This window comes from Mustelus asterias, chromosome 28 (genome assembly GCF_964213995.1).
Source record: "Mustelus asterias chromosome 28, sMusAst1.hap1.1, whole genome shotgun sequence".
Taxonomy (NCBI): Eukaryota; Metazoa; Chordata; class Chondrichthyes; order Carcharhiniformes; family Triakidae; genus Mustelus; species Mustelus asterias.
Genome location: NC_135828.1, coordinates 6371955 through 6443192, shown reverse-complemented (window position 1 = coordinate 6443192; position 71238 = coordinate 6371955). Strand labels below are relative to the sequence as shown.

The following is a 71238-nucleotide window of genomic DNA, read 5'->3' as shown; positions in this document are numbered from 1 at the left end:
TGCAGGGAAGGTTGTGTTTAAATTTTGGAGTAACATCGACCATGCAGCGGGTAATGGCTGACTATCGTGTGAGTAGGAAAAGCAGCAGCACAGTTGTCCCCCTTTTACTTTGTCCCGACTTAATCTGAGTTTGTTTATTTGGTTTGACCTAAAAAGAGGGCAATAAAGTGAAGCCATTTGGACTCCCCTTGATTGGACCTGTTTTCTTTAAGCAATTATGTTTTCAACTTTTGCTGGTAACTTAGTCTCTCTCTGTCTCCGCCAGAGCATTTGTATCCTCTTCACAGCAGTAAGAACCAATTTTCTGCAGATCATTTGCTGCTTAATGATATTTTAGATTTCTCTTGTAGCCCAGAGTGGTTGATTTTGAAATGTGCCTGGTGTTTATCCTCCTAGATGCCAGTCTGCAGCCATACCTTGATCAGATCAATCAGATTGAGGAACAAGTCACAGCCCTGGAACAAGCAGCCTACAGGCTGGATGCGTACTCCAAAAAACTAGGTGGGATTTTATACTCTCTGCTTGCAATCTGTGTTACTCATACAAACTACTCGTGTTACGCTGGGGATAGTTTTAAAAGCAAAATTGTGTATTAGGATCATGCTTTCTAAATCTATTTTGAGCATCAACTAATGTAAAAGCCCTAATGCTTGGGAGTTGCCTTGGTAGAACTCCTATTTCCAATTTTGAAGCTGTGGTTTTGAGTACCATACGGTTGGGTTTATGATCTCGATTCTGGGTGCCCTGTGTTTAAAAGGGCTGTAGTGCTTTGAACATTAATTGTGGGACGTACTGGGTGTAATGTACTCTATAAGTACATTACTGTACCAGGCAGCACGGTGGCACAATGGTTGGCACTGCTGCCTCACAGCGCCAGGGTCCCAGGTTTGATTCCAGTCTCTGGTCACTGTGTGTAGTTTGAACATCCTCCCTGTGTCTGCGTGGGTTTCCTCCGGGTGCTCTGGTTTCCTCCCACAGTCCAAAGGTGTGCGGGTTAGGTTGATTGGCTATGCTAAATTGCCCCTTAGTGTCAGGGGGATTAGCAGGGTAAATGTCTGCTAATGTTATGGGAATAGGGCCTGGGTGGTATTGTGATTGGTACAGACTCAATGGGCCAAATGACCTGTAGAGTAGGGATTCTATGATTCTAAGCTGCTTGTAAAGAAATATGAGTTAGGCTAGGGGTAGACCACTTGACCCGTTGAGCCTTCTTGGCTATTCAGTAAGACCATGGCTGATCTGATTGTAACCTCAACTCCACGTTCTTGCCTAGCACTTTTCTCCCCCATGTTAATAAAGAATCTATCAAATTCTGCCTTAAAAATATTCAAAGATTCTACTTCCAGTGCCTTTTGAGCTAGAGTTTCAGAGACTCACCACCCTCTGAGAAAAAAATTCTCCCAATCTGTCATGAGTAATCCCCTAGTTCTAGATCCTCCAAGCGGAAGCATCCTCTCCACATCCACCCTGTCCCTACTCCTCAGGATCTTAAAGGTTTTGATCGAGTCGCCTCAAAGAACAAAGAAAATTACAGCACAGGAACAGGCCTTTCGGCCCACCAAGCCTGCTCCGACCATGCTGCCTGACTGAACTAAAACCCCCTCCCCTTTCGGGGACCATATCCCTCTATTCCCATCCTATTCATGTATTTGTCCAGACGCCCCTTTAAAAGTCATTATCGTATCTGCTTCCACTATCGCCCCTGGCAACGACTTCCAGGCACCCACCATCCTTTTGTGTAAAAAAGATTTGCCTCTTATGTCTCCTTTAAACCTTGCCCCTCGCACCTTAAACCTATGCCCCCTAGTAATTGACTCTTCCATCCTGGGAAAAAGCTTCTGACTATCCACTTTATCCACGCTCCTCATAATCTTGTAGACTTCTATAAAGTCGCCCCTCAACCTCCGTCGTTCCAGTGAGAACAAACCAAGTTTCTCCAACCTCTCCTCATAGCTAATGTCCTCCATACCAAGCAACGTCCTGGTAAATCTTTTCTGTACCCTCTCCAAAGCCTCCACATCCTTCTGGTAGTGTGGCGACCAGAATTGAACACTCTGTCCCAAGTAAGGCCGAACTAAGGTTCTATAAAGCTGCAACATGACTTGCCAATTTTTAAACTCAATGCCCTGGCCGATGAAGGCAAGCATGCCGTATGCCGCCTTGACTACCTTCTCCACCTGCATTGCCACTTTGAGTGACCTGTGTACCTGTACACCCAGGTCCCTCTGCCTATCAATACTCTTAAGGGTTCTGCCATTTATTGTATATTTCCTATCTGTATTAGATTCCAAAATGCATTACCTCACATTTGTCCGGATTAAACTCCATCTGCCATCTCTCCGCCCAAGCCTCCAACCGATCTATATCCTGCTGTATCCTCTTACTACAGCCTCTTACTCTTCTAAACTCTAGTGGATACAAATTTAACCTTTCCTCATAAGACAACCAGACCATTCCTGGCCATTTGTCTGGTAAACCATCTCTGAATTGTTTCCAATGCATTTGCATCTTTCCTTTAAATATAGAGATAAATACTGTACATAATACTCCAGGTGTGGTCTCGGAGGGTGGGTGAAGATAAAAGCAGGAGGTATCCCAAAGCTTGTGTTGAACAATTCCCCGGTTCTTGGATATCAATGCTCCTTTCGGGGGTCAGGTGTGGCCTATTTCGTGCTGCTAATATGTCATGCGGCCAAATCTTGCCAAGCTTCTGTGAACAAAAATATTGGCAGATCCATATTACAGAATGCGGCAGTGCAGAAGAGGCCCTTCGGCCCATTGAGTTTGCACCGACGCAGGAAAGGTCCTGACCTGCCCATCTAATCCCACTTGCCAGCACTTGGCCCATAGCCCTGAATGTTATTGCGTGTCAAGTACTCATCCAGGTACTTTTTAAAGGACGTGAGGCATCCCGCCCCCACCACCCTCCCAGTCAGCGCATTCCAGACCGTCACCACCCTCTGGGTAAAAAAGTTTTTCCTCAAATCACCTCCCACCACTCACTTTTAACGTGTGTCCCCTCGTGACTGACCCTTCAATTAAAGGGAACAGCTGCTCCCTATCCACCCTGTCCATGCCCCTCATAATCTTGTACACAATCAGGTCGCCCCTCAGTCTTCTCTCCGCTCGAGAAAACAACCCAAGCCTATTCAACCTCTCTATGTAACTTGAGTGTTCCATCCCAGGCAGCTTCCTGGTGAATCTTCTCTGCACCCCCTCCAGTGCGTTCACATCCTTATATAACTGATATTCTTGTTGAAGTGCGTTCTATGTAGTCGTCATCTTGAAGGTTCTAACTGCATTGTTCCATTCTAATTGCAGAAGCTAAGTTTAAGAAGTTAGAGAAGCGATGACTTCTACAGATTTGAAGATGTTACAAGCAGTATACGTTGGCCGATGGGTAGATGAAGGAGAGGTCATTCGCAAAAGAACTAGAGGACTAATGAACTTTCGTTTGGTGATGAGATTGTTGGTGGGCTCTGCAGTGACCAATCTACAAAGATTGGACAGTGGCTGTGTTGTGGCCGCCTTATTTTTTTTCCCTCCAACCTGCACGTATAGGCAAGAGCTTTTGGACCCTGAGCCACTATTACTGCTGCTTCAGGACAGTGGGTAACCTTGGTTGTGCAAACTGCTTAACACATTAGCTTGTTGAATTAATTTTTTGTTATTTAAATGGATTGTTCCTCCTCTGACTGCTAGGACAAAGCTACCGATCCCAGCAAGAGCATCAGAATGAGACGTGGAAGGGTCCAGGAGCCATTAATCCACATCTTCCATGGGCAGGACCTCCAAATCTTGTGCGGCGGTAGTTAACAATGATCATGTCGGCAAACTAGAAAATAGTATGTTAATTCTTACCCAAATGGGTTTCCTGGTGACAGGTCAGAAATTTCTCACATTAGCGATGCTGGTGATCGTTGCAAGTTTGTGTTTTATGTATTAACTTGGTGTGGACAGAAATAGCAACGTTGCAGTATCACGAGTGGAAACATTCAAAAACCATCTGCAAAAGAACGAAATGTGGTCCGGAAAGTAAAGTGATCTTTTATCTTGTGTATATTAAACTCTAGTGTAAGTTTGCACATTCTGTTGGCAGCTGCCAGTATTTACAGTTAGATTTTCAGTGTGTGAACTGTTCTGCACCTGTTCTAACAGAGGCCTTATCTGCATTAATGGGATCGACCGTGGCTGTATGAAAATCAGTTTATTGTAAGAATTGCTAATCGGTGATTTTCAAAGACTCGCGTCTTTGACTAGATCAACCCTTTCCCTCGCAAAATACTCAGTTACCCAGAGAATTGTTTTAATCACCACCTCCCTCCTGGCTGTTCAAATTGCTGGTGTCGATTTTTTTTTTTTTCCTCCTTTGTTCTGGCGCACAGCAGCAGCTTCTGGTGTTGTTTGGTAACCTGTGCCCTGCCTGGCACTGGATTGGGAGTCTTTGGCATTGCTCAAGCCCTGTTCCTCTTTGAATCCATGCAGGTCACGTTCTGTCTGCTGTCTGATCTTGTTTCCTCCAGTGGGTTTCTGTCGCTCCGCCCGAGTCCTGCAAAAAACATTGATGACCATGTTGATCTTCCCAAAAGGAAACCGGTCGGGTGTCTCCACTTGTCCGGTTTTAGAGGAATTCCACATAATTGAAGAGCTCATTTATTCAGCTTGCTGTGTTGATGGGCAGGCAGCAATGACAATGTCCCCAATGTTAGCATTTAGCCAGGAGTCTAGTTTGTACAGTAGTTAAAGCACAGACTGGCATTCATGCTCCACATGAACACCACCCCCCCACCCCAACACTGCCACCAATTAACACACTTATGTACTCTTCCTTCTATCCCTTTCTCCCTTGTGTTTATCTTAACCTCTCCTTAAATGCCTCTGTGCTGCAGCTTGTGTTTTCCACATTCCCTAACTATTCTATGGTTAAAGTAATTTGTGACATCCCTAATTAAATTTATTAGTAACTTGTATTTCTGGCTCCTCGTCCAAGTCTGACCCACATCTCGCAGACTGCCCTATCAGACACTTCCATCAGGCAAATGACCTATCCTGGGATGACCCTTTAACCTTCTTTACCAGAGGTAATGGCCCCAGTCTGTGCAATCATTCCCGCTGGGTGTCGCCCCTCAGTTCCGGGATTGTCCTGGTAAAACCTTTTTGCACTTTCTCCACTGCCTCTATCCATCAACACTTGGCCAGTCCTGGTTAAGTTCCCACTGCTTCACGATGCTGTGCTGTTGTAAGAGATGTGACTTTCACTGTACTGGGTGTAAAAAAAAAAAAAATTACTTTTTTTCCCCCTTTGGGCGGTCAATATGTACTGTCAATCTTTTAGCAATGATGCAACGGAAGAATGGTGTTGAATTTGGCTATCTTTTGATCAGTCTCGTCTAACAATAGAACCTCGAGTGTAAAACCATTTGAGGACAAACTTGTCTCCTCATCAAGTCTCGTTTGTAACTATATTTAAGCTGGGATATGTTATCGCACCACGTGAAGCTATGATTAATAGTCGCAATTGTACTTGGTTTGTTAATCCGACTACTATTAAATTATGAACTTTTGTGTTTAAAATGTAAATTTTAAGCTCTGCTTTAAGAACAGCGTGATGTAATGGGGGGGTCTGTGAAAAGGTTGTAATGGGGCTCGACTGAGGATCTGAACTTCCGACGTGAGAAGTCTGCGTGCATGCACACGTGCTTCTTCAGCAAGCCCATTCTTAATCTGTTCCCGTATTTTTAACCTTGCTATGTCATGCGGCAGCTGTAGGAGGGGGTAGGTATTTGTGGCTGACTCACTGGCGCGGACATGTTTAGCCCTGTGGTTTCCACCTTCCTCTGCAGCTGTGGAGGCCAGTAGTGGTGTAACATTGTCAGAATTAAATGTACAATTACTCTACACCTCGTTGTGCTCCTGGGTGCTGCCTCACGTTAACCGTTGTGTCCAGTTAATGCGCCACTTAATCTGTACACAAACCTGGCAAGTTGATGGAAATATGCTCGTAACCAACTTATGGCGGTCCTTTTATTTTGGGCGAGAAGGTGGTAATATTGCATGATTTGAATATGGATTTGCAGAGCCATGATGGGACGAATGGCCTCCTGTGTTGATCGTTCCATGTTTTGGCTCATTCTATGCGGCATGTAGACGTTTATAAGATGTTGGCCCACACTCTGCCGACAGTACATGTTCACTGTGTATGGCACCTGTGTATTGCAACTGATGGAATCAAATAAAACTTGCATTATGCTGCCCCTTTTTATCTTTGTAAAGATGTGGGCAATCACTACCAACTGCAACAGTGAAAGTATTGTGATTTAAATAAAAATCTATCTACGTTGGAGATTAGTCCAGAGCGCAAATGTGTTCTCGATGACACCGGGGTAGGAAGATGTGCTGCTATAGTGAAGAATTGTTAGAAGTGTTGTTGAAGGGGCTTAGAGCTCCGAAAGCTTGTGTGGCTTTTGCTACCAAATAAACCTGTTGGACTTTAACCTGGTGTTGTTAAACTTCTTACATAGTGAAGAATTACCAGGACTTCTTGTAAGGCACAGTAAGAAGTCTCTCAACACCCAGGTTAAAGAGCAACAGGAATCATGAGCTTGAGTGAAGAAGGAGCAGCGCTCCGAAAGCTCGTGATTCCAAATAAACCTGTTGGACTTTAACCTGGGTGTTGTGAGACTTCTTACTGTGCCCCACCCCAGTCTACAACGTCGGTGTCTCCACTTCTTGTAGGCAGTGAAGGCTTTGCTGCGGATTCCAATCTTTTACCCGTGGAGTCAGTTTTCTTTTGTTATGCTGTGTGGCTGATGAGTCTGTGCAGTGAAACTCTTGTGGGTATGGCTGCTGAAGTGTGAGGTATGTCAAATGCAACTTTATTCATACTGGCAGGGTTACACTGAGGGGAACCTGTTAGCTGTCTTTCTTGCTGTCGATGCCTTTGGAAGCATTGGAGAGAGTGCAAAGGAGATTTACCAGGATGCTGCCTGGTTTGGAGGGTAGGTCTTATGAGGAAAGGTTGAGGGAGCTAGGGCTTTTCTCTTTAGAGCAGAGGAGGATGAGAGGCGACTGAAGAGGTTTATAAGACGATGAGGGGGATAGATAGAGTGGACGCTCAGAGACTATTTCCTCGGGTGGATGTCGCTGTTACTAAGGGGGCATAACTATAAGGTTCGTGGTGGGAGATATAGGAGGGATGTCCAAGGTAGGTTCTTTACTCAGAGTGGTTGGGGTGTGGAATGGACTGCCTGCTGTGATAGTGGAGTCGGACACTTTAGGAACTTTCAAGCGGTTATTGGATAGGCACATGGAGCACACCAGAATGATAGGGAGTGGGATAGCTTGATCTTGGTTTCGGACAAAGCTCGGCACAACATCGAGGGCTGAAGGGCCTGTACTGTGCTGTACTGTTCTTTGTTCTATGTATTATTTAGAGGAAGCTAAGGTACCTAGTGTGAGCATCTAGGCTGTATGTCATCTTGTTTTCCCACAAAAGGGGAATAGTTAAATCAGTGCAGTGGAGGATGTTTATTTGTTAATGGGATGTGGGCGTCACTGACTAGACTGGCATTAATTGCACATCCCTAATTGCCCTTAAGAATGTTGTGGTGTATTGCCTTCCTCAGCCTGTGGCAGCCCCATGCGTTGTAGGAACATCCAGAATGGTGTTAGGAAGGGAGTTACAGAATTTCTTTATTGACCTGGTGACGGTGAAGGAACAGCGAGCTAGTTGCAAGTGTGTGATTTGGAGGAGAACTTGCAGCCGGTGATATTCCCTTGCATCTGCTGCCTTGGTCCTTCTCGGTGGTAGAGGTCATGAGTTTGGAAGATGTTGTTGAAGGAGCCTTGGTGAGTTGCTGCACTGCATCTTGTAGATGGTCCACACTGGCGCCATCGGTGGCGGAAGGAGTGAATGTTTAAGGTGGTGGATGGGGGTGCCAATTAAATGGGGCTGTTTTGTCCTGGATGGTGTCAAACTTCTTGTGTTGCTGGAGCTGCACTCATTCAGGCAAGTGGAGAATATTCCATCACGCTCCTGACTTGTGCTGGTGAATGGGCTTTGGAGCGAGAGGAAGTGAATTACTCGCCACACAATTCCTGGCCTCCGACCTGCTCTTGGAGTCACAGTATTTATATGGGTTGGTTCAGTTTCTGGTCAGTGGTAAGCCCAGGATGTTGATATTGGGGGAATTTAGCGATTCTAATGCCACTGAATGCCAAGGGAGGAAGATTGGATTCTCTCTTGGAGATGGTCATTGGCGATTTTTAAAAAAAGGTGGAAAAATGAAATGGTGGAAGAAATGAAAACAAAATACAATGAATTGAAATAAACTAAATGGAAATTGGGTGAAGATGGAGGAGAGAACTTTGAAGTTTTTGAACTCAATGAAAAATGCCTAATCGGAAGATGAGGTGCTGTTTGTCCAGTTTGTGTTGGACTTCACTGGAGCATTGCAACAGGCCGAGGATGGACATGTGGATATGAGCAGATTGGCTCGCTAGCGCCACCACTGAGCTGGCTGAGTCCTCAAGATGTGGAGATGCCGGCGTTGGACTGTGGTAAACACAGTAAGAAGTCTCAACACCAGGTTAAAGTCCAACAGGTGTATTTGATAGCACAAGCCACAAGCTTTTGGAGCGCTGCCCCTTTGTCAGGTGAGTGGGATTTCAGTTCACAAACAGGGCATATAAAGACACAAACTCAATTTACAAAATAATGGTTGGAATGCGAGTCTTTACAGGTAATCACGTCTTAAAGGTACAGACAATGTGAGTGGAGAGAGGGTTAAGCACAGGTTAAAGAGATGTGTATTGTCTCCAGACAGGACAGTTAGTGAGATTCTGCAAGCCCAGGCAAGTCGTGGGGGTTACAGATAGTGTGACATGAACCCAAGATCCCGGTTGAGGCTGTCCTCATGTGTGCGGAACTTGACTATCAGTCTCTGCTCAGCCACTCTGCGTTGTCGTGTGTCATGAAGGCCGCCTTAGAGAACGCTCACCCGAAGATCAGAGGTCACGGGCATTCGGCACATCTCTTATTGTGAAAATCCCACTCACCTGACAAAGGAGCAGCGCTCCAAAAGCTAGTGGCTTTTGCTACCAAATAAACCTGTTGGACTTTTAACCTGGTGTTGTGAGACTTCTTACTGTGAGTCCTTAAGGACAGAGGCTCGAGGCTGCTAGTCATGTGACATTATCAAAGCCAATACCACCTTGTTCACAAGCTGAATGATTTAGCTTGGATCATCTAACTACAGACGCACCCCCCCATTAGACCAGCTAAATAGTTTATTTTTGTTGTTGCATGGCTTCATGGTGTTTGTCTCTCTAGTAATCTACCTGAGTCCATTGTACATTTTTAAAGTTTATTATTAGTGTCACAAGTAGGCTTACATTAACACTGCAATGAAGTTACTGTGAAAATCCCCTAATCGCCACACTCAGGCACCTGTTCGAGTACACAGAGGGAGAATTTAACACGGCCAATGCACCTAACCAGCACGTCTTTCAGACACTGGGAGGAAACCGGAGCACCCGGAGGAAACCCACGCAGACACGGGGGGTGGTGGGGGGGGGGGGGGGGGGGGAGAAGAACATGCAAACTCCACACAGCCAGTGACCCAAGCCGGGAATCAAACCTGGCTCCCTGGTGCTGAGACCACTGTGCCCGCCCTACTGACACTCTGCGCCTGTTTGGGTACACTGAGGGAGAATTTAGCATGGCCAGTGCACTTAGATTGTGGGACAAAACCGGAGCACCTGGAGGAAACCCACGCCGACATGGGGAGAACGTGCAAACTCCACACAGACAATGTCCCGAGGCCGGAATTGAACCTGGATCCCTGGCGCTGTGAGGCAGCAGTGCTAAACCACCGTGCCTCCCAATGTTGATCGTTACAGAAAAAAGTTGAATAACAATCCTAAATTAGTCTTCCTTCCCAATGCCCTTTCCTAGTAACTAGTTTGATGTGCTGCAAAGTTACTTATTACATTTTAGCATCTTGTAATTTCCTTTTTGAAGGTTGAGCAGCTCCAGTTTCTTTTGATTTTTCCTGATAGTCCGATGGTAGGGAATGGGTCTTGTGCTGGACAGTAGACTGGTTTCACTGTGTAGTCATGCCAATTTGCATTTTTGAGAGACTGGGCCAGCTCGGGTCTGGACTGATCGATATTGTACAGTCTGCCTGAAATACTGTCAGATTTTTCCCATCAAATCTGCACCAATTTTAATAATAATGAAACCAGTGGTTCCCAAACTTTTTTCACTGGGCCGCACTTTCGGAATAAAAATTTGCTCGCGCCACATCGAATTTTTTATTGATAAGAAATACATTCAAAAACAACAACTAGCAGTGCTTGATTCATAACACATAACACAACTACTTTATAATATGATCATGGGACATCCAGAAAGTATAAAACAATGCTTGTTTAAACCATGTTTAAATGTTTCTTTGATTGTCCTTCAATCTTCCCGCCACACTTGCCATCCTCTCTCGCCGCACCAGTGTGGCACGCCGTCCCCTTTGGGAATCACTGAATGAAACAATAATTAAGGACCCTGGACATGCTCTCTACCGTCGAGAAAAAGATACAAAAGCCTGAGGTCACGTACCAACCGACTCAAGAACAGCTTCTTCTTCCCTCCTGCTGTCAGACTTTTGAATGGACCTACCGTATATTAAGCTGATCTTTCTCTACACCCTAGCTATGACTGTAACACATTCTGCACTCTCTCTGAACGGTATGTTTTGTATAACGTGCAAGAAACAATACTTTTCACTGTATACTAATACATGTGACAAATCAAAATCAATTGGCAGACATTCAGCATACAAATCCTACTATAAGGAGTGGACCAACTAAATAAATCTGTGATAACATTCATTCATTTAGCATTTTTCTAAATTGGATAACGGCCTGTTATATTGGGTCTGGAAGGTTTTAGAGCTTATACCACACGGACACAGTGGTTAGCACTGCTGCCTCGTAGCTTCAGGTCCCAGGTTCAATTCCAGCCTTGGGTCACTGTCTGTGTGTAGTTTGCATGTCTCCCTGTGTCTGCGTGGGTTTCCTCGGGTGCTCCAGCTTCCCCCCCCCCATAGTCCAAAGATGTGCAGGTTAGGTGGATTGGCCGTGCTAAATTGCCCCCCTGGTGGCCCAAACTGTGTAGGTTAGATGGATTAGCCATGGTAAATGTGTGGGGATGGGGCAGGGGAGAGGGCCTGGGTAGGATACTCTGATTGAGAGTCGGTGCAGACTCGATGGGTCGAATGGTCTCTTCTGCACCGTCGGGATTCTCTCTGACTTTCTCTCGGAGTGTGGTTAGGGTCTGGAATGCACTGCCTGAGTGCGCTGGAGGCTGATTCAATTGGAAAATCTGGAAAAGAGGAACATGCAGGGTAACGGGGAGAAAGCAGAAGGATGGCATTGAGAGAGCCAATTGAGAACCAGCGCAGATGAGATGGGCAAAATGGCTTCCTCCTGCACTGCAACAATTCACAGGAGTTGAAAAACTGAATTCAGCTCCTTCATATTGTGCTTTGCAAACTCCTGGCCTGACACTAGATGGGGTTGCTGCCAAGCCTTTAAGTGTATTCTTAACACTGCATACCTATACATAGAATCCCTACAGTGCAGAAGGAGGCCATTCGCCCCATCAAGTCCACACCGACCGTGATCCCACCCAGGCCCTATTCCCATAACCCCCACATATTTGCCCTGCTAGTCCCCCCTGACACTAGGGTTAATTTAGCACGGCCAATCCACTTAACCCATACATCTTTGGACTGTGGGAGGAAACTGGAGCACCCGGAGGAAACCCACGCAGACACGGGGAGAATGTGCAGACTCCACTTAAACAGTGATCCGAGGCCCAAATTGAACCCGAGTTCCTGGTGCTGTGAGGCAACAGTGCTGACCACTGTGCCACCATGTCTACTATTTAACATTTACATATGAAATAGTAGGGCATATAATGGGATACTTGAATTAGGAGATATCGGTGCCATGGACAAGGAAGAGAAATAGTGGTGTGTAATGCTCTTGCCATCCCTGGTTTCATCTTCCATGGCAGCTGATCAAGTTTTCACCAATTCCACATTATAGTTTGGCAAAATTCTTTGGGATATTTATCATTTGCGCCACCCTCATGTTTACCTCCTAATCAATAAATGTGTCTAACTTTCCCATGATCTCCTGTCCCCCTCTCCCCTCCCCCCAAGCATTTGAAACTCATTTCACTTCCATTTCGAGCTAAACCTGGTAAGTTACACGTTTAAAAACTAGTATGCAAAAATAAGCAGTCGGCAATGTCAGAACATTCGCAACGTCCATGGGCATTAAGTTACCTGTTTGGAGTTTTGTCCTGGCTATTGGTGACACTTTGGAAAATTCCTTCCAGCTTTTGATTTCTTGGAGAGGGAGCGGCCTTTCAAATTGGAAGATCCAGAACCAACTGCGGCAGAAGAATGGAATTGCTGGGGCATTAGCTTAAGGGTTTATGTGCAAGAATAATTGAATATCAACCACCGTGGCCTCAGTAAAGGAAGATCTTGCCTAACAAACTTTGACTCTTTCAATTTTCAATAACTTCGCTGTAAGGTTCCTTGAAGAATACTCTTGATTCTGAGATTTTATTTTTCGCCTAGAGGGTGTTTGGAATCTGGAATGAACCTCCTAAAGGGGTTGGTGGAGGTAAGTTCAGTCGCGCTATTCAATTGAATACCTATTTGAAAGGAAATGTGCAAGGTTACGGGGTTAATGCAGGGGAGTTGGGATGAGGTAGAATGTTCTTTCAGCGAGGCAGTGCAGATATGATGGGCTGAATGGTCTTCTGCACTGTAAAGATTCTGTGAAGGTGGATGATGTGGGATATTTGAGTCCAGCTACTGTGACATGGCAACCAATGATTAAGTATGACCAAGTTAGCATGTTTTTGCTGGTAGCTGGAGGGAGGAATGTTGGCCAGAACGTGTGTTCCAGGCCCCAACCTCTCATAAGAGCTCTGTAATCTTAACCCCAGTCTGAACAGACAACAAGTTAATGCCTTCTCTGTAAAACCACCCTTCTAACAGTGCTGCGCTATCACTGAGATTACTTGGATGAGGAGATTGAGAATAATGTGTCTGGGTTTAAAGTTTAACGTTTAAAATTTTAACATTTGTTAGTGTCAAGAGTAGGCTTACTGAAGTTACTGTGAAAATCCCCAAGTCGTCACACTCTGGCGCCTGTTCGGGTACACTGAGGGAGAATTTAGCATAGCCAATGCACCCTAACCAGCACGTCTTCCGGACTGTGGAACCCCCCCCGCCTTCCATAACCCCATGCATTTACTCTAGCTAGTCCCCCTGACATTAAAGGAGAATTTAGCACGGCCAATCCACCTAACCAGCAGGTCTTTTGGACTGTGGGAGGAAACCGGAGCACCCGGAGGAAACCCACGCAGACACGGGGAGAATGTGCAAACTCCACACAGACAGTGACCAAGCTGGAAATTGAACCCAGGTCCCTGGCACTGTGAGGTAACAGTGCTGACCACCGTGCTTGGTCTGGGAATGAAATCTGCAACCTCTGTCTTGAGCGGGCAGCTGTACCCGGAACTAAGTTAGCCATCATTCACCGGTATCAGAATGAAATAGACCGCGTACCACGCTGCACTCATCATCGGCCAAAGAGCCGTTTATAGTCCCTCCCCCTCCAAGCACTCCCATTGGTTGGTTCCTGTGCGATGTCACTGCAGCATTGTGACATCTTCAGGAAACGAACAATCTTTTTCAGTCAATAAAATGGAAGCTGCCTCCAGTCAGTGAGATGTTAGCGTTTGCAGTGAGGTGAATACATGTGACGGTATTGAGACCATAGCATGTTATTAAGAACTTCTGTTTACCAAGAAAGGATCCTAGATTCTCCGGTACAGTAATTCAGCATGGAACGTTAAATGGGCTTTTGAACCTTGGATGGATAACTGTGGGATTATACTGTCTCAGAAGCTGAGGTCATGACTACTTGGATATTTAAACATTGTCCTTTTAACTTGTGCACATCTATCGCTTGATATATTTGAAAGGTTTGTGTTTAATGTGGGGTTGCCAACTCTGGTTCGAGGTGTTCTTTGATTTGATTTATTGTCACGTGTGTTAACATTCAGTGAAAAGTATTATTTATTGCGTGCTGTACAAAGCATACTGTTCATAGAGAAGGGAAGGAGAGAGTGCAGAATGTAGTGTTACAGTCATAGCTAGGCTGTAAAGAAAGATCAGCTTAATGTCCTGGTGATCACATCGTAACTCAGTGGTTCCCAAAGGGTGCGGCGCGCCACACTGATGCGGCGAGAGAGGATGGCAAGTGTGGCGGGAAGATTCAAGGACAATCAAAGGAACATTTAAACATGGATAGATATGTTTCCAAAGTGAGAGCAAGAGCATCAAGTGATGCTGAGGACGATCCGAGTCCACGTTGTGATCCAGAATCGCCGTTCGAACAGAGTGCTGAAGAAGAGTCGTTTAATTCTACACCAGTAGCAGGCCCAAGCAAACCTCCAAAAAAGAAAGTTTGTCGACAATATATGGATAGCTATCTGAGTCTCGGTTTCACATGGACTGGAGATGAAAACGTACCTTGGCCTATGTGCTTGATCTGTGATGAGAAGCTTTCCAATTCCAATATGGTCCCAAGCAAGATGAAAAGACATCTGTTGTCAAAACATGGAAATCTGGCAAACAAGAATGTTCAATATTTTGAAAGGCTTTTGGAACAGCAGAAGTGCCAACGATCATATTTTGAAAAACGAATGACAGTCTCAGATAAGATGCAGATTGCATCTTACCAAGTGGCTGAATTGATTGCTCAACAGACAAAACCACATACAATAGCTGAAAAATTGATTCAGCCTGCCAGCAGCTTGATTGTGAAACTTTGTTTGGTGATGATGCTGAGCGAGAAGTTATGGAAATTCCTTTATCTGATAATACAATTCGCAGAAGAATAGTTGATACGTCAGCTAATATTGAGAAGCGTGTTTCTGAAAGTATGAAGAATTCTAAATTTGCCATTCAAGTTGATGAATCGACCGACATTAGTGGAAAAGCACAGTTGCTTGCTTATATCAGATTCATTCACAATGACGAAATAATCACACAGTTTCTATTTTGCAAGGAACTTGAAAAACATACCAGAGGACAAGATATTTTCCAAACCTTGTCTGAGTATTTGGAAAAAGTTGAGATTTCATGAGATTCTTGTATTGGAATTTGTACAGATGGAGCACCATGTACGATAGAGAATGTGAGAGGCTTGGCGGCACTCATCAAACAGAAAAATCCAGATGTAATATCAACTCACTGTTTTTTACACAGAGAGGCATTAATCACCAAGACCCTTGTAGCTGATTTGAAGTTGGTTCTAGATCAGACTGTGCGCATTGTGAACTTCATCAAAGCAAAACCACTAAAGGCGCGGTTATTTGCTCAACTCCGCAAAGACATAGAATCAAAACATCAATGCCTAATTCTGCACTCGGAGGTTCGCTGGATGTCCCGTGGAAAAGTTTTTAATCGGGTGTTGGAACTGAAGAACGAATTAAGAGAATTTTTGGAACAAGAAGGGAACCCATTGTACCACCAACTGGATGACAATGACTGGCGAGCAAAGCTGGCATATTTGGCCGATATCTTTTCCCGGTTGAATGTGCTCAATGCCAGTATGCAAGGCCGCGATGACAATATCCTCACAACTACAGACAAACTAACTGCATTCAAAAAAAGGCTTCAGCTCTGGCTCAGAAGAGCGATGCAACATAACCTCAATGTTCCCACTGGTAAAAAGTTTTAAAACGAGCAATGAATTGTACGGCCTCATACAGGAACATCTTGCAACACTGGTAGAAAAGATTGATCATTACTTCCCATCGTTGTCTACAGAAAAATTCGACTGGGTTAGAGACCCCTCTGCGAATTCCAGCTGTTCAGGTCTGACATTGGATGAGGAGGGGGAAATGGCCTGCATTTCGAGTGATCGCACCTTGAAAATGAAACACGGGAGTATGCCACTGGACTCTTTTTGGATATACAACCAGAAACAGTATCCACGCATCTCTTCAAGAGCATTAGCTATTCTTCTACAGTTCTCCACGACATATTGTTGTGAACAGGGATTTTCAGCTCTGACAAATATCAAAGACCAGAAAAGAGAAAGGCTTCTTTGTGTTGATGAGGAGATGAGAGTTTATTTGTCTCAAATTAGACCTAATATAAATGAGATTACCCGACAAAAACAAGCTCACACCTCTCATTGAGTTTGTATACCTACTTAAGGTTACATATGTAAGAGGCTCGTCTATAAGTATATTTTGGGAATGAATCATGTTTTTATGTAGCTGCATTGTTTTATACTTTCTGGATGCCCCATGATATTATAAAGTAGTTGTGTTCTATGTTATGAATCAAGCACTGCCAGAAGTCTTTTTTGAATGTATTTCTTATCAATAAAAAATTAGGTGTGGCGCGAGCAAATTTTTATTCCAAAAGTGCGGCCCAGTGAAAAAAGTTTGGGGACCACTGTCGTAACTCCACCTGCCCCATCGCCTCTCATCCAATTTGCCAGCACAGACAGACTTTTCACCAACTGGCCAATTCTGGACTCCAAATTTTTTTAACCCGTCTTCAATGTTTTTATGATTAAAACATGTTAGAGGATGATGTGAGGCTGCCACTCCCTTAAATCTCTCACCAGGGGAGGTGATGACTTCGTATTATTGCTGTACTATCAATGCAGATACTCAGCTAATGTTCTGGGGATCCGAGTGCGAATCACACCATGGCTACAAAATTCCATGAAAGTGTTCCCATTTACTTCCAAGTAGTTATACTAATGAATACAATTAGTCCACTGATTGAAAAACGTTTTCTGAAATGTACTGTACAGCATGGCGCTCCTTCGAAGATGGATTCATTTGGTTAATTTATGGACAAAGTTGAATTTGAATTCAACGAAAAAGAAATCTGGAATTAAGAATCCACTGATGACCGTGAAATCATTGTCGATTGTCGGAAAAACCCATCTGGGTCACTCATGTCCTTTTAGGGAAGGAAATCTGCCGTCCTTACCTGGCCTGGCCTACATGACTCCAGAGCCACAGCAATGTGGTTGACTCTCTGAATTGACCTAGCAAGCCACTCAGTTCAAGGGCAACCAGGGATGGGCAATAAATGCTGGCCAGCCAGTGACCCCCATCTCCCGCGAATGAATAAAAAGTAACTCCCAGTAGTGTCAATCTTGGATTTTGACTCATGCCAAATAGCTTTCAATTACCATTAGAAGTATTCAGTATTGGAACTTTACAGGGAAGTACTTTGGGGAAACTGGACCACAGGGTCTTAGTTGTCATTGGCTGCCAATGTCATTAGTTTTATGTTTGTTCATGGGATGTAGGTGGCAAGATGGCGCAGTGGTTAGCACTGCTGCTTCACAGCGCCAGGGACCCGGGTTCAGTTCCAGCCTTGGGTCACTATCTATGGAGCCTGCACATTCTCCCCATGTCTGCGTGGGTTTCCTCCAGGTGCTCCGGTTTCCTCCCACAGTTCAAAGATGTGCGGATTATGTTGATTGGCCATGCCAAATTGACCCTTAGTGTTGGGGGATTAGTAAGGTAAATATGTGGGGTTACAGGAATAGGGGCTGGGTGGGATTGTGGTTAGTGCAGACTCGATGGGCCGAATGACCTCCTTCTGCACTGTAGGGATTCTATGATCACTGCAAGGCCAGCATTTATTGCCCTTGAGAGGTTCGGGTGAAATACCATCTTGAATTGTTGCAGTCCCCACCAGTACACCCACTACACTTCAGTGGAAGGAAAAGCAAGCAGGACATGTGAAACGATTGCTGGCTGTAGGAATGCAAGTGTGCACTGGCGTTTGAATGGACCTTCCAGCCCACTGGTCAGAAGCTTAGTGCAGCCATTTATTCATCAGAATCTGCAGTTCAGTTTCAAGGGAATTTGTATTTCCCTTCCCCCTCCCTTAATGCAATTAACCCCCATTTACTGCAACATTTGGTTGTCTAGGGAGCTTCTTTCCAAGAACAGATGAAACTTGCTAGGAGAGTTTGAGGCAAACTGCATAACACATTCAAGTTGAAAGTTGCATAGTTTGTACATGAACCAGTATGCTGTTCATCTTAATGGAATATATTTCATTCTTTAAAGCCAAGTCCTAATGATCTTTTCTGTTGGTTAACAGGGGCATGGATCAAATGAAGTGAAACCTCCTTATTGCTTTATTCGGAATTTGTGGAGTGTTGGAAGTTTCTCTCCTGTGTTTCAGGAGCTCCCACAATGTTCCTGTTTATGAAAGAGATTTTCCAACGAGGTAGCCCTGATGAGCTAACAGCGACGCAGGATCTTTGGGGAGATCTTTACAAGAGGCTAAATGTCCACAGGGATGGTCGTATAGATGCTAAAGAGTTAATACTTGCATTGGAGGAGATTTCGCAGGTACGGTGCTGTTATGTGTGAGGAGTCCGCCACCTTATCTAAAATGTCAGTACATTATAGGACAAAGCGTGAGATGCACCTGCGATGAATTCAGTCGTATGTTTTGGGTTTCGATCTCCAGCCCTGAACATATGAACAGGAGGCCATTCAAAACCTCAAGCCTGTTCCATCATTCAGTGTGTTCGTGGCTGATCTATATCATAAGAATATCCACCTGCCTTGACTATATATCCTTTTATGACCTTGTCTGGCCAAAATCTATCTGCCATGTGTAAATCCACCCATCAACTCTTTAGGAAAACTGTTTGCGTCATGCTGAACATTCTTTGCTTGCAACATGAATGAGGGGAGATCTTATAGAAACATATAATGAAGGGAGTAGATAAGATGGAAGCAGAGAGGTTGTTTCCACTGGCGGGTGAAACTAGAACTAGGGGGCATGGCCTCAAAATAAGGGGGAGCAGATTTAGGACTGAGCTGAGGAGGGACTCCTGTGCTGTAATTTCCTTTGTTCTTTTAGGATGGGAATAGAGGGATATGATCCCCGGAAGGGTAGGAGGTTTTAGTTCAGTCGGGCAGCATGGTCGGTGCAGGCTTGGAGAGCCGAAGGGCCTGTTCCTGTGCTGTAATTTTCTTTGTTCTTCACCCAAAAAGGGTTGTGAATCTGTGGAATTCCCTGCCCAGTGAAGCAGTTGAGGCTACCTCATTGAATGTTTTTAAGACAAGGATAGATACATTTTTGAACAGTAAAGGAATCGAGGGTCGTGGTGAGCGGGCGGGTAAGTGGAGCTGAGTCCACGAAAAGATCAGCCATGATCTTATTGAATGGTGGAGCAGGCTCGAGGGGTCAGATGGCCTACTCCTGCTCCTAGTTCTTATGTTCTTTCCCAGCTTTCCCCCGGATCACCTGGCTTTAATTTTAAGGTTCTGTTCCCTTGTCCTAATCTTCCCCAGGAAGCATTTCTCCCGACATTGTCTGTTAATTCTTATCGAGGTCTAGAAAAACCTCACTCGGATCACTTTGTAATAATACTGCATTTAACGATGGTGATATTAGTGTGTGTATAACAGAAATATGCCAGTATCATCCAGGCTGCCAAGGGATGAAATATGCCAAATATTTCATCCTGCTATTTCATAGTGTGTGTATAACAGAAATATGCCAGTATCATCCAGGCTGCCAAGGGATGAAATATGCCAAATATTTCATCCTGCCAAGGGATGAAATATGCCAGTATCATCCAGGCTGCCAAGGGTCTTGAGTTAATAAGTTGCTCTCGAAATGTGACTTGTACATTTTGGAAGATGATATTGTGAAATGAATATGGGATTGCTGTAGTTTACAAACATGATTAATAACTGAGCCACGATGACTTCTATTGCTGTGAATATTCTTGGGGAAACAGTGTACCTTTTTATATCTTTATTGATGGCTCGCCCTGTGTTGTGATTAGACTGTTTGTAATTGAGGGATGGGGAAAGGTGCCCCAGGACATTGTGACCAACTCCACCATCTCCCGACCCCACAATCTCCTGGCAGGGGCAGGAAATTCCTGAAAACATCCTCGGGTAATTAATACGAGTCCAGAAAATATCTCAGACCAAGTCATTTGCCTTCGATGTGATGGAGTCTCTGCCCCAGTCAGAAAGCAGTGCAGTTCCCCCTCGAAAGCAATGCAGAATCAGCACCTGTTTCCTATTTGGACACGAACCGCACCAAACATTCAGTCGATTTCTACCCTGGTGTATCATAGACTCCTGACAATGCAGAATTCTTATTTAGTTACACTCCCCTGCTCTTTACTCGATGCTTTGCAAATGTGGGCGGCACGGTAGCACAGTGGTTAGCACTGCTGCTTCACGGCTCCAGGGATCTGGGTTCGATTCCCAGCTTGGGTCACTGTCTGTGTGGAGTTTGCACATTCTCCTCGTGTCTGCGTGGGTTTCCTCCAGGTGCTCTGGTTTCCTCCCACAGTCCAAAGATGTGCGGGTTAGGTCGATTGGCCATGCTAAAATTGCCCCTTAGTGTCCTGAGATGTGTCGGTTAGAGGGATTAGCGGGTAAATATGTAGGGATATGGGGGTAGGGCCTGGGTGGGATTGTGGTCGGTGCAGACTCGAGGGGCCCAATGGCCTCTTTCTGCACTGTAGTGTTTCTATGATTCCTTCTATGAAGGCCATTTGGCCCATCGAGCCTGTGCTGACACCCAGTAGTTTAAACCTATGCCCCCGTTCTTCAACCTGTGGATAATCTATCTATAGCTACTCTTTAATTATTTGATGGATCTCTGGGTCATCACTATAACTATACCATTACCAGGTACATGGATATAAGGTTTGAGCCTCAGAGGAGCTGTGATTCTTTAAACTAGGAGTCATTCTTGTTGCTGTCCTCTGGGCCTTCCCCAAGACTTACCTACCACGTCGTGCTCCAGATATAGAACAAAGCAAATTACAGCACAGGAACAGGCCCTTCGGCCCTCCAAACCTGCACCGACCATGCTGCCCGTCTGAACTAAAACCCCCTACCCTTTCCAGGGATCATATCCCTCTATATTCCCATCCTATTCATATATTTGTTCAGACGCCCCTTAAAAGTCACTATCATATCCGCTTCCACTACCTCCCCTGGCAGCAAGTTCCAGGCACCCGCCACCCTCTGTGTGTAAAAAAAAAAATCTGCCTCATACATCTCCTTTAAACCTTGCCCCTCGCACCTTAAACCTGTGCCCCCAAGTAATTGACTCCTTCACCCTGGGAAAAAGCTTCTGACTATCCACTCTGTCCATGCCTCTCATAATCCTGTAGACTTCTATCAGGTCTCCCCTCAACCTCCATCGTTCCAGTGAGAACAAACCAAGTTTCTTGGAATATGGTCTGACTGGCAAGCTCTTGTGTTCTTTCAGTTTATGCTGTTGGGTTCACAAGGTCTGGGACTGAATGTGGAGAAGCTGCGAACCTTGGATCGACTACGGGAATTTTTTGTCAAGTAGATTTGCAGGGGAAATGTCCCACGAGAGTAAAGCACTCCCCTGTGGACATCACCGGGAGGAATCTTTTTGCTGTAACCTCTGTTCCTGCTGTTGATGATGTAAAACACCAACAGAATAAAGAAGTTGACCTTCCTCAAGAGAATGTTTAATTACTGGGGCGCAATGATGTTGCTTCGCAAGCTTGCAATTATATATAAAAAAAATAAAGATATTATGGTAACTTATGTTGAGAGTAAACTGAGGATGGTGAGTTATTTTGTTAACACACTTTGCTCCTACACTTCTGGGTGTTAATCCATCACTAACTGGAGTTAATATCAACCCCTCTTTTGTCTGTCTGTGTGTCTCTCTCTTACCGCCCCCCCATCCCCCCCCCCCCCCCCCCCCCCCCCCACACAACCCCACCTCTTTACTCTTAGACAAAATTAGGTAGAGTGAATTAATTTTTTTTGCCTTTTTTTTTAATGAATGGAATGGTGAAAAGGGCGGAGTGAAAGGTAGAGATTTCGAAGCGTTCCGGAAATATCTCGAAAAGCACAACGTGAAGCTACTGCTGGGGTTCGGAAAGGTCACTAAGAATCGAAGTGGTGAGTCTTAAAGCTGCCTTTGGGCTACTGGTGGGGTGTGACTGGTGGTTTCTTTTTTTCATAGAATCTCTACAGTGCAAAAGGAGGCCATTCGGCCCATCGAGTCTGCACCGACAGCAATCCCACCCAGGCCCCCTCCCCGTAAACCCATATTTACCCCGCTAATCCCTCTAACCTACGCATCCCGGGACACTAAAGGGCAATTTAGCACGGCCAATCCACCTAACCCGCACAGCTTTGGAGTGCGGGAGGAAACCGGAGCACCCGGAGAAAACCCAAGCAGACACGGGGAGAACGTGCAGACTCCGCACAGACAGTGACCCAGGCCGGGAATCGAACCCAGGTCCCTGGCGCTGTGAGGCAACAGTGCTTGGCGCTGTGAGGCAACAGTGCTTGGCGCTGTGAGGCAACAGTGCTTGGCGCTGTGAGGCAACAGTGCTTGGCGCTGTGAGGCAACAGTGCTTGGCGCTGTGAGGCAACAGTGCTTGGCGCTGTGAGGCAACAGTGCTTGGCGCTGTGAGGCAACAGTGCTTGGCGCTGTGAGGCAACAGTGCTTGGCGCTGTGCCGCCCTCAGCACTGTGCCACCGTGCCGCTGGCATGTACAGTCAGCTTATATGGATGACTATCAATGAATGGATATTGAATAGGAGTGGGAACTCTTGCTGTTTCTATTATGGCTGCGGGCTCACAGTATTGTGACGGTGTAGGAAGAGGCCATTCAGCCCATTGTTTCTGCACCAGATAAGCCACAATGATGCTGACTCTCTTTGGGAACTTTACGGGGCTGGGTTAACAGTACGGGAGGTCTCTTGAGGGAATTTCAGAGGACCTTGCATCAAGTGAACAGATGGACTCCACAAATTTAAAGTTTATTTACTATTGTCACAAGTCGGCTTACATTAACACTGCAATGAAGTTACTGTGAAAATCCCCTAGTCGCCACACTCTGGCGCCTGTTCGGGTACACTGAGGGAGAATTTAGCATGGCCAATGTGCCTGACCAGTATTTCGGACTGTGGGAGGAAACTGGAGCACCCGGAGGAAACCCACGTAGACACGGGGAGAACATGCACTCTCCGCACAGAAAGTGACCCAAGCTGGGAATTGAACCCGGGTCCCTGGCGCTGTGAGGCACTGTGCTCACCACTGTGTCACCCCACCCTCCCAAATCTCCCAATTTGTGCACCAAATTTCCATGGGAGCCTCTGATCTTTGGGTAAGCGTTCTCCAAGGCGGCCTTCACGACACATAACAACGCAGAATCACTGAGCAGAAACTGATAGCCAAGTTCCGCACACATGAGGACGGCCTCAACCGGGATCTTGGGTTCATGTCACACTATCTGTAACCCCCACGACTTGCCTGGGCTTGCAAAATCTCACTAACTGTCCTGGCTGGAGACAACACACATCTCTTTAACCTGTGCTTGGCCCTCTCTCCACTCACATTGTCTGTACCTTTAAGACTTGATTACCTGTAAAGACACGCATTCCAACCATTATCTTGTAAATTGAGTTCGTGTCTATATATGCCCTGTTTGTGAACACAACTCCCACTCGCCTGATGAAGGAGCAGAGCTCCGAAAGCTCGTGCTAGCAAATAAACCTGTTGGACTTTAACCTGGTGTTGTGAGACTGCCTACTATGCTTACCCCAGTCCAACACCGGCATCTCCACATCATCTCAATATGTTCACCACCAGGTTGTGCTTTTTATTTTGGATTTCCAGCATCTGATTTTGTATTAATATTTGTATGTTTGTAGGCAGTATAAGCAAGTGGAGGATTATGCACCTCATGGGAAGATTGAATGTCAGTCTTAATGTTTATCATGCAAACAGAGTTCTTAAACAGTAAGTCCATTCAAATTATGCATTGAACATTTATTAAAATAAATCCTAATTGCACAAAGATCAATTTGTAAATTCAAAGCCATCTATTTAAGACCCTATCTCAGCATTTTTTTTTAACAGGATCTCTAGATTGTAGACTCCACCACCTGACTAAGTTTGATCCAGCTTTTATTCTGTACCGTAAGTTTTCCAAAACCAAAAGAGAAAACGCTGGAAAATCTCAGCGGGTCTGGCAGCATCTGTAAGGAGAGAAAAGAGCTGATGTTTCGAGTCCAGACGACCCTTTATCAAAGCAGCTTTAACAAAGGGTCATCTGGACTCGAAACGTCAGCACTTTTCTCTCCTTACAGATGCTGCCAGACCTGCTGAGATTTTCCAGCATTTTCTCTTTTAGTTCCAGGTTCCAGCATCCACAGTAATTTGTTTTTATACATTTTCCAAAGTTTCTCTTGTAATAAGAGACCACAAAAATTAGGAATTCCACCTGTTGATTATTAAAGTCGGGAGTGTGACAGAATACTCTCCACTTACCTGGATGAGAGTGGCTCCAGTAATGTTCAAGAAGCTTGACACCATCCAGGACAAAGCAGTCTGCTTGATTGGCACCCTATCCGCCAGCGAAAACGTTCACTTCTTCCACCACCAATGCACGGTGGCAGCAGTGTGTACCATCCCCAAGATGCACTGCAGTGACTCGCCAAGGCTGTTTCGCCAGCACCTTCCTAACTCGCCACCAGCACCTACAAGTTCCCTTCCAAGCCATAATGATGTCATCGTTCCTTCAGTGTCCATAAGACATAGGAGCAGAATTAGGCCACTTGGCCCATCGAGTCTGCTCCGCCATTCAATCATGGCTGATATTTTTCTCAACCCCATTCTCCTGGCTTTTCCCCATAACCCCTGATCCCCTTATTAATCAAGAATCTATCTATCTCTGTCTTAAAGACACTCAATGACCTGGCTTCCACAGCCTTCTGCGGCAAAGAATTCCACAGATTCACCACTCTCTGGCTGAAGAAATTCCTCCTCATCTCAGTTTTAAAGGATCGTCCCTTTAGTCCGAGGTTGTGCCCTCTGGTTCGAGTTTTTCCGACTAGTGGAAACATCCTCTCCACGTCCACTCTATCCAGGCCTCGCAGTATCCTATAAGTTTCAATAAGATCCCTCCTCGTCCTTCTAAGCTCCAACGAGTACAGACCCAGAGTCCTCAACCGTTCCTCATACGACAAGCTCTTCATTCCAGGGATCACTCCTGTGAACCTCCTCTGGACCCTTTCCAAGGCCAGCACATCCTTCCTTAGATACAGGGCCCAAACTGCTCTCAGTACTCCTGTCGCTGGCTTAAAATCCTTGAAGACCCTTCCTAACAGTGCTCTGGGCAAACCTGCACCAGATGGAGTTCAGTGCTATAAGCAAAAAGCACATTGCCGCCTTCTCAAGAGCCTTTCAGGATGGGCAACAAATGTTGGCCTTGCCAGTGACGTCCATATCCCAGGAAAGAATAAAAACAAAAGTTATTCCTTTGCAGCAAAACAGAAAATACTTGTAAAGTGTGTTCTCCCACACACGGTCAGGTCCATTCCTTTTTTTGGGATCGATTAATAAACAAGAATGAGGAATTCACACGAATTTTTTTCTAGAGTTTTACAAATTATATATTATTGGATTGCTTTAAGAAAAGTAAGAAAATTACTCATTATTTCTGAAAGGTTACTGGAAACTATATTTTGTAAGGTTATCCATGTTTCAAAGCAACCGCGATTTTATATTTTGGGAATAGTTTAAAGGCAGCGTTTCAAGTGAATACAGAAATAATGTCTCCAAATAGGAAGAGCATAAGTAGAAGCCATCAATATAAGACAGCCAGCAGGAAATTAAATAGGGAATTCAGGAAAAAAACTTCCCTACCTAAAGAGTGGCGAGAATGTGGAACTCGCGACTGAATGAAGCAAATTGATTAGATACATTTGAGGGAAACTGAGACAAGCATATGAAGATGATGGGAATGGATGGTTACCATGGTAGACTTGGAGGAGGCTTGAGAGGAGGATAAGCACTGGCATTGACTGGTTGGGCTGAATGGCCTGTTGTGCTGTACTTCCAGTGTAATCCTTTGAATGTAACTGTTAGATCCAAGATTGTAGCAATATTTGGTGTACTGCCTAAATGGTGACAGTAAATGTTCAGTAGGACAGAAGTGATTGGTTTTTATAGCACTCCGTGAAGAATCAATCTGTGAATTAATGGATGGCTGAACTTAGAAATCATAGAATCCCAACTGCGCAGAAGGAGGCCATTCGGCCCATCGAGTCTGCACCGACAGCAATCCCAACTAGGTCTTCTCCCCGTAACTCCGCATATTTACCCTGCTAATCCTTTTAACCTACGCACCATGGGATGCTAAGGGGCAATTTAGCATGGCCAATGCACCAAACCCGCACATCTATGAAGTGTGGGAGGAAACCGGAGCATCCAGAGGAAACCCAGGCAGACACGGGGAGAATGTGCAAACTCCACACAGTCACCCAAGCCGGGAATCGAACCCGGGTCCCTGGAGCTGTGAGGCAGCAGTGTTAACCACTGTGAATGTTTGCCACTGATCTGCATTGATGGGTGATCAGTAATTGCATTCCTCCCTCTACCCCTCCAAGGGGAATGATTTATATTGTCTATCTTGTGTGAACCTGCGCTTGTCTAAAACACTCCTTGCCTGTAAATTAGCTCTCACTAAGTCTTGTTCAGCCATTGCCCCTCTCGTTCCTGACCTCTGCTGAGGACTGGTCTGACCACAGCACAGTTTCAAAATGCTCTGCTTTGTTTTGAAATCCACCATAGCCTCGCTGTGACCTTCTCCATCCTCTTCGCTTTGGAAGCTCTGCTTTCCTACAGTTCTGGCACTTTCCCTATTTTAATTATTGCACAGTTAAAAGCCGCACTTTCGTATTCCTAAAATCTGAGCTCTGGAAACCTCTCTCTAAGCCCTCTGACTGTTAACCTGTCTCACTGGTCATATCCTGAAATCTCCTTGTGTGGCTTGATATCAGATTTGTATCAATATCGCTCTTAAGTACCGAACCATGTTCTATTACTTGAGGCTGGCCGCCATCCCTTTAGGTACCGCGACGAGGTGACCCAGTTTCGCTTCACGGGTTCCTAAAACCATCAAAGATATGAGGTGGATTTAAATCTAGGTTCTAGAGGCAAAGTACTTCTCCTTGGGTGTGGGATCTTTCAGATCGTCAGGATGTTCCGAATTGTTCAACAGCTATAACACAATGGTGGCCCCACTCCTAAAGTAATGCAGGCAACTGTGGCTGCTAATTTGAGCACAGCAGTGAGATAAATGACCAATTTAACCTGCTGATCTTGGTATTGGCTGGGGGGACATGCTGGCCAGGATGCTGAGAGAATTCCCAGCTTAGAATCGCATCATAGAATCCCTACAGTGCCGAAGGAGGCCATTCAGCCCATCGAGCCTGCACCGACCACAATCCCACCCAGGCCCTATCCCCGTAACCCCGCATATTTACCCCGCTAATCCCTCTAACCTACGCATCCCGGGACGCTAAGGGGAAATTTAGCATGGACGATCAACCTAACCCGCGCATCTTTGGAGTGTGGGAGGAAACCGGAGCACCCGGAGGAAACACACGCAGACACGGGGAGAACGTGCAAACTCCACACAGACAGTGACCCGAGGCCGGGAATCGAACCCGGGTCCCTGGCGCTGTGAGGCAGTAGTGCTAACCACTGTTACCACTTTTACTTTGGACAGTGCCAAGGGATTTTTACACTGCCAAAGCACAGATTGTGAACTGACAGTGCCATTATGTTTGATGAATGTTAAAAGTTTTAATGTCCAGTGTGTGGATTTATGCATTTGCAAAAACAATACAGAAGATATCAAGAAACCCAATACTACTCATTCTATTCCTGCAATTAATCAGCTTGGACGAGAATGATTACATGAACCTGGACTGGAACGAGTGGCGGAAGATCTACATAACAACGGTGGAGGACAACATGAGAACTATGATTGACATCTGGAGATTCAACAGTGTATGTATCCAAAATGAATGCTGAGGTTATACAGTGAGTGACTGCAGCCCTGGATAAATGCCTATCCAATAAGACTGCATTAAACAGCAGTCTGTGTCTTGGCGACCTCTCAGTGCTTTGTGGGTAGTGAGGTACACATGATGGCCAGTGACACGATGCCTACTTAATGCCGGGCTAGCCAATAATGGGAATTGTAAAATTCAAATGTAGTATAAAAATGTGATCTCAAAAGCATGCACTCTGAAAATGGAAGGGACTAGGAGCTGATTGGGAGAAATGGAATCAGAAAATCCCTACAGTACAGAAGGAGGCCATTCAGGCCATCAAGTCTGTACTGACCACAATCCCACCGCAGCCCTATTCCTGCAACCCCACACATTTACCCTGCTAATCCTCCTGACACTAGGGTCAATTTAGCACGGCCAATCAACCTAACCCGCACATCTTTGGACTGTGGGAGGAAACCGGAGCACCCGGAGGAAACCCACGCAGACACGGAGAGAATGTGCAAACTCCACACACACACACAACCGAGGCCAGAATTGAACCTGGGACCCTGGCGCTGTGAGGCAGCAGTGCTAACCACTGTGCCGCCCCCAATCAAAATGGAGAATGTGGGCTGCACTTGAGATTAGTTGGAAAAAGGAATTGGCTCTGGGATCATTAAACATCCGTAGGGTGGCACAGTGGTTAGCATTGTTGCCTCAGCGCCAGGGACCCAGGTTCAATTCTGGCCTTGGGTTACTGTCTGTGTGGAGTTTACACGTTCTCCCCGTGTCTGCGTGGGTCCCCCCGGGTGCTCCAGTTTCCTCCCACAGTCCAAAGATGTGCAGATTGGATGCATTGGCCGTGCTAAATTGCCCCTTTAGTGTCCGAGGGACTAGCAGGGTACATAGTTGGGGTTATGAGAATAGAGCCTGGGTGGGATTGTTGTTGGTGCAGACTCGATGGGCCAAATGGCCTCCTCTTTCGCTGTAGGGATTCTGAAATATCACAGCAAGAAAGATTTCACGAGGTTGGATGAGGTGTGTGTGGGGGCAAGTTGCTGCCTCTTGCATCCTTGCTGTTGAAAGATATCGCTGTTAGTTTCCTTCAGTCCTAGAATGTGATCTTGAGTTCAGACTGAAGAATGCAAGGCCGAGCTACTCTTGCAGTTTTACACCACAGTGAACACTTTGCATCGAACGTGCAGCAATTTTTCCTAACTCCTTCTCACCCGCAAGAGCTGTGGAAGTTCATTCCATTTAAAAAAAAAAAATAATTTCCCATCTTTAATTGTTTGCTTCCCCATTTCCCTGCAGATCTTTTCTATCAATGACGACATGACCAATTGTGAGGAATTCTTGGAGAACCAGGAACCAGAAAAGTGGTGGGGCCACCTGATTGCGGGAGGCACAGCTGGAGGTGTTTCCCGGACAATGACTGCCCCGTTCGACCGGCTCAGAGTACTGATGCAGGTAGGGTTGTTCATTGCTATTCTGTCTGTCATTTTAAACTTGCCACTAATGCTTTCTAAGCTTTATTTGCTTCTGATTTTGAAACACTTGGTTATAACTATGCATTCGGTAGACCCAAAAGGCTGACCTCGCTGTTTATCATGAGGTGCACTAATGTTACAGGAGTTCAGCACTGGGAGAGGTGGAAGTCTCCCTTTCAGTGCCGCCTTGATGCGAGGGAATGGAATTGTCGACATGGGAAAATGCAGCTATGTTGACTTTAAGGGAGCTGGTTTCTGTCGTTCCAACAATTGGATCCTTGGCTAGCCTTACCGAAGAGCCAGCAGAGGTGCGATGGGCCAAATGGCCCCATTGTGTGATATGAAAAGGAGTGCGAGTCACCCTGTGACTTCTGCCCCCTCTAGCTTGGAAGTAATAACTGAAGAAGAGAAACTATATCTTGGCGAGGTGAATACTCTCAGGAAGAAAGATCTGAAGCATCTGGTTTAAGGCTTTGAGCATGCTGGTCAGGATTTAAAAGACATTTGGACAGGTACATGGAAGGGAAAGGATTAGAGGGATATGGGCCAAACGCAGGCAAATGGGACTAGTTCAGTTTAGGAAACCTGGTCGGTATGGACGAATTGGGCCGAAGGGCCTGTTTCTGTGCTGTATATCCCTATAACTGTATGTAGATATTGAATCAAAGTATAGTCAACCCAGCGAGCTTGTTGAAGACCCATTAAAATCCCACAGTTGGTTCAATAATTACAATTCAATAATTTTCTGAGGAAGGATGTTCTTGCTCTGGAGGGAGTGCAGTGAAGGTTTACCAGGATGATTCCAGGGACAGGACTGATTCCAGGGACAGGATTGTTTTTGCTGGAGTTCAGACAAATGGGGGGGGGGGCGGATTTCATAGAGACTTATAAAATAACAGGACCAGACAGGGTAGATGCAGAGAGGATGTTCCCGATGGTGGGGGAGTCCAGAACCAGGGGTCACAGTCTGAGGATTCAGGGTAGACCACTTAGGACGGAGATGAGGAGACATTTCTTCACCCAGAGGGTGGACAGCCTGTGGAATTCATTACCACAGGAAGTTGTTGATGCTAAAACATTGAATGAGTTCAAGAGGCGGCTGGATATAGCACTTGGGGCGAATGGGATCAAAGGTTATGGGGAGAAAGCAGGATTAGGCTACTGAGTTGGACGATCAGCCATGATCGTGATGAATGGCGGAACAGGCTCGAAGGGCCAAATGGCTTCCTCCTGATCCTATCTTTTATATTTCTATGTACAAAGAGAGAGTGGCATTTTGGCTTGGCTCCCTGTGTCTGGGAGCCTGGAATTATCTGATATCTGGTGGGATAATTAGTAAAGGGTTACAATTGCCCGAATTCTCACAGCGGTGCCCAACATCACAAACGTGGCATCTGCTTGGTTGTATGGGGAAAGAGCAAGGCAGAGGGACACTGAGAGGGGGACACTGGCTCGATGGCTGCTGTCCTGGAGTTTTACACCATAGACCCAGTGTAACAAACCTCTTCAGCCGTTTCAAGACCTGTACCCGGTGGCCTTTTTCCTGGAGGAAGGAGCCCCAGCCTGTTCAATTCTTGTGATAGCCTCTCATAAGGTATCGTCTGACAGCTTGTGTTCATTTGAGACGGGCAGGACATAAATAGATCTTTGTTCAAGTGCTCTGTTATTTTACACGCATATAAGTTGTACTATATTAAATCACCCAGCATTGTGAAATTTGAAATCTTTTGCCAGATTGTCCAAAGATGTGCAAGTTAGGTTGATTGGCCAGGCTAAATTGACCTTAGTGTTGGGGGATTAGCAGGGTGAATATGAGGGGTTATGGGAATAGGGCCTGGGTGGGATTGTGGTCAGTGCAGATTCGATGGGCCGAATGGCGGCCTCCTTCTGCACCGTAGGGATTCTATGAGATTGCACAATGCAGATGTTTCATTTTTATATTAAATTTAGTGTGCCCTCCAATGGTTTGTCTAGGTTCATTGCTGGGGTGGCACGGTGGCACAGTATTTAGCCCCGCTGCCTCGCAGCACCAGGGACACCGGTTCAATTCCGGCCTTGGGCGACTGTCTGTCTGTGCGGAGTTTGCACGTTCTCCCCGTGTCTGCGTGGGTTCCCTCCTACACTCCAAAGACGTGCGGGCGAGGTGGATTGGTCATGGTGAATGCACGGGTCTGCAGGGATGGGAGGGCCTGGGTAAGATGTTCTTTCAGAGAGTCGATGCTGGCTCGATGGGCTGAATGGCCTCTTTCTGCACTGTGGGGATTCTGTGGCTTTATTTTTCGACATTGGTCGATCCATAGTCAGCTGTTGATACTGGTGATTATTTCATCTTTTAGTCCGCATTAGCCAATTTACCTATAATCAGAAGAGGTGTTGTTTTTTGTCCCAGGTTTATTCTTCGCGACATAATAAGATGAAGATTTCCGGGGGCATAAACGCAATGGTTAAGGAAGGCGGCGTAAGTTCCATGTGGAGAGGAAATCTAACTAATATTCTCAAAATTGGACCCGAACTGGCCTTCAAATTCATGGCCTATGAAGAGGTGTGTGTGATAGTGAATTGCATTGCTGCTTGGTGCTGCAGTGTGTCGCCGATATAAAATAATAAAATGCCGGGTGCATCTTTAAATAGATCCCGAAACCCACAAGCCCGTTTGAACCTGCAAGTTCCTTGACCTGAGAGGCCAGGTTCCCTCAAAGCTGCCCTACAACTTGAAGGATTGGACCCTCGAGATGTTTTGCAAGGCCGCACAAATGAATGGTCTGGGGAGGTGATGACTCCTGGTATTATCCCGAGAATATTAATCCAGAAACTCAGCTAATGTTCTGGGGGACCCGGGTTCGAATCCCGCCACGGCAGATGGCCTAGCAAGCTATTCAGTTTCAGGTGCAACTAGGGATGGGCAATAAATGCTGGCTCAGCCAGTGACGTTCATGTCCCATGAATACATAAAAACAAATTTGAAAGGCAATCACTAGGAGCATGTCTGGGAAATGAGCAGAAGTTAAATGTGGCTTTGAAGGGAAGGTGCATGCCAAGCACCTCCCATTTAGTATCTGAGCTGTGCATGGTCTGGGGTAGGTTTGGATCATTTTAGATCACTATCATTTGACCTGACTAAGAGCAAATGCTAGGGGAGATCCATGGGTGCCATCCCTATTTGCACGTGGTGCAGCTGTTCCAACTCTGTGCCACTTTTAATATTTTCACCTGGCTTAAATATCAGTTGTAAAGATGATGTGGAGATGCCAGCGTTGGACTGGGGTGGGCACAGTAAGAATTCTCACAACACCAGGTTAAAGCCCAACAGGTTTATTTGGAATCACGAGCTTTCGGAGCGCTGCTCCTTCATCAGGTGAGTGGACAGTGACTGCCCCGTTCGACCGGCTCAGAGTACTGATGCAGGTAGGGTTGTTCATTGCTATTCTGCCTGTCATTTTAATATGTGGGGTGGGATTGTGGCCGGTGCAGACTCGATGGGCCCAATGGCCTCTTTCTGCACTGTAGGGTTTCTATGATTTCTATGATTTTAAACTTGCCATTTATGCTTCCTAAGCTTTATTTGCTTCTGATTTTGAACTACTTGGTTATAACTATGCTTTCAGTAGACCCAAAAGACTGACCTCGCTGTTTATCACGAGGTGCACTAATGTTACAGGAGTTCAGCACTGGGAGAGGTGCAAGTCTCCATTTCAGTGTTGCCGCCTTGATGCGAGGGAATGGAATTGTCGACATGGGAAAATGCAGCTATGTTGACTTTAAAGGGGGCTGGTTTCTGTCGTTCCAACAATTGGATCCTTGGCTAGCCTTGCCGAAGAGCCAGCAGAGGTGCGATGGGCCGAATAGCCCCATTGCGTGCTGTTTCATGCTTTGAAAAGGAGTGCGAGTCACCCTGAGACTTCTGCCCCCTCTAGCTTGGAAACGATAACTGAAAAAGAGCAATTATATCTTGGCTTGTGATTCCTGCTAAGCCTGTTGGACTTTAACCTGGTGTTGTGGGACTTCTTTTCGGTTGTAAAAGTCATGATATTGTCAAAGTATAGAAAAGATGGGAGTCTGTCATTTGCTGGATAATTGTCTGACCTAACCTCTGGCCAAAGGCAGGCGGGCAGTATTTGGAAGTGGCTGTAGATTCAAGCAGAAACATTCCTTGCTTGGCGCACCCTGGCGTTTTGGGGTGCGCGAGTCAAGGGGATATGTTAGGATGCAGATTATCTCACCGGGCAAAACAATTGTCGAAAAAAGCCTATATTTTGAAATATTAACGCAATGACTTCCCATTGACATTACAAAACAAATGAAAAGAAACAAAATTCTAAAGCACAAAGTCCCGAGGACTGGATTGGACACTGGGAGACATAAGGGGATGAATTTAGTTTAGTTGGGATGGGGAGTTAGTCCAGTATTTATTAACAAGTCTGTAGACCTGATGGACAGAATGAGTTTTATTTTTTTGCTTGCTGCTTTGAGAAGTAACAAGTGGCTATTTAGTTTCAGAACAAACTTTTCCTTGCGATTTCTGACACGTTTCTGAAATGTGTTCACAGCTGAAGACTATAATCACAGGTGAACCAGAAAACTTGGGGATTAAAGAAAGATTTCTCGCAGGATCAATGGCTGGGGCATTCTCTCAAACAGCCACGTATCCCGTTGAGGTATTGGTTAAAATCAATGCATTACGTTACGTGCTTTGTGGGTGGGGGAAATTCTTCACAGAAATTCTAAAAGGGTAATGTATGAGGGAGGGGGGGTGGTGTGTGTGTTTGTGGGGGTGGTGTGTGTGTTTGTGGGGGTGGTGTGTGTGTTTGTGGGGGTGGTGTGTGTGTTTGTGGGGGTGGTGTGTGTGTTTGTGGGGGTGGTGTGTGTGTTTGTGGGGGTGGTGTGTGTGTTTGTGGGGGTGGTGTGTGTGTTTGTGGGGGTGGTGTGTGTGTTTGTGGGGGTGGTGTGTGTGTTTGTGGGGGTGGTGTGTGTGTTTGTGGGGGTGGTGTGTGTGTTTGTGGGGGTGGTGTGTGTGTTTGTGGGGGTGGTGTGTGTGTTTGTGGGGGTGGTGTGTGTGTTGTGGGGGTGGTGTGAGTGTGTGTGTTAGGGGCGGGTGTGTGTGTGGGGGGAGTGTGTGTGGGGGGAGTGTGCGTGTGTGTGGGGGGGAGGAGGGTGTGTGTGTGGGGGGGGGAGGAGGGAGTGTGTGTGGGGGGGGAGTGGGGAGTGTGTATGGGGGGGGGTGGTGTGTGTGTGTGTGTGTGTTAGGGGCGGGTGTGTGTGTGGGGCGAGTGTGCGTGTGGGGGGGGGAAGGGAGTGTGTGTGTGGGAGGGGAGGAGGGAGTGTGTGTGGGGGAGGAGGAGGGAGTGTGTGGGGGAGGAGGAGGGAGTGTGTGTGGGGGAGGAGGAGGGAGTGTGTGTGGGGGGGGAGTGGGGAGTGTGTGTGTGTGTGTGTAGGGGAGGAGGGAGTGTGCGTGGGGGGGAGGAGGGAGTGTGTGTGGGGGGGGGGAGTGGGGAGTGTGTGTGTGTGTGTGGGGGAGGAGGGAGTGTGTGTGTGGGGGAGGAGGGAGTGTGTGTGTGTGGGGGGGGGAGGAGGGAGTGTGTGTGGGGGGGGGAGGAGGGAGTGTGTGTTGGGGGGGAGGAGGGAGTGTGTGTGTGGGGGGGGAGGAGGGAGTGTGTGTGTGGGGGGGGAGGAGGGAGTGTGTGTGGGGGGGGAGTGGGGAGTGTGTGTGTGTGGGGGGGGAGTGGGGAGTGTGTGTGTGTGGGGGGGGAGTGGGGAGTGTGTGTGTGTGGGGGGGGGGGGAGTGTGTGTGTGTGGGGGGGGGGGGGAGTGTGTGTGGGGGGGGAGTGGGGAGTGTGTGTGTGTGGGGGGGGGAGGAGGGGTGTGTGTGTGTGGGGGGGGGGGTGTGTGTGGGGGTGGTGGTGAGGGTGTGTGTGTGTGTGGGGGGTGTGTGTGTGTGGGGGGTGTGGTGAGGGTGTGTGTGTGTGTGGGGGGGGGGGGGGGAGTGTGTGTGTGAGAGTGGGGAGGTGGGGGAGTGTGTGTGAGTGGGGGGAGTGTGTGTTTGTGTGTGTGGGGGGTGTGTGTGTGTGTGGGGGGGGGGAGGAGGGAGAGTGTGTGTGTGTGGGCGGACTGTGTGTGTGGGGGGGAGTGTGTGTGTGGGGGGGAGTGTGTGTGTGGGGGGTGTGTGTGTGTGTGGGGGGTGTGTGTGTGTGTGGGGGGGTGTGTGTGTGTGGGGGGGGTGTGTGTGTCTGGGGGTGTGTGTGTGGGTGGGGGGGGGGTGTGTGTGGGTGGGGGGGGTGTGTGTGGGGGGGGGGGGTGTGTGTGGGGGGTGGGTGTGTGTGTGGGGGGGGTGTGTGTGTGGGGGGGGGGGAGTGTGTGTGTGGGGGGGTGAGGGTGTGTGTGTGTGTGTGGGGGGTGTGTGTGTGGGGGGGGTGGTGAGGGTGTGTGTGTTGGGGGGGTGTGTGTGTGGGGGGTGGTGAGGGTGTGTGTGTGTGTGGGGGGGGGTGGTGTGTGTGTGGGGGGGTGGTGAGGGTGTGTGTGTGTGTGGGGGGGGGGGTGGTGGGGGTGTGTGTGGGGGGGGGGTGTGTGTGGGGGGGGGTGTGGTGTGGGGGGGGGTGTGTGTGTGGGGGGGGGTGTGTGTGTGGGGGTGTGTGTGTGTGGGGGGTGTGTGTGTGTGGGGGGTGTGTGTGTGTGGGGGGTGTGTGTGTGTGGGGGGGTGTGTGTGTGTGGGGGGGGGTGTGTGTGTTGTGTGGGGGGGGGGGGGGTGTGTGGGGTGGGGGGGAGTGTGTGTGGGGGGGGGGGGGTGTGTGTGGTGGGTTGTGTGTGGGTGGGGGTGGGGGGGGTGTGGGGGGGTGAGGGTGTGTGTGGGGGTGGGTGTGGGGGGGGGGTGAGGGTGTGTGTGGGGGTGGTGGGGGAAGGGAGTGCGTGTGTGGGGGCGGGTGAGGGTGTGTGTATGTGTGTGGGGGAGGGTGTGTGTGTTAGTGTATCTGCGTGTGAGCGCCCACAAATCCACATAAATGTAATTATCTCCGCTTAGTTAAATGAAAAGGATTTCTGACATGACCTCACTCTACGGCTATGTCTGGCTGCAAATTAATTTTGAGTCCCTCCTGTGCGGAATATTACTTAATGCTTAAACTCTGGCTTGTGTTCAATTTCTTAATTACCTGTTTGGAGCTAAAGGCAACCTCCAGTTTGCTTGGCCAGTGATGTATAGCGCAGCTCACTGCTGATGGCTACTTAATGTTATTGTCGTTAATATTTGGGGCAAGTGTAAACGCTCCACAGAGGAAAGAGAACAAGTGTTGAAGTTGCTGCTTTGAGGTGAACAAAAGGAGGCTGTTGAGATCCGCAGGTGTCGGCTGAGATGTGAATGGAATACCCCTCCGGGCTCCCACATCATCCTGAATTGGAGCTTACCTTCGCTGTCGCTGCGTTAAAATCCTGGAATTCCCTTCCTGGGAAGGGTGCGTGCAGCCACACCAGGTGCGCAACAGCGGTTCAAGAAGGCAGCTCGCCACCACGTTGCCGAGGGCACTGAGGGATGGACAGTAGATGCTGGCCTTGTCTGTGGCACTCGAACAGGAGAAACCCTCCAGCTCCTTTACCTGCTTCAGTGAAGGTGTATTTTAAAATGGGCTAATGCCTCTGAGAAATCCCATGGGAATAAACACTCAAAGCTAGGAATGGGAGGGAGGATGTGGAGCCCTTTGAGGCAGTTCTGCCAATTGAGGAGGTCAAGAGTGACCTGTATCTTGTGTCCATTTGTCCATCCTTGTTCTGCAACCCTTCATATCCTTGTCTAAAAGCACTTAATAGTTTCAGCTTATTTGGGTAAGAGTTCCAAATTTCCTCTCCTCTCCCTGTTGCGGAGTCCTTCCCGTCTTTACCCCGAGCCATAATTTTTAGGTTATAAACTCCCCTTGTATGGATCTCGCCAAGGGGAATTTTCAAACCACTTGAATCATAGAATCATAAATTGACCCGACTGTCAGGGGGATTAGCAGAGTAAGTGTGCGTGGTTACGGGAATAGGGCCTGGGTGGAGGAGGAGGAGGCCATTCGGCCCATTGAGCCTGCACTGACAGCAATCCCACCCAGGCCCTATCCCCGCAAGCCCACGCATCCACCCTGCCAATCCCCCTGACACTGAGGAGCAATTTAGCCTGGCCAATCCACCCAACCCGCACATCTTTGGACTGTGGGAGGAAACCTGCACAGACACGGGGAGAATGTGCAAAGTCTGCACAGACAGACATCTGAGGTCAGGAATTGAACCCTCTGGCGCTGCGAGGCAGCAGTGCTAACCACTATGCCAGCGTGCTGCCAGTCTGATCAACACCCAAAGGAATATAGCCTCGTCTATGTATCCTCATAGAATCCTTACAGTACAGAAGGAGGCCATTCATAAGAACATAAGAACATAAGAAATAGGAGCAGGAGTAGGCCATCTAGCCCCTCGAGCCTGCCCCGCCATTCAATAAGATCATGGCTGATCTGACGTGGATCAGTACCACTTACCCGCCTGATCCCCATAACCCTTAATTCCCTTACCGATCAGGAATCCATCCATCCGCGCTTTAAACATATTCAGCGAGGTAGCCTCCACCACCTCAGTGGGCAGAGAATTCCAGAGATTCACCACCCTCTGGGAGAAGAAGTTCCTCCTCAACTCTGTCTTAAACCGACCCCCCTTTATTTTGAGGCTGTGTCCTCTAGTTTTAACTTCCTTACTAAGTGGAAAGAATCTCTCCGCCTCCACCCTATCCAGCCCCCGCATTATCTTATAAGTCTCCATAAGATCCCCCCTCATCCTTCTAAACTCCAACGAGTACAAACCCAATCTCCTCAGCCTCTCCTCATAATCCAAACCCCTCATCTCCGGTATCAACCTGGTGAACCTTCTCTGCACTCCCTCCAATGCCAATATATCCTTCCTCATATAAGGGGACCAATACTGCACACAGTATTCCAGCTGCGGCCTCACCAATGCCCTGTACAGGTGCATCAAGACATCCCTGCTTTTATATTCTATCCCCCTCGCAATATAGGCCAACATCCCATTTGCCTTCTTGATCACCTGTTGTACCTGCAGACTGGGCTTTTGCGTCTCATGCACAAGGACCCCCAGGTCCCTTTGCACGGTAGCATGTTTTAATTTGTTTCCATTGAGATAGTAATCCCATTTGTTATTATTTCCTCCAAAGTGTATAACCTCGCATTTCTCAACGTTATACTCCATTTGCCATATCCTCGCCCACTCACTCAGCCTGTCCAAATCTCTCTGCAGATCTTCTCCGTCCTCCACACGATTCACTTTTCCACTTATCTTTGTGTCGTCTGCAAACTTCGTTACCCTACACTCCGTCCCCTCCTCCAGATCATCTATATAAATGGTAAACAGTTGCGGCCCGAGTACCGATCCCTGCGGCACGCCACTAGTTACCTTCCTCCAACCGGAAAAACACCCATTTATTCCGACTCTTTGCTTCCTGTCGGATAGCCAGTCCCCAATCCACTTTAACACACTACCCCCAACTCCGTGTGCCCTAATCTTCTTCAGCAGCCTTTTATGGGGCACCTTATCAAACGCCTTTTGGAAATCCATTCGGCCCGTCAAGTCTGTACTGACTACAATCCCACCCAGGCCCTATTCCCATAACCACGCACACTTACTCTGCTAATCCCCCTAGACAGTTGGGTCAATTTAGCACGGCCAATCAACCTAACTCGCACACCTTTGGACTGTGGGAGGAAACCGGAGCACCCGGAGGAAACCCACGCAGACATGGGGAGAATGTGCAAACTCCACATAGACAGTGACCCGAGGCTAGAATTGAACCTGGCTCCCTGACGCGGAGGTAGCAGTGCTAACCACTGTGCCACCGTGCTACCCTGTCGCTTTGGCTGCTATGTCATTCTATTGAATCTGCCCAGCACCTTTTCAAAGGCCATTACAAGGGGCGGGAGTTTTGGAAATGAACTCTGTAGTGTACCTTAAATGGCGTCTAACCAGTGCTTTTTGTACAGACAAATATAGCTACCCTTGTATATGAGTTCCAATGTCATAAAAGCCAACATCTCATTAGCTGTTGGAATTACTTTTGTACCTGTAAGCTAACATCTCAGTATGTTTTGGACAGACCAACGTGCAGTAGGGTAGTTGGAACCAGGCCAAATTAATTAGCAATCAGAGCAAGGGAAAGATATCAATTAGAGATTCATACCCACAAGGGACCTTCGTTACAAACGCAGGATGCTGAATAAGTTACTCGAATCTAACCTTGACGCCTCTACCTGGAGTCATACTTCAACTGAAGTATGAGGGTTGACCAGGTGGAAGTATCAAATGATGCCCCTGGACCCTTGTATTTAGTGCTAAACTCTTTCAAGGGTGGATCGCTGGAACTAATGACTCTGCTTTTCCTTCTATTAGATGCTGAAAACTCGAATGATGTTGCGAAAAACAGGAGAACCTCGAGAGCTCTATACCCACATCAGCAATATATTCAAGAACGAAGGAGCTTCCAGCTTCTACCGGGGCTATGTCCCGAATATCCTGGGAATTATCCCCTACGCTGGTATCGACTTGGCTGTGTATGAGGTTGGTGTTCATTTGGATGGGGGTAAAAGAGTATGTTAACAACTTGGAGTGGCATGGTGGGTTAGCACTGCTGCCTCACAGCGCCAGGGACCTGGCTTCGATTCCCGGCTTGGGTCACTGTCTGTGTGGAGTTTGCACATTCTCCCCGTGTCTGCGTGGGTTTCCTCTGGGTGCTCCGGTTTCCTCCCACAGTCTGAAAGACGTGCTGGTTAGGTGCATTGGCCGTGCTAAATTTTCTCTCGGTGTACCCGAACGGGCACCGGAGTGTGGCAACTTGGGGATTTTCACAGTAACTTAATTGCTGTGTGAATGCAAGCCTACTTGTGACTAATTAATAAACTTTTACTTTACTTTAACAACTTGTACTTAGATTTAAGAAAGTGCCTTTAAATGGTGAATGGCATAAACAGCAATCAAGGGTGAGGGGGCAGGAGCATGAACTTGTATTTAAATGGCACCTTTCACAAAACCCCCAAACTGCATGTCGTCAATTATTTATTTATGTTCATTTATGGGACATGGGTGTCACCGGCTATAGGCCAGCAATTATTGCCCATCCCTAGTTGCCCTTGAAAGGTTGTGCTGAGCCGTTGCCTTGAACCACTGCAGTCCCTGAGGTGTAGGTACACCCACAATGCTGTTAGGGAGGAAGTTCCAGGATTTTAACCCAGCGACAGCGATATGTTTCCAGGTCTGAATGGGAATTGACTTAGTGGGGAACCTCCAGCTTCTGGTGCCCCCACGTATCGGGGAGGCAGTGCTATTGTCGTTGGACTAGTGATCCAGAGTAATGCTCTGGGGACCCGGGTTTGAATCCCACCATGGCAGATGCTGAAATTTGAATTCAATAGAAATCTGGAATTTAAAGTCTAATGATGACCATGAAACCATTGTCAATTATTGTAAAAACCCACCTGGTTCACTAATGCCCTTTAGGGAAGGAAATCTGTTGCCCTTACCTGGCCTACGTGTGACATCCAGATCCACAGCAATGCGGTTTACTCTTATTGTCTGTACCCCAGGGCATTTAAATGCTGGCCCAGCAACATCTGCATCCCATGAATAGAAAAAATAATCTGCTGCCCTTGTCCTTCTAGTAAGAAGTCTCACAACACCAGGTTAAAGTCCACCAGGTTTATTTGAAATCATGAGCTTTCGGAGCACTGCTCCTTCATCAGATGAACTTCATCACTCCTTCTCACTCACCTGATGGAGCAGCGCTCCAAAAGCTCATGATTCCAAATAAACCTGTTGGACTTTAACCTGGTGTTGTGAGACTTCTTACTGTGCCCACCCCAGTCCAACGCCTGCATCTCCACCTCTTGTCTTTCTAGATGGCAGTGGTCATGGGTTTGGAAGATGCTGCCAAAGGAACCTTGGTGAGTTCCTGAAGTGCATCTTGTAGATGGTGCATGAGGCTGGCACTGTGGTGGAGGGAGTGAATGTTGGTGGGAAGGAGTGTTAATCAAGTGAACCTGCTTTGTCCTGGATAGTGCCGAGTTCTTGAGTGTTGTTGGAACTGCACCCATCCAGGCAAGTGGAGAGTATTCCGTCACACTCCTGATCCCTGTGCATCTTATACATGGTGAACAGGCTTTGGGAAGGCTTGAAGGTGTAGAGACTGCTCTGGGGTAGGGAACCAGTGAATTTCAATCAAGATCGCACAAACAGCGATGAGTTAAGTGACCAAGCCTGTTTTAGGGATGTGTTTGGCCTTTCACATCATGAAGCAGCAAGACCGGAATTCTCTTTTCAAACACTCTTTAAAGCCTAGCTCATTGGCCAAGCTTTTGGTGGCTAATCATGCCACCTTATCTGGCTAGGTGTCAGCTTATGTTTAATGCTCTTGTGAAGCACCTTGGGATATTTTACTTTTTGAGAGGTGCTATATAAATGCAAACACTGCGCACTTGAACAGATTGGGCGGCACGGTAGCACAGTGGTTAGCACTGCTGCTTCACAGCTCCAGGGTCCTGGGTTCGATTCCCGGCTCGGGTCACTGTCTGTGTGGAGTTTGCACATTCTCCTCGTGTCTGCGTGGGTTTCCTCCGGGTGCTCCGGTTTCCTCCCACAGTCCAAAGATGTGCAGGTTAGGTTGATTGGCCAGGTTAAAAATTGCCCCTTAGAGTCCTGGGATGCGTAGGTTAGAGGGATTAGTGGGTAAATATGTGGGGCCTGGGTGGGATTGTGGTCGGTGCAGACTCGATGGGCTGAATGGCCTCCTTCTGTACTGTAGGGTTTCTATGATGATTTCTATGATTATCTACAATTGGACTAAATCTCTTGATTTAAAAATTTAACCTCCATGTTTACTAGCGCACTAACTTCATTGTGTGTCTTTAGTCACCTTTGTGCAATTTGCTTTCTGGCTGCTTTGTTGCTGTTTGTCTGAGCGCCATTGATTTTGTTCCAACAGACTCTAAAGAACTTGTGGATCCAGAGATACACATCGGGGAATGAGAGGCCCAACATGTTGCTGGTGGTAGGCAGTGCCACCACTTCCAATGTGGTTGGACAGCTGGCCAGTTACCCACTCATGCTAATGCACACTCGAATGCAGGCGGAAGGTGAGTGTGGCAGGGGGCAGAGGTTCGTGGATGATGGGGCAGGCTGCTGATGCGGTTTTTAGTACTTGCAAAGAGACTGGGCTTTCTCTAGCACATTTTGATGATTTCAGGATGCTTCAAACAGTTCACATCCAATGGAATACTTTTTGAAGTGGAAGTCGGTGTTGTGAAATAGGAAGCGGCACAGTGGTTAGCACCGCTGCTTCACAACGCCAGGGACCTGGGTTCGAATCCTGGCTTGGGTCACTGTCTGTATGGAGTTTCTCCCCGTGTCTGCGTGGGTTTCCTCCGGGCGCTCCGGTTTCCTCCCACAGTCCGAAAGACGTGCTGGTTAGGGTGCATTGACCTAAACAGGTGCCGGAGTGTGGCGACTAGGGTGATTTCACAGTAACTTCATTGCAATGTTAATGTAAGCCTTACTTGTGACTAGTAAATAAACTTTAAACGTGGCAGTTGATAAGTGCTTGTGCACGGGGAGCTCGCACATGTATTTCTGCACGCACATGCACAGCAATGTGATGACAAATCAAGCACGGTGGCACAGTGGTTAACACCGCTGCCTCACAGCGCCAGGGGCCCGGGTTCGATTCCCAGCTTGGGTCACTGTCTGTGTCGAGTCTGCACATTCTCCCCGTGTCTGCGTGGGTTTCCTCCGGGTGCTCCGGTTTCTTCCCACAGTCCGAAAGACGTGCTGGTTAGGGTGCATTGGCCGTGCTAAATTCTCCCTCAGTGTTACCCGAACAGGAATGTGGCGACTAGGGGATTCTCACAGTAACTTCATTGCAGTGTTAATGTAAGCCTTACTTGTGACACTCATTAAAAAAAAGAGACTGCACGAGCTCCAAGAGCTGAATGTCCGCCCCCTATTAAATTTGGTTAGTGCTGCTAACCAAGCCGTAGCTGACAACTGGGGATTCCCGGTCCTGCTCTTCGAAGGCTGCCTTGTACACAAGAACGAACGGGTGACCTCTGTCTCTGCTCCTGAACAAAGCCAAGAAATCTCCATTCACACTCGGAGCTGCAAGTTTAGCTTGCATTGTTGTTTGGAAATGATAGTTTGCTCACGTCCGCTGACCCGTTAATTTTTATTTATGTTTAGTCATTGCCAAAGGAACGAGGAAGCCGAGGATGAGGGAATACTTCTGGAGTATTTTGGCTAAAGACGGCTTGCTCGGGTTCTACCGTGGCTTCACCGCAAACTTGTTCAAAGCTGTCCCATCCGTCTGCATCAGCTACGCACTGTATGAATATCTAAAGACCTACCTGGGCCTTGCCTCCCACTAAGGACTGCCAACCAACACCCTAGAAATGGGACACACTGGTATTTTCCAATTGGGCTTTTGCAGAGCTCAATCCTGCACCCCGTGCTCAGTGCACTTTATATAAAAAGTTAAAATTAAATAAACTGTTATTTTCATTGTTCGAGATGAAGTTTATTTGCACAGCAACCTGTGTTTGGTAATTGTGCACTGATGTGCTTAATTCCTCGTCCCTGGGGGGGCAATGGCTCCACAGGTAACCTGCTGGGGGTCCGGGTGTGGGGACAGCGGAGATCAGGTGCAATTTTATTCCCCTCTTGCTCTTCAGCTGTCTCCAGTTCTGGCCTCGAGTTCCCCAATTCCTATCGCTCCGCCCTCTGTGGCTGTACCTTCAGCTGTCTGGGTTCTGGAACTCTCTAAACCTTTCTGCCTCGCTACGTTTCAATAGGTTCCTTGAAGTCTTGGCCATTTGATGAACCATTCCAATGTCACTTAGTGGCTTGATATTTAGTGCTGTTAGATGCTCGCGTGCAGCAGACTTGGGTGTTTCATGAAGGTAAGTGTGTGATAGAAGTTCCACGTTGGTTGATATCTTTAGCTACTTTGCTTAGTTCCCTTTTCAACAGCGCTCACCTGATGGAAACGCAAGGCTGCGGCAGACGGCCACCGGTGCGAATTCCGCTATTTAAACGTATCGTTTATTGAAGAAGCCTTTCAAAGTAGAGGTGAGTGCAACTCTTGTGTTTATACTGACATGGGATGTGTGACATGACCTTGCTCTCAGTTCCTGGAATTTGGCAGGAACAGATGTGTAGGAGGAAGGTAAACTGAGGTTGGGAGCACTCCCTTTCGGAGGCAAGAGTGACAATGAAAGGCTTTTAGGTCCGTGAAGGGAATGTGTGACCTTCCATCATTGTGCTCTCATTAAGATGATGTGCAGGTCGCCTTGACTGACCAATGGGGGGGGGGGGAAAAGAAATGGCCCCTTGGTGTCCCAAGATATATATAGGTTGGTGGGGTATATACATGAGGTAAGCCTGGGCAAGAGTCGGTGTGGACTTGGTGGGCCGAATGGCCCCAGATATTATGGGGCGGCACCGTGATTAGCACTGCCGCGTCACAGCGCCAGGGATCCGGGTTTGATTCCCGGCCTCGGGCCACTGTCTGTGTGGAGTCTGCACCTTCTCCCCGTGTCTGCGTGGGTTTCCTCCGGGTGCTCCCGTTTCCTCCCACAGTTTGAAAGGCGTGCTGGTTAGGGTGCATTGGCCGTGCTAAATTCTCCCTTGGTGTACCCAAACAGGCGCCGGAGTGTGGCGACTAGGGGATTTTCACAGTAACTCCATTGCAGCGTTAATGTAAGCCTACTTGTGACACTAATAAAATAAACTTTACTGTCTGCACTGTAGGGATTGTATGATTTCAGAAGGACACCAGTTAGGACTGGAGGGTGGGCAACAACTCCTAGTTTACTTCAGTTGAAACAGGCTCCGTCATGTTGAAAGCACTCATAGAATGATATAATAATTCCTGTTATTAGTTATTTAGCACTGTGGAGCGGCACGGTAGCACAGTGGTTAGCACTGCTGCTTCACAGCTCCAGGGACCTGGGTTCGATTCCTGGCTTGGGTCTCTGTGTGGAGTTTGCACATTCTCCTCGTGTCTGCGTGGGTTTCCTCCGGGTGCTCCGGTTTCCTCCCACAGTCCAAAGATGTGCGGGTTAAGTTGATTGGCCAGGCTAAAATTGCCCTTTAGTGTCCAGAGATGCGTAGGTTAGCGGGATTAGCGGGTAAATGTGTAGGGATATGGGGGTAGGGCCTGGGTGGGATTGTGGTCGGTGCAGACTCGATGGGCTGAATGGCCTCTTTCTGCACTGTAGGATTTCTATGATTCTATGAGCCGCAGTTCAATCAGCGCAATACCTCTCGAAGGGAAGGAGGGGGCTTATGTAACACAGACATCGGCTTTTCCAGCCAGTGACCTTCCATCAGAACCGTTCTGCTGTAAGATCAATAACCAGAAAAGTTGTGAGCTTACTCAGGAAGGGTGTGAATCGTAGGATCCCTACAGTACAGAAGGAGGCCATTCGGCCCATTGAGCCTGCACCGGCCACAACCCCACACATTTATCCTGCTAATCCCCCTGCGCTAGGGTCAATTTAGTATGGCCAATCAACCTAACCCGCACACCTTTGGACTGTGGGAAGAAACCCATGCACACATGGGGAGAATGTGCAAACTCCGCACAGACAGTGACCCGAGGCCGGAATTGAACACGGGTCCCTGGCGCTGTGAGGCAGCAGTGCTAATCCACTGTGTTTTCAATATGACAGAATCTGTTTCAGCTAAAGTAAACACAGTAAGAAGTTTAACAACACCAGGCTAAAGTCCAACAGGTTTATTTGGTAGCAAAAGCCACACAAGCTTTCGGAGCTCCAAGCCCCTTCTTCAGGTGAGTGGGAATTCTGTTCACAAACAGGGCATATAAAGACACAGACTCAATTTACATGAATAATGGTTGGAATGCGAATACTTACAGCTAATCAAGTCTTTAAGATACAAACAACGTGAGTGGAGAAAGCTTGTGTGGCTTTTGCTACCAAATAAACCTGTTGGACTTTAACCTGGTGTTGTTAAACTTCTTACTGTGTTTACCCCAGTCCAACGCCTGGGGGGTGGCACGGTAGCACAGTGGTTAGCACTGCTGCTTCACAGCTCCAGGGACCTGGGTTCGATTCCCGGCTTGGGTCACTGTCTGTGTGGAGTTTGCACATTCTCCTCGTGTCTGCGTGGGTTTCCTCCGGGTGCTCCGGTTTCCTCCCACAGTCCAAAGATGTGCGGGTTAGGTTGATTGGCCATGCTAAAATTGTCCCTTAGTGTCCTGGGATGCATGGATTAGTGGGTAAAATATGTAGGGATATGGGGGTATGGCCTGGGTGGGATTGTGGTCAGTGCAGACTCGATGGGCCGAATGGCCTCTTTCTGTACTGTAGGGTTTCTATGATTTCTATGAACGCCGGCATCTCCACATTCAGCTGAAGTAAACCAGGAGCTGCTGCCCATCTAGCTGGCATCCTTCTGTAATGAGTGCCAGTCTCCCCCTGCCCCATTGCTGAGTGTAATTTAAGGCTTGACTAGGCGCCGTAACAGGCATGGGTGGAAAAGTGGAATTAGGCAAAGATGCTCCATGATTTTGCTGAATGTCAGGACGTAAATGATCTATTTTTTATTTTGTTAACTCTTATTTTTCTCCTCGGCCTTGCCTGTTTCTGACTATCCGCTTCTGCTGCGTTTGCTTTGGTTTAAGTGTGGATCTGTTGGGCTGAAAATAATGGTAGTTGCCCTCAAATAACTTCCTGTTCTGCTAACGTATTTATAAATACATGGGACTCTGTGCAAGTGAAGATGTTGTGTTTCAAATTGGAGGCTGGCTGGAGGAAAGTGACCTAAATTTGAACTGAGAGATGTTTTGTTTGGGCGGGGGAGTGGAATACGTGTGCTGGCCTAATTTTCATGATATGGAGATGCCGGCGTTGCACTGGGTAAACACCTGGTGTTGTTAAAACTCTTACTGTGTTCACCCCAGTCCAATGCCGGCATCTCCACACCATGACTACCATCGACACCGCAAACTGCCGGTTCCAAGTGGAGAGGATCTCCAAGAAGATCGCGCATATCGACACAGACATCAAGTTTCTACAAACTTTAACCTGGTGATGTTAAAACTCTTACTAATTTTCATGCCCAGAATAGTTTAAACTCGGGCCTGACTTAAATGCTGTCAGTCCACTTCCCATTTAATTTGATGTGGAGATGCCGGCGTTGGACTGGGGTGGGCACAAGGAAGAAGTCTCACAACACCAGGTGAAAGTCCAACAGGTTTCATAGAATCCCTACAGTGCAGAAGGAGGCCATTCGGCCCATTGAGTCTGCACTGACCACAATCCCACCCAGGTCCTATCCCTGTAACCCCACATATTTACCCTCCTAATCTTCCTGACACTAAGGGGCAATTGAACATGGTCAATCAACCTAACCCGTACATCTTTGGACTGTGGGAGGAAACCCACGCAGACTCCACACAGACGGTGACCCGAGGCCAGAATTGAACCCGGGTCCCTGGCTGTGAGGCAGCAATGCTAGCCACTGTGCCTCCCCTTCCTCAAGTGAGTGTTAGATGCCACCTGATGAAAGCTCGTGATACCAAATAAACCTGTTGGACTTTAACCTGCTGTGGTGAGACTTCTTACTGTGCCCATTTAATTTGGTTGTGGAGGGGGGAGCAGTGAAGTGATGAGTGGGAATTTTAGTAAGGGGGGAGTGAGGATGTGAAAGTCAGTCCCTGGTGAGGCAATTTTGTCACTGACAAAGGCATCCTTCCCTGTTGTGGGCGGCACGGTAGCACAGTGGTTAGCACTGCTGCTTCACAGCTCCAGGGTCCCGGGTTCGATTCCCGGCTCGGGTCACTGTCTGTGTGGAGTTTGCACATTCTCCTCGTGTCTGCATGGGTTTCCTCCGGGTGCTCCGGTTTCCTCCCACAGTCCAAAGATGTGCGGGTTAGGTTGATTGGCCAGGTTAAAAAAAAAATTGCCCCTTAGTGTCCTGATGCGTAGGTTAGAGGGATTAGCGGGTAAAATATGTGGGGGTAGGGCCTTGGTTGGATTGTGGTCGGTGCAGACTCGATGGGCCGAATGGCCTCCTTCTGCACTGTAGGGTTTCTATAAAAAAAAAGTCTCAATCTAGGCTGACACTCCAGAGCGGTATTGAGGGTCTGCTGCACTCCTGGGGTGTGCTGGCTTTTAAACTAAATGTTAACACTTAAGGCCCAGCCTTCCCTCTTGGGTGGAACGAGATGATCCTGTAGCTCTAATTTGGAAAAGCGCAGAGGAGCTTGGGTGTAGCCTGGCTGCCATGGAGTTATAAGACCATAAGACATAGGAGCGGAAGTAAGGCCATTCGGCCCATCGAGTCCACTCCACCATTCAATCATGGTTGATTTCAACTCCATTTACCCGCTCTCTCCCCATAGCCCTTAATTCCTCGAGAAATCAAGAATTTATCAATTTCTGTCTTGAAGACGCTCAACGTCTCGGCCTCCACAGCCCTCTGTGGCAATGAATTCCACAGACCCACCACTCTCTGGCTGAAGAAATTTCTCCTCATCTCTGTTCTAAAGTGACTCCCTTTTATTCTAAGGCTGTGCCCCCGCGTCCTAGTCTCCCCTGTTAATGGAAACAACTTCCCTACGTCCATCCTATCTAAGCCGTTCATTATCTTGTAAGTTTCTATCAGATCTCCCCTCAACCTCCTAAACTCCAATGAATATAATCCCACGATCCTCAGACGTTCATCGTATGTCAGGCCTACCATTCCTGGGATCATCCGTGTGAATCTCCGCTGGACCCGCTCCAGTGCCAGTATGTCCTTCCTGAGGTGTGGGGCCCAAAATTGCTCACAGTACTCCAAATGGGGCCTAACCAGTGCTTTATAAAGCCTCAGAAGTACATCCCTGCTTTTGTATTCCAAGCCTCTTGAGATAAATGACAACATTACATTTGCTTTCTTAATTACGGACTCAACCTGCAAGTTTACCTTTAGAGAATCCTGGACTAGGACTCCCAAGTCCCTTTGCACTTTAGCATTATGAATTTTGTCACCGTTTAGAAAATAGTCCATGCCTCTATTCTTTTTTCCAAAGTGTACGACCTCGCACTTGCCCACGTTGAATTTCATCAGCCACTTCTTGGACCACTCTCCTAAACTGTCTAAATCTTTCTGCAGCCTCCCCACCTCCTCAATACTACCTGCCCCTCCACCTATCTTTGTATCATCGGCAAACTTGGCCAGAATGCTCCCAGTCCCGTCATCTAGATCGTTAATACATAAAGAGAACAGCTGTGGCCCCAACACTGAACCCTGCGGGACACCACTTGTCACCGGTTGCCATTCTGAGAAAGAACCTTTTATCCCAACTCTCTGCCTTCTGTCTGACAGCCAATCGTCAATCCATGTTAGTACCTTGCCTCGAATACCATGGGCCCTTATTTTACTCAGCAGTCTCCCGTGAGGCACCTTGTCAAAGGCCTTTTGGAAGTCAAGATAGATAACATCCATTGGCTCTCCTTGGTCTAACCTATTTGTTATCTCTTCAAAGAACTCTAACAGGTTTGTCAGGCACGACCTCCCCTTACTAAATCCATGCTGACTTGTCCTAATCCGACCCTGCACTTCCAAGAATTTAGAAATCTCATCCTTAACGATGGATTCTAGAATTTTGCCAACAACTGAGGTTAGGCTAATTGGCCTATAATTTTCCATCTTTTTTCTTGTTCCCTTCTTGAACAGTGGGGTTACAACAGCGATTTTCCAATCCTCTGGGACTTTCCCTGACTCCAGTGACTTTTGAAAGATCATAACTAACGCCTCCACTATTTCTTCAGCTATCTCCTTTAGAACTCTAGGATGTAGCCCATCTGGGCCCGGAGATTTATCAATTTTCAGACCTTTTAGTTTCTCTAGCACTTTCTCCTTTGTGATGGCAACCATATTCAACTCTGCCCCCTGACTTTCCTGAATTGTTGGGATATTACTCATGTCTTCTACTGTGAAGACTGACGCAAAGTACTTATTAAGTTCCTCAGCTATTTCCTTGTCTCCCATCACTAGATATCGCCCTGGGTGAGCTGTAACATCCTCCAGCTCAATAATGAAATCATTGTTCTCGGCTTCTGATGCAAACTCTGCATAACCTCATCCATTTCCATTGTCATTTTCTTGGGTTGCATCAGACTGACCCTGTGTGCTTGCTTCACAAAAGCACTGTGTTTAAATTAGGGGAAAACCACAAACACAAAAGTTCACACCGCTCATCTGGTCCACTGTCAGAATAAATCAAAACAAATCTTGTTCTCGTCTCCCCATAAGCCCAGTGAAGAGTTACACACGACCCATCATGGGGCATATAAAATGTAGCATTGATTCTAACGCTTTTTAATTCACTCCCTTTTTAAAATGGTGCACCGATCATGCAGTGGATTCTTCTAAAATTCACTGCCTCGTTTTGCTTTTTCTAATTGACTAGTTGGCCCAATAGAGATGTGCAAGTTGTCCAGCAAAAGTCAGCCCTGTTCGGAAAACTGGACAGGGAGCAGGCAGAGCCGCTCTTAGCTGGAGCTCTGTCTAATTTATCTGTCGGTGTTATTGCAGAGGTTGCGCTTTAGACGCAATGGAGGTTCTCACCAGAGGTTCTTGGCAGTGCAATGAATGCAAAATTTCCCCTTAAATATTGTCAGATCTTCCCACTGCGCCTCCCTCCGTGATAGTGCAGTGACCTGGGTAGGTGGGTGCAACAACCATTTGCAATCAATGACTAGGTCATGTGTTGGGTCGTGTTGACAACAGTTGCCAGCATCTTGGACACACGTGTCCCACCACGCAAACGGCAATGGATTCTTTGCCACCCACAAAAGACTGGTAGTGGCACAGTGGTTAGCACAGCACCAGGGACCCGGGTTTGATTCCCGGCTTGAGTCACTGTCCGTGTGGGTTTCCTCCGGGTGCTCCGGCTTCCTCCCACAGTCCAAAGATGTGTGGGTTTCCTCCGGGTGCTCCGGCTTCCTCCCACAGTCCAAAGATGTGTGGGTTAGGTGAATTGGCCATGCTAAATTGCCCCTTTTGGCACAGTGGTTAACACTGCTGCCTCACAACACCAAAGACCCATGTTCAATTCCCGGCTTGGGTCACTGTGCGGAGTCTGCACCTTCTCCCCGTGTCTGCATGGGTTTCCTCCGGGTGCTCCGTTTTCCCCCCACAGTTCGAAAGACGTGCTGGTTAGGGTGCAATGGCCTTGCTAAATTCTCCCTCAGTGTACCCGAACAGGTGTCTGAGTGTGGTGACTAGGGGATTTTCACAGTAACTCCATTGCAGTGTTAATGTAAGCTTACTTGTGACACTAATAAATTAACTTTGTTTTACAAAATTTTTTTTTTCACTTCAAGTTGAGACTTGGTAAAAGCTTGGAAAGCAGGTAGACACTAAAGGTGTATCTCAACCCACTCCCAGTTCCTCAATCGCCTGTGTACAGAGCTTCAAAGATGCGCACCTGACCTGATTTCATCTCCACATTCAGCCTGCAGTGAGGAATGATTATGTAAGTACAGGTTGCAATCAAATTAGTCAGAACCACGAGGCACAATTGAAATCAGTGTTTTTGTGGTTAGACAAACAGAAAACAAAATTAACATTCAAGGTTCCAATTAATCTCTCACATCTTAGCACCTAACCAGATGATGCACATTAACAATTTATAGCAAATCTATTTACAAATCTGTAAAAATTTACACATTTATTTAAAAAAAAATCACCAACAACTTTGTACCCAACTGTAGCCTTGTGCAGGGAATTAGCGTTTACTGTTTCCCTTTTGAGAGGAATTCCTACCATGGAACAATTCAAAATAATGTTGGCATGAAGTTATTTTTAAAACACTGGACACTGGTAGCCTACTCGGGGCACTTGTGAAGCCTAAAATATGTTAACATTTGACTTGGTGTCTTGAGTGTAAACTCTGGAGTTACCTCTCTGAAGCCTCCCCCCCCCCCCCCCCCCCCCCATTATCTTGTGCCTCCTGCCTCCTGAATGAGCTTTTAGTGATCCATCCTGATGTGTCCGCCTCTGGTTTGGTGTCATCTTCTCTGAAGGTCATCTCGGACAAGTCGTTCATTTCAGCCACTCCGCCTTCAGGGTTGAGACCTGTAACATGGCCGTTGTAATATTGGCCCAACACCATTATATCTGGGCACTTACTGTGAACAGTAAACGTTGGTGGTGGCGTACCTAGTACTGAGTCTGCGGCCAGAGGTTTTTGGGGGGTGGGGGGGGATGGGGGTTGCTCCTGTCCGTGGGGAAATTTGCCGTTTACTTCCATTTTCCAAATAGGGATGGGGTGCGGTGCTCGATGCAGTTTATGGTGATGGAGGTGCTGATGTTTTAAAGAGGTTACTGGGATGAGGGAAGTCTTGTTGATGCGACCTTTGGAAAGCCATTGCTGTGGGGACATGGTGTTAATTTTCTTGCGAGGGCAGCACCATCTTGGATTTGACTGTTACTGGATTAAGAGTTGGTTTCAGTCCCACAGGTAAAAAGTTGGAGTCAGTAGTTCTGGATCAGACAGGAGGCAAGCTTCTCTCTCTCTCTACACCCCCCTCCCTTCAAAAAAATTCCAGGGAGCACCCAGATAGTGGTGTAGGACGAAGATCAGTAGATTTGTCAATATTAACATTTTTCTGTTATGACATTAGAAGCTTACAGACAAATGGACCAAACAGTAACAGGATGCATGGAGGTAGGGGCCAACAGAGAATCCATTGACTTGAAGTTGGAAGCAGTTTTGAGACTGCAGGACCCCAGACGTTAGAACACTTGGCTTTTCCTCATTGCTCGTAACCCTATTGCCAGAACAGAGTATTGGGTTGTATCTAGCGATCATCTAGTCTGTACGATCATATCATTTGCACAGTACCACGCTTGATATTGGTCTCCCCTGAGTGATAGAATGGCCTTCAGAAGAGAGCTAGAATTTCAAGCTTGAAGAACTGGTTTTATTTAATTCAAGGCAGTGTGGATGCAAAAGGGTCCTGATGAGAAGAGAGTGAAAAAGACTGAAGGGCAGCTTTCTACGCCTACAGGGAACATAATGGTTCGTCCGAACGGGGAGCACGTGTGGGCATTGGATTAGGTAAGATATTAATGGCTTGTCTCTTCAGTAATGAGCTTCCAAAATGTGTTGTTGAAGGAAAATTCTGTCAACGCTGGAAATCTGAATAACAAAATGCAGGAAAATCTCTGGTCTGGCAGCATCTGTGGAGAGAGAGAGAGAACATGTTCCAACTAAGAGTCATAGTGGATGCATCAGTAAGTCTCATTCCACAGATGCTGCCAGACCTGCTGAGTATTTCCAGCATTTTCTGTGATGTGTTGTTGGCGCTAAGCGTTGGGCTGGTTCAAGACGGGGGCAGAGAAATTTCCAGATGTTTTGTTGTACTTCTAGTCTCTCGGAAAAGAGTGCATGGCCAGGGAGTGTAGCAGGCTCGAATGTCCTCCTAGTTAGTTTTCTACCTTTGTAGTATTCAGCACTGTCTATTGCTCATTTGAGATGCCTGCTATTTATTCTGCTGATTTTATAATAGCAAACTGAAGGAGAGAAAAGAAATCCTCGATTGCTGTGGTTAATTATTTCAGTAGGATGACAACTTTGTTCTGTGTAATAGATTAGACCCCATAATATAACTTACATTGGAGCCCAGTGTACTCCAGGATCCAAATAGCGGCTGGATTGGTGTAGCATTGCTCCCCGTGGACTCCACCTTTACATGCAAGTCAAACAGGAGTGTGCTTTCAGGTTTTGGGGTGGGGGATGATGAGTAGGATAGGTTGATAGGGTCAGGACAAAGTGGGGGTGGGGCAGAAGGGGTTGGCAGTGCTGGTGGGGGTGGGGGGGGGGGGGGTGGGTGTGGTGCAACAGTGACGCAAAAAGGGGGACCTGTTGTCATCGTCATTGGTGGGTGGGGTTGGAAGAGTGGGGTGGCAGAATGGTCCCTCACAAAAGCGATTGTAGACAGCTGTTCTGTTCATTTTCTGCAGCTACACCCACCACCCCCCCTCCCCCCCCCCCCCCCCCCTTCACCCCAACAATCATTTGTGTTCAGGGCTCCCGAATCTTGCTGTCAAAGTTCTGTGATCTCCAGTGGAATCTCCATCACCCTTTCTTTCGCCTTGTGCAAGGGAGTGGACTTTGCAGACTCTGTCTTGGCATTCCTGTCCACATAGCTCCCACTCTCTGTGTTCAGGGTTTCCAGGGACCTGACCAGCACCCTCTGGTCATCCTCTGGCAGACTGTTCAGATCGGAGGCCAGCAAGGTGCCAGTGCTGCCGTGCACCACGTGGATGCCATCCGGACCTTTCAGTTCCACTGGGTGCCGATGCTTGAACCTCAGAGTGCCGCGGCTGGGGGGCTTCTCATCATCATCTTCCATGTCACTGGGAATCAGCTGCTGGGGGAAAACCAGAGTATTAGTCTAGTGGCGAGCCTTGGCTTTCACCGATCCCACACCCCATCTCAATCACTGAATTCAGCAAATTTCAAATACACACGGGTGCTTACAGGAAGGAGGAATCTAGGATGGAATCTGGGAGGTCGGCACAGTGAGGAGAGACTGTTAGAGGTACTGAGGTTGCAAGGGATGGAGTTGAAACACATACACCTTGTCCCAGAGCAGTTGGACAACCGAGGGGACGGACTGTGTGGGTACCTGTGGTAAAAGCTACAGTGAGTAAAAAGCCCACCATGTATGTCAAGTGCTTCTCCAGGCTACACCGTGAGGACAAGTCATTGATTTGGGGTGACGGGAATGCGCTGGCAGCTCACAGTCAACAATCCTCAACAGTGAATCTAAGAACGTTGGCAACATATTCTGGGTGGTCGTCATAAAGACCTCGAGTTTGCCGAATGAACCACACCACTGTGCATTGCGGTCATTGTTACAGAGGATGCAACCTGGGACTCACGCCGACTGAAATGGCTGCTTATAATAAGGGATTAATAGTCAAATTGCAGGGATTCAAACAGTGACTTGGCCCCTTCCCTTAGTTCTCTGGTCATGCAGCAAATAAGATGAGAATTGTCTGTCAAATCGGTGACCATTGCTTTGCTAAGAGGGTGCCAGGTTCCTAACAATCTCTGGCAATGTCAAACATTGTTGGAACTGAGACAGATACAGGGGCTGAAGTGGATGCGCGATACCGAGGCCTCCATTTCAACCCAGCGCGGATTACAATCCTTCCAGATGGTCTCTCACTAACTTGTTGTGGGCTGTAGGCAAATGGGGTCGAAGAATGCAAGGGGACTGATGCAAATTGGAATCATTTTACAACAGTTGGTCCCTGATGGCCATCGTGCCCCTGTGTAGGTCAATGACTGGGAAGAGAAAGAATAATCCCTCCACGTAAATCAAGTGCTTCTCAGTTACAACGTGATTGTAAGTCATTGATTTGGGCTGAGGAATGCAGTCAGTTCAACAAACCTCAGCAGCGAATCCACGAATGTTTGCAATATATTCTGGTTAGTCGTCATGAAGGTCTTGGGTTCACTAGTTTTGTCGAATGAACGACGCCAAGCTCCAGTTAACTACAAGGTTATTTTGAGCAGGGGATTAGATTCATGTTAAGATTCCAGGTTGCAATCCAATCCCGGGGGGCATTTGAAGGGAAGTGGTTGCTCTAAAGAGTGTACGATCATCAACTCTTGAGCCTGGCTCTCCCCTCCAGCTTTCCCTTCACTGTGTGAACCTCTCAAACTCACGGCACTGCACACCCAGGATACACCAGGCTCCACACTGCAAACTGGCTGCTTTCACACCAGCTGTACCTCCACCATGGACGAGCGATCCCCGCTGGCGGTGGATTTGTGAGCCAGCCGCGCCGCAAACAGTTTCTTCAGCCGCAGGTAGTCATCCAGAACCACTTTCAAGAGGGAGCCCTTGAGGTAATGCATAGCAGGTAAAAAACACACACCGCTTCAGCTTAACCTTTCTATCTCTCTCTTCAATGTTGTAGAGGTGCCGGTGTTGGACTGGGGTGGGGCACAGTAAGTAGTCTCTCAACACCAGGTTAAAGTCCAACAGGTTTATTTGGTAGCACGAGCTTTCGGAGCGCTTGCCCCTTCAGGTGAGTGAAGAGTTTGGTTCACAAACAGGGCATACATAGACACAAACTCAATTACAAGATAATGGTTGGAACGCATTCCAACCATTATCTTGTAATTGAGTTTGTGTCTATTTATGTCCTGTTTGTGAACCAAACTCTTCACTCACCTGATGAAAGGACAACGCTCTGAAAGCTCGTGCTACCAAATAAACCTGTTGGACTTTGTTGTGAGACTACTTTCTATTCAATGTTAGCTAAGGTCTTAGCCTTGTCTAAATAGTAATTCCTTTGGGAACCAAGTCTTTGCAGAACAATTAGAAGCACAACAGCAATAAAGCACATGCTTGTGCCAGCTGTTGGATGAGTCCCCCCTTACTCGATTCTTCCCCATCCCTTGTGACAGTCACTGAATCCACTTCCATCCCTTTTTCAACCAGTGTATTCCACCACCTAGCAGCGCACTGCCTAACTCAGACTTTACTCAACTCACCGCTGGCTACTGATCCTTGTGCCAGTTGCAAACAAGTTTTTCCCCCCTATTCACTACATTCAGTTCAGTGTTTACATTTCCCTGCCAATAGGATTTTTATTCAAGCCATTATGGGCCCGAGCCATCTTTCTCAATACACTACAATGATTTACAAATGGTTAGAGTAATGAGAATGCAGAGTCCCACGCACCTTGATGGGGCCTTCTCGCATGATCTGCCCGAGTTTCGCAATACTGTCGTACTCCTGTATGGCCGCACGCAAATATCGATCGTCCTCCAGTTTACACGTGGCCGGTTCACGGCCAAATGTACCCTTAAAAAGAAAGGTTACATACATTGGGGGGTGCCAAAAATCCCGTCTCCACCTCGAGAACTAGTCCCAAAATGGGAGAATTCCGCCCACAGACTTTATAGTGCCATCCATCTTGGGATTATTGGTACAGATGGAAAGGTGCCAAAGGTTAGAATGGTGGAGATCAGTGTGAAAGAGGCAATAATGTTGCCTTTAAACATCCTCCCCTCGCCTAGTTCTGGACTCCCCCACCAGTCTATGCTGGCTCTCCAGAGCAATCCAGTCAATCTCCTCCTCTGGGAGTTGAACTCTCATCCATGGTGAGGTTGTCAATGTTAATCCCACACTTGTTGGAAGTCAAACAAGTGTCCCTGTGCCTTGGTAAGCCAAATATGGCCTGTCCAAATCCAACTAATCATGGGCACAGTTGTGAATCTTGAATCCCAGATGTTAACCAATTGTGTAGATCCCTTGGAACAGATGGCTGAATAAGGAAAAGTACATGTAATTACATTTAAATTAATGTAGATTCAGAACATTCTTTCTGAATCTACCCTGTCTAACCCTGTTAGAATTTTATAAGTTTCTATGAGATCCCCTCTCACTCTTCTAAACTCCAGTGAATATAATCCTAACTGTCTTAGTCTCTCCTCATATGACAGGCCTGGTAAACCTTCTGTGTACTCCCTCTATAGCAAGAACATCTTTCCTCAGATAAGGTCACCAAAACTGCGCACACTACTCCAGGTGTTGCCTCACCAATGCCCTATACAATTGTAGCAAATCATCCCTATTCTCAAATCCCCTAGCTATGAAGGCCAACATACCATCTGCCTTCTTTACTGCCTGCTGTACCTGCGTGCTTACTTTCAGCGACTGATTCATGGATACTCAACGAGACCTTGGAGTCTTCACCTTTCTCAATTGACACCCATTCAAGTAATAATCTGTCTTTCTATTATCCACCAAAGTGGATAACCTCACATTTATACTGCATCTGTCACACACACAGCATCTCTGCATCCTCCTCACAGTTCACCCTCCCACCCAACTTTGTATCATCTGCAAATTTGGAGATAATACATTCAGTTCCCTCTTCCAAATCATGAATATATAATGTGAACAGTTGAGGTCCCAGCACAGATCCCTGAGGAACTTCACTAGTCACTGACTGCCAATCAGAAAAAGACCCAACTCCTTGCTTCCTATCTGCTAACCAGGATATTGAATTTGATGATCAGCCATGATCATAATGAATGATGGAGCAGGCTCGAATGGCCTCCTCCTGCTTTGTCAGGAATTCTCACTAAATACATCCTCAGCAGTGTTTACAGAAAATAAAAAGTATTTGCTGCCCTCAGCTCCTGTTACAATGACCTTTGAGGGGAAAGTCACTGTGCGACAGTCAGCGCAAAGGAACTACAATCACGTCAAGTGAACGTACGTGGGTCCTTGCTGGACTGTTCCAGAGATCAGTGATGTCGCTGAGATTCTCCGGCAGGTCGTCTTCATGTTCAGCCTGAGCAGCGAGTTCCAGGTTCCTGCAGAAAGGATCGAGCCAGACTGGGTTTGCCCTGAAACAAGACATTTTCACTGTGAGCGAGACCTGTGCCTCAGCTAGAGCAGGGTTAAAAAGATTGCACGCTTTCCAGTATTGCCTCTTTGATCATGTTTTTAGGCATCATTCCAGGGTGGCGCAGTGGTTAGCACTGCTGCCTCACAGCGCCAGAGACCCAGGTTCGATTCCCAGCTTGGGTCACTGTCTGTGCGGCGACTGCATGTTCTCCCCATGTCTGCATGGGTTTCCTCCCACAGTCCGAAAGACGTGCTGGTTATTTGCATTGGCCATGCTAAATTCTCCCTCAGTGTACCCGAACAGGCGCCGGAGTGAGGCGACTTGGGGATTTTCACAGTAACTTCATTGCAGTGTTAATGTAAGCCTACTTGTGACTAATAAATACTTTAAATTTGAAACTTTAACTTAAACTTTAAGTTAATTTATTAGTCACAAGTAGGTTTACATTAACACTGCAATGAAGTTACTGTGAAAATCCCCTAGTCGTCACACTCCGGCCCTGTTCGGGTACACTGAGGGAGAATTTAGCATGGCCAATGCACCTGACCAGCACGTCTTTCGGACTGTGGGAGGAAACTGGAGCACCCGGAGAAAACCCACACAGACAGTGACCCAAGGCTGGAATTGAACCCGGATCCCTGGCGCTGTGAGGCAGCAGTGCTAACCACTGTGCCACCGCACTGCCTAATACCTAAAATCGCCTTAAGTGGCTCAAATTTGATAACACTCAGGTGAAGTGTGCTATGATACTTCACTATGTTAAAGATTTTATGCAAAGGCAACTTGTTCATTCTGACATGATCTACTTCAAAACCAGGTGCTAAATCTCAAATGATTTGCAGAACATCCACAGCAAGTAGCCTCTATTGAGGTAGAATTAATTTGGTGAAACTCCCCCAAAGTCCTTCGATCCTTGGCTGGTGACACAAACATTACTTCCGTGCTCAGAAAGTCGGCTCGGAATGGGACTCGAGAAGGAGAACGTGGATAATTGTCAGTCACGAAAGGTTTCTCTGGCATATCTCATTTCTTGCATGCAGCTCCGATGACAATGAGTCACGATCAAGATACTCCCTCTCCACAATACCAGATCAAAAATGTTGAGCAAATACAACTGGAACATTCTTCTCCGCTTGCAACAGCATTCTAAAACCTGTTGCTGACTAGCAGATTGGGAAAACCAGCTCCTTAAACTTTAGCCCCACAACTCCCCCGTATGTCTGCCCCAATTCATGCTACCTCGTCCCTGGTGAAGATGATTGTGGAAGTGAATGCAATAAACTAAACCTTGGTGTCACTTACCCTTCGAAGGAATACTTGTTAGTGTTTGGCATGTCAAGGATGTCCATAAACCCTTGGTTACCTAAAAGGAAACACATGTAACTTCAATGCCTGCTCTGTTTTAAAGTGCTAACATAATGTTGAGGCTGTCAACAGATGCTGCGTTCTGCCCGCGTTTCTGCCCTGGAGATACAAGCGGAAAGCAACAGACAGAATTATACCAAGAGGGGAAAATCAGCCTGACTACAAATAGATTCGCTAAATAGAAAGGAAAATATGATCAGGCGATGCTTTTGGGAGAATAGGGAAGTTTCTTTATTATTAGTCACAAATAGGCTTACATTAACACTGCAATGAAGTTACTGTGAAATTCCCCTGGTTGCCACACTCCGGCACCTGTTCGGGTACACTGAGAGAGAATTTAGCACGGCCAATCCACCTAACCAGCACATTTTTCGGACTGTGGGAGGAAACCCACGCAGACACAGGGAAAACGTGCAAACTCCACACAGACAGTGACCCAAGCCGGGGATTGAACCCAGGTCCCTGGCGCTGTGAGGCAGCGGTGCTAACCCACCGTGCCACCCCCATGAAGTAACTCCAGTGATTATTACACTAATCAGGGCTTTCGACCACAGTGTAGCTTTTGGTGAACCAAAAAATTAGCTGTTTTACAAGGACTTAATTCTTAAACACTATGACTGAAATTTTCCGGTTCTCCCAGTGGTGGACATCATCACGGGCAGGATGGGAAAATCTGGAGGAAGGCCAAAATTTAGTTGACCTTTGGCTGCTCTCCACGTTTTTCCATTCTTCCTGCCAATGGCAAAGGAAAATTCTGCCTACGTATTTGCTGCTCAGATCAAATAGTGTCTCAATGAAGCTTCAACATTCTACAGAGACAGGGTTAAGCTTGTTTGGTCGGAGAATGTGCTGTTTATGCTTAGCTCCCCATCCAGTGTGGAAACAAGCACTTATTTGACAATAGAAGCATTGCATCAAGGGCCTACAAACTATGAGATATGATAACTGCAAATTCCTTTATAAGCGACAGATATGCAGCAGTTGCTGTGGGAGATTGCAGCAGCAAATTTACACAAAGCAAGATTCCACAGACAACAAGTCAATAAATTCCCATATAATCGGCACAGTGGCAAGCCTCACAGTGCCAGGGACCTGGGTTCGATTCCCGGCTTGGGTCACTGTCTGTGTGGAGTTTGCACATTCTCCCTGTGTGGGTTTCCTCCGGGTGCTCCGGGGAATTTCACAGTAACTTCACTGCAGTGTTAATGTAAGCCTTACTTGTGACTAATAAATAAACTTTACTTTAATCGGTTTCTTCATAATGTCAATCGAGGAATGAACGTTGGCTAGAACACTGGGAGAACCCCCTGCCCTTCTTTGAATGGGAACACGGGGTCTAATTCACCAATTCAAACATATTGTCTCTCTGACTGTGCAGTACATCTGTAGAACCTCACTTAAGTGTTAGACAAAATAAGTGCTCAAGTCCATACAGAATAGTAACAGGACCAAACAGACCATCAAGCCTGCTCCACCATTCCATAAGATCATGAATGATCTTGGATTTCATCTCCACTTTCCCACTTGCTGCCCATATCCCCCGATTCCCAGGGAGAACAAAAGTCTGTCTATCCCAGTCTCAAATAGAAGCAATTGTGGAGCATCCACTGTCAATGTTAGAAATACAGATCCCTTAAAGAGTAAACCAGGACTAGCTTTACAGTGAATTGAAATCGTGATGCTCATTGAAGCTTGTATTGAACCAGATCTCTGCAATGGCGATTAGATCTAAACCATTCATCCCTTTGTGTGCCACAAGTTTGTCTACCTTATTGTGGCTGCTTCGCAGTGGGGCTTTTACCCTCAACCTGCTGATTGCAAACTTTGGAGCGTTACTGACTGATTCCATTATTTTACACGTAACGTGCTTGAAAGCATTGCAAATCAGAGTGCGTTGCTTACCTGTGGAGCCCGCTACAATGGCCTTCAACTTTCTCTTGTGTCTGTTGGCGATAAACAAAGATAGTTTCGATATTTAGCACAAAGAGGGAAGTTCTTACAGGAGAAGTATTCCAGCCAAGATTCAGGGGAGACCCCATTGAACTATATAAATACTAAATGGCCCATGTGAATGGAAGCCAGGTTATTAATTTGAGGGGAAGTACCATTTGTATAATGAGAAGATGGTTGTAAAATTATTTCAAATACCTCTAAGATTCACTCCTCCCTCCCTCCCAACCTGTCCTGGTCCCCCATGCCAACGTTATACTTCAGAAAGCCCACCAACGTCTCTACTTTTTCAGAAGACGAAGGAAATTTGGCATGTTCGCTACGACTCTCACCAACTTTTACAGATGCACCATAGAAAGCATTCTTTCCAGTTTTATCACAGCTTGGTATGGCTCCTGCTCTGCCCAAGACCACAAGAAACTACAAAGGGTCGTGAATAAAGCCCAATCCATCACGCAAACCAGCCTCCCATCCATTGACACTTTAAAAAAATTTATTTGTGGGACATGGGCGTTGCTGGCTAGGCCAGTATTTATTGCCCATCCCTAGTTGCCCCTTGAGAAGGTGGTGGTGAGCTGCCTTCTTGAATCGCTGCAGTCCACGTTCTGTGGGTTGACCCACAATGCCGTTAGGGAGGGAATTCCAGGATTTTGACCCAGCGACTGTGAAGGAACGGCAGATATATTTCCAAGTCAGGATGGTGAGTGACTTGGAGGGGAACTTGCAAGTGGTGGTGTTCCCATGTATCTGCTGCCCTTGTCCTTCTAGATGGAAGTGGTCGTGGGTTTGGAAGGTGCTGTCTAAGGATCTTTGGTGAATTGCTGCAGTGCATCTTGTAGATGGTACACACTGCTGCTACTGAGCGTCGGTGGTGAAGGGAGTGGATGTTTATGGATGTGGTGCCAATCAGGCAGGCTGCTTTGTCCTGGATGGTGTCGAGCTTCTTGAGTGTTGTTGGAGCTGCACCCATCCAGGCAAGTGGGGAGTAATCCATCACACTCCTGACTTGTGCCTTGTAGATGCTGGATAGGTTCTGGGGAGTCAGGAGGTGAGTTACTCGCCACAGAATTCCTAGCCTCTGACCTCTTGTAGCCACTGTGTTTATGTGGTGAGTCCAGCTGAGCTTCTGTCTACTGTCTTCCTGACTCTGTCTACACTGCCCGCTGCCTCGGGAAAGCAGCCAGCATAACGAAGGACCCCACACACCCCGGACATACTCTCTTCCACCACCTTTCGTCGGGAAAAAGATACAAAAGTCTGAGGTCACGTACCAACCGACTCAAGAACAGCTTCTTCCCTGCTGGGGGAGTACCAGGGTAAATATATGAGGATAGGGCCTGGGTGGGATTGTGGTCGGTGCAGGCTCGATGGGCCGAATGGCCTCCTTTTGCCCTGGAGGGATTCTATGGAGCTCACTTCTAAACTACATGGAGTGGGGTTGCAGCTGTTTGGTGCTGCACTCTCAATAGAACAGCCAGCTGTTTTATGTTGATTTGTTAGGGGTGACCCCTGTCTCTGGACCAGTTCTGCCCCGGGGCTGTGGCAAGTTGGCGGTGTTGCCGCAGTTGTTGACCCCCGACACTCTACAGAACCTAACACAACGGCAGCTATAGAAATAGGCACCGTTTGTGTAAGGGGCTCCCCTGTAAACACTGCTACAGAGCTGGCTGAATCGTTACAAATCCATGGATCAGCTAGGGCGCAGGTTATGTGGGACGAGGTGTACTTAAAATATATTGTTTTGTTCAGCCTTGGCCTGGGGACATGCTCTAAGTGACACAGATTAAACAGTTTATCCTTCACCTTCACAGGCTCCACTCAGAAAGATTGTCAACAGCCATCCAGTGATGGTGATCCCCTTTGATAGAACTGGGTCTCGTTCTGTCACAGTGGTTAATCCTCATTCCAGCTCTACACAGGTCTTAGTTAGTCATGTATAATGTGACCCAGACACATCAAGCCCCAGGCAGGACATTGAATTTTGACATGGAAATAAATCATGATACCAAGGGAATCATCTGCCCACCGCAATCCTTTGCACTGACTTTGAGGGCAAGTATGTTTGGGCGGGCTCTACAAATATAATTGATCCATGAACAAGCCAGGAATGTGAGGGAATATTCCCCACTTGCCTGGACAGGTGCGGTTGCAACAATACTCAAGAAGCTCAACACCAATAGAAAGGATATTATTAAACTTAGAGTGCAGAAGAGATTTACTATAATGCTACTGGGACTTGATGGTTTGAGTTATGAGGAGAGGCTGGATAGACTGGGACTTTTTTTCCCCAGAGCATCGGAGGCTTTGGGGTGATCTTATAGAGGTCTGTAAAATAATGAGGGGCATAGATAAGGGAGATAGTCAACATCTTTTCCCAAAGGTAGGGGAGTCTAAAACTAGAGGACATAGGTTTAAGGTGAGCGGGAGAGATACACGAGGGTCCAGAGGAACGATTTTTTCACACAGAGGATGGCGAGTGTCTGGAACAAGCTGCCAGAGGTAGTAATAGAGGCGGGTACAATTTTGTCTTTTAAAAAGCATGTGGACAGTTACATAGGTAAGATGGGTATGGAAGGATATGGGCCAAATGCGGGCAATTGGGACTAGCTTAGTGGTAAAAACTGGGCGGCATGGACAAGTTGGGCTGAAGGGCCTGTTCCAATGCTGTAAAGCTCTATGATTCTATGACCATCCAGGACAAAGCTACCCACTTGATTGGAACCCCATCCACAAGCATTCATTCCCTCCACCACCGACGCTCAGTAGCAGCAGTGTGTACGATCCCACAGTCCAAAGATGTGCGGGTTAGGTTGATTGGCCAGGTTAAAATTGTCCCTGAGATGCGCAGGTTAGAGGGATTAGCGGGTAAATATGTGGGGGTAGGGCCTGGGTGGGATTGTGGTCGGTGCAGACTCGATGGGCCGAATGGCCTTCTTCTGCACTGTAGGGTTTCTATGATTTCTATGATTCTATGATCTACAAGATGCACTGCAGCAATTCACCAGAGATCCTTAGACAGCACCTTCCAAACCCACAGCCACTTCTATCTAAAAGGACAAGGGCAGCAGATACATGTGAACAACACCAAGTTCCCCTTCAATTCACTCACCATCCTGACTTGGAAATATCTCGCCGTTCCTTCACAGTCGTTGGGTCAAAATCCTGGAATTCCATCCTTAACGGCATTGTGGGTCAACCCACAGCACGTGGACTGCAGCGATTCAAGAAGGCAGCTCACCACCACCTTTAGGGAAATAAATCTGCCATCCTTACCTGGTCTGGCCTACACGTGACTCCAGACCCACGGCAATGTGGTTGATGCTCAACTGCCCTCTGCAATGGGCTTAGCAAGCCACCCAGTTCAAGGGCAATTAGGGATGCGCATAAATGCTGGCCAGCCAGCCACATCCATGAATGAATTAAAAACCCGCCCATTTCACACAATCACTAAATTTGAAAATTCCGTATCTGTCAGCAAAATACAAGCCTCTTAATATCACAAAGACTCTATTCACTCACTGGCTCACAAGAAACACTCTTCCTCTGTTCTCTCTCATTTCTACCAAAACATTCTCATCAGTGGCAGCTCTACTCCTCTCACCCCATGTGATGTTTTAATGGTGACTCATCATCAGTCCTGGCTACTGCTGCCGAGTTTAAATCTCCTCGCTTCCTGAATCCAAAACATCCCTGAGTAAAAGCAGCGGGTGTCCGCGTTCACTTAGATGTCAGGGAGCTGGTCTGGCTGATTCCAACAGGCTGCTGTGACACTGCAGAGTCTTGTTGAAGGGCCAGCGAATAAAACCCTCGTGATGATTTGCCTGTACGATGAACAGCTTCTGTTTAACTGAACCTCGATGTCCTTTGAGCCATTCCCGTTCTCCCACTCCAGCTCTTTCACCACACTATGGTGACAAAGCAGGAAAGGCTGAGAGGAAATCGTAGAATCCCAATCCCGACAGTGCAGTTTCTTATAGTTAAGAAAGCCCCACCAACGCCTCTACTTTCTCAGAAGACTGAGGAAATTTGGCATGTCAGTTACGACTCTCACCAACTGTTACAGATGCACCATAGAAAGCATCCTTTCTGGTTGTGTCACAGCTTGGTATGGCTCCTGCTCTGCCCAACAACGCAAAGAACTACAAATGGTTGTGAATGTAGCCCAATCCATCACGCAAACCAGCCCCCCATCCATTGACTCTGTCTACACTTCCCGCTGCCTCGGCAAAGCAGCCAGCATAATTAAGGACCCCACGCACCCCGGACATTCTCTCTTCCACCTTCTTCCTTCGGGAAAAAGATACAAAAGTCTGAAGTCACGTACCAACCGACTCAAGAACAGTTCTTCCCTGCTGCCATCAGACTTTTGAATGGACCTACCTCGCATTAAGTTAATCTTTCTCTGGACCCTAGCTATGATTGTAACACTACATTTTGCACTTTCTAATTTCCTTCTCTATGAACGGTATGCTTTGTCTGTATAGCGTGCAAGAAACAATACTTTTCACTGTATATTAATACATGTAACAATAATAAATCAAATCAAGTACAGAAGGAGGCCATTTGGCCCATCGAGCCTGCACTGACAACAATCCTACCCAGGCCCTATCCCCTTAACCCCACATATTTACCCTGCTATTCTCCCTGACAAGGGCAATTTAGCATGGCCAATCAACCTAACCCGCACATCTTTGGAGTGTGGGAGGTGCAGCTTTCTCTGTGCCCGACCACACATTGTGAACAAAGAACTTCCCTTAAAAGGGAGGGAGAGGATGAAAGCTGTCAACAGCGAGAAGAGAGACATTAAAATCATTGGGGGGGAGCCCCTCTCATTTCAGCCGGTTAACCAGCTACTGCTGATTGGTCACAGAGAGAACTAGCCGCCCATTCAACAGACGATGCATAAAATCGCCATCCTCCGGCGCCTGTTCGGGTACACTGAGGGAGAATTTAGCACGGCCAATGCATCTAACCAGCACGTCTTTCGGACTGTGGGAGGAAACTGGAGCACCCGGAGGAAACCCACGCAGACACGGGGAGAACGCGCAAACTCCACACAGACAGTGACCCAAGCCGGGAATCGAACCCGGGTCCCTGGAGCTGTGAGGCAGCAGTGCTAACCACTGTGCCGCCGTGCCACACATGCAAATGCATCCAATGGTTTATCTTATGGTTTGTAAATGTGAATCATGGTACTTACACTGTTCTGTAATACCAATTCATAAAGATGAACAACATGGTGGCCAGGAACAGTAAAACTGCAAGAATAATTATCGCCATCTGCAAAAGGGAAAGGAAGGACTTGAATTTATTCAGCATTTTCCACACCTTTAAACACCCTTAAGTGCATCGCAGGCAATACGTTCCTCTCTGCAGTGTAGTGTGACGTTAGTGTACCTTTAAGAGTTTTTTGTTAAATGATGTTCGCCCAGCTCTCAGTGTTGCCGAGCTGTCTATAGAGGCCCTTTCATTGCTCCGTCAGTGGTTTAAATGGGCCTCAAGTACTTCCTGGGAATTAGTTTTATGACCCTGCCTTGTGAGGGGGAAGAATGTTTGCAGGTCAGGTGACAGGAGCTCTTGCAGTTTTGAGTTGCCGCTTTTAGTTTTAGAAGGGGCATCAAGCTGGAAAGAAGTGTCTCTCTCTCTCTCCCTGGATTTGGAAATTCTGCTGGTTAGCTGAAAGCAATGCATCTTGTCTTCCTGAAGGAAGGAATCTGCTGTTGGGAGCTTGCCTAGAGTCTCCCTGGTCTCCTGGGAAGCTGTTCTGGGTGTATCAAAAGGACTGCTAGAACTTGCAAGACTGAGAATTTTCAATTCTCGAACAAAGGGCTTGGTTCCAGTATCACGTGAGGTTTAGTCTTTGCTGCGTTGAACCTGTTTAAAAGCTTTTGTCTACAGAAGGTTTTTTTCTGTTTGATTGGAACATCTTGGATATATTAAGGGTATACATTATTGTGGTTGGTTGTTTTGTTTTCATTTGTAATTGATAAATGTTCTTGCTAATTTTCTTACTATACATGTTAACTGTATTCTTAAATAAACTTTGTTTGATAAAAGCTTCCTAGTGGGTCAATTGAATCATATCTGAAATGAAACAATTCATGTTTATCCTGGTCAAATTCAAGGTGCAAAACCTATGATCCAGGTGGGCTTCATAAAACACTTTGCAGTTTCTGACCTGAACCATAACAGTAAGCACTTTGCAATGTTAATGCAATGGATACTGGTATAAATGTTTATTGATTGACTGCTATGATTCTCAACTAATTCCACTTCATCATTAGACTGCCAGGACAGGAGGTGGCTAACGTTCCACTGTGTAAAGATTTGTGTCACCAGACACTGATTCAGTGAACCATTACAGTTTTTGGAGCTGGAGTAAAGATTCCTGGAGTCCTGGGCCATTAGCCGTAGTCACAGACTTTTCTCAATCACCCCACAAAACCCCATCTGACTTCCATTAAAATGCAACACCGAATAAAATGTCTGAAGCAGCAGGTCCACGGAATGATAACACACTGAATCAGTAACCACAACTTATGTTTATATAGCGCCTGCAACCTGATGAAATGTCGCGAGGCGTTTCAGAGGAGCGTTATAAAACAAAGTGCGAGATGTTAGGTCCACTAACCCTTTAGATGAAGATGCGCTTCCTGGCATCACTACTGAACACCTAGCTTTAACATGAAGGTTCTGGTTCCTTGTTGTCGACTCCCCCCCCCGCCCCCAGAGGAAACCCTTTCTATGTATCTCGTCAAATCATCTTAAACATGGCTTGATTTGCTGCCCTTGCTAACCGTGACAGTTGGCGTTATCAGGAGGTGGTGGTTCTAGTAGGGGAATGGATAACACAAAAAATCCTGCAGGGGCTTGGAATCCCATCTCTGACATGTTCTCCCAGCTCGCCGTGAAAAAAGACTTGATGGGGAAAGCAAAACAAAATAACATGACAAAAATAAGCCACATCCCACCAAGAACAATCCCGCATTGGCTCAATCACCTCCATTTAAAGTAAATGATGGCTTCGAAATTTGGGTGCTCTCATTTATTTTGGGGTGCTGTACTTGGGCCAAAATGGGAGGCCCGAGATGCCCCTGATATTGGGCCTCAAGTCACAGCACTCAGGCAGAGCAAGAGCCAACTCACCTGATGAAGGACTGCTTCCCTCAGGTAATTGGGGAGGTGGTGGTAGAGAGAGATTGATGGCTGGTTTTGGGTGTGGACACTGCACGCTGACTAACCTTTGTGTCCTTTGCTGAAACGGCACTGCAATTGTGTCTTGTTACCAAAGTGCGTTTCTTGCCAGTTGCGTCGGAGGGTGCTTAGCTCCCCCAAGAAAAAAGTTGTTTCTGGGTGGATGCATTTTTAGAATGGTTACAGCACAGAAGGAGGCTATTCGCCCCATCAAGCCATGCTGGCTCTCTCTAAGAGATACGCAGCTCGTTCCACTCTCCTGCTTTTTCCCTACAGCTTTGCAATCTTTTTTCTAATTCCCCTTGGAAATTGAATTCGCATCCATACAAATGAATTTTTCTCAGACAGAGATGATATTTGGAATGGAGTCTACTTGGAGCTGGATTATTGGCCCATCATTGTGGTAAGAACATTGAAGTTTCCCTTGGCAGCCAAGGTTCCAAGTAACATTTGAACGATAGAAAACCTGTGACTAATATTAAAGGATTCAACGTTACCTGTAAAGATGTCATGTCGTTAGCCGCCCTGACAGTAACGGCCGGCTGGACATCGAGGATGTTATAATTCCGGAAGAGATTCCTCAGCTGTTCCTTATTTTCATCAATCATCTGGATCACCCTGCAACAGAATTAAAGTGTTGAACACTCAACATTCTGACCTTCCTTCCTTGGGGTCAATGAAGGGCATTGTGTGATGGAACATTCAGCTAGTACACTACAAAGGTTCCAGGTTTGATTCCTGGTCTGTCCTGGGCAGCTGATCGTAGCTATGGCAAGGGTGGGACTGCCACAATTAGATTCAGAATTCCTGGAAATACTAGTCAAATTCCCTGGTCCTGATTTTAAAAAAAAAATTCATTCGTGGGACATGGGCGTCGCTGGCTGGCCAGCATTTGTTGTGATGTGGAGATGCCGGCATTGGACTGGGGTGAACAGAGTAAGAGTTTTAACAACACCAGGTTAAAGCCCAACAGGTTTATTTGGTAGCAAATGCCATTAGCTTTCGGAGCGCTGCTCCTTCGTCAGATGGAGTGGAAATCTGCTCTCAAACAGGGCACAGAGACACAAAATCAAGTTACAGAATACTGATTAGAATGCGAATCTCTACAGCCAACCAGGTCTTAAAGATACAGACAATGTGAGTGGAGGGAGCATTAAGCACAGGTTAAAGAGATGTGTATTGTCTCCAGACAGGACAGCCAGTGAGATTCTGCAAGTCCAGGAGGCAAGCTGTGGGGGTTACAGATAGTGTGACATGAACCCAAGATCCTGGTTTAGGCCGTCCTCATGTGTGCGGAACTTGGCTATCAGTTTCTGCTCAGCGACTCTGCGCTGTCGTGTGTCGTGAAGGCCTCCTGGAGGGTATACCTCAGGGTAGGGCCACCTCAGGGTAGGGTCACCTCCATTACAGCAGCCGTCGCAAAATTTACTCCTTCCTGCAAAATGACAACGACACCTTGGACCAACTCACCAAGCCTCCATAGGCAGCATCTTCCAAACTCCTGACCACTTCCATTTAGAAGGACAAGAACAGCAGATACTTGGGAAGACTACCACCTGGAAGCTCTCCTCCAAGCCACTCACCATCCTGACTGGGAAATATATCACTGTTCCTTCACTGTCACTGGGTCAAAATCCTCCCTAACAGCACTGTGGATGTATGTACACCACATGGACTGCAACGATTTAAAGTGGCGGCTCACCAAGGGCAGTTAGTGATGGGCAATGAATGCTGGTCTAGCCAGCTACACACACATACCCGTCAATTATTATTTTTAAATATTCTTCCACATAATTCCTCCTGTCAGTTCTT

At 47.1% G+C, this 71238-nt stretch overlaps 3 protein-coding genes across 3 annotated transcripts in view; 2 read left to right on the top strand and 1 right to left on the bottom strand.

The window, feature by feature from the left end:
* bloc1s2 (biogenesis of lysosomal organelles complex-1, subunit 2) overlaps window positions 1-6252 on the top strand; it is a 17781-nt gene extending 11529 nt beyond the window's left edge. The window contains exons 4-5 of the mRNA XM_078199509.1: window positions 397-501; window positions 3322-6252. Of these exons, the coding sequence (XP_078055635.1) occupies window positions 397-501; window positions 3322-3353 (137 nt within the window). The 3' untranslated portion in view covers window positions 3354-6252. The remainder of the gene's footprint in view (window positions 1-396; window positions 502-3321) is intronic.
* A 7543-nt stretch (window positions 6253-13795) lies between these two features.
* LOC144480224 (mitochondrial adenyl nucleotide antiporter SLC25A24-A-like) lies at window positions 13796-44024 on the top strand. Its single transcript, XM_078199475.1, has 11 exons — window positions 13796-13912; window positions 18237-18490; window positions 21967-22069; window positions 23834-23921; window positions 27869-27980; window positions 29282-29437; window positions 31847-31999; window positions 34005-34112; window positions 39868-40035; window positions 42452-42602; window positions 43702-44024. The coding sequence occupies exons 2-11, from the start codon at window positions 18332-18334 to the stop codon at window positions 43884-43886; spliced, it is 1383 nt and encodes a 460-aa protein (XP_078055601.1). The 5' UTR covers window positions 13796-13912; window positions 18237-18331; the 3' UTR covers window positions 43887-44024.
* Window positions 44025-54526: 10502 nt separating this feature from the next.
* cdh23 (cadherin-related 23) overlaps window positions 54527-71238 on the bottom strand; it is a 114057-nt gene continuing 97345 nt past the window's right edge. Inside the window, exons 26-33 of the mRNA XM_078199369.1 lie at window positions 69924-70044; window positions 67433-67512; window positions 62185-62225; window positions 60220-60280; window positions 58786-58915; window positions 57240-57362; window positions 56282-56392; window positions 54527-54905 (exon numbers count right to left, since the gene is read on the bottom strand). Of these exons, the coding sequence (XP_078055495.1) occupies window positions 54582-54905; window positions 56282-56392; window positions 57240-57362; window positions 58786-58915; window positions 60220-60280; window positions 62185-62225; window positions 67433-67512; window positions 69924-70044 (991 nt within the window). The 3' untranslated portion in view covers window positions 54527-54581. The remainder of the gene's footprint in view (window positions 54906-56281; window positions 56393-57239; window positions 57363-58785; window positions 58916-60219; window positions 60281-62184; window positions 62226-67432; window positions 67513-69923; window positions 70045-71238) is intronic.

Excerpts from the sequence above, each read along its gene's own strand:
- LOC144480224 (XM_078199475.1), top strand. The coding sequence starts at position 18,332 with ATGTTCCTGTTTATGAAAGAGATTTTCCAACGAGGTAGCCCTGATGAG. Across the intron at positions 27,981-29,281 it reads ACATCTGGAGATTCAACAGT|ATCTTTTCTATCAATGACGA; the intron begins GTATGTATCCAA and ends ATTTCCCTGCAG. Across the intron at positions 34,113-39,867 it reads CAGCCACGTATCCCGTTGAG|ATGCTGAAAACTCGAATGAT; the intron begins GTATTGGTTAAA and ends TCCTTCTATTAG.